At 37.9% G+C, this 72,089-nt stretch overlaps 1 long non-coding RNA gene across 1 annotated transcript; it reads left to right on the top strand.

Moving 5' to 3' along the window:
• The first annotated feature begins 33,656 nt into the window (after positions 1 to 33,656).
• LOC122238353 lies at positions 33,657 to 56,139 on the top strand. Its single transcript, XR_006217263.1, has 3 exons — positions 33,657 to 33,790; positions 55,380 to 55,472; positions 55,648 to 56,139. It is a non-coding gene; the product is annotated as an uncharacterized LOC122238353 (long non-coding RNA).
• Positions 56,140 to 72,089: the final 15,950 nt, after the last annotated feature.

Raw genomic sequence — 72,089 nt, 5'->3', positions numbered from 1 at the left:
GTCTTCTGAAGATAGTGACATCCTGAATGCTATCACTCAGAACAGAGCCAGGGCTGGTAGAAGGTAGAGCTTGGAACCTGGATGTCACTGTGACAGTCTTACCTTGACCCTGGAGAGCTCCATCCCTACCATCTGGGAGTCCAGTTCATAGTCTGCGAGTTTTATTTATGCATCCACTTACTGATTTATTGCTTTAGTGCTGTGTTCCAGGCATTGTGCAAAGGACCTGGGGTTCAAAGTGAACTAGACATAGCCCTCTTTATACAGTGGAAGGTCATAGGCTTTGGATTCAAGATTCTGACTCTGCCACTTACTAGCTATATGACTTTGGTTACTCACCTTCATGCTACCCAGTTTATCCCAGGAAAAATGAGGAAAATATTACTTATCTTATAGGTGGATAGATAACTTGAAACATATTAGTTTTATCTTCTTTTCTTGTTCCTCAAGATGTCCTAAGTTCATAGATGTAGACACAATAAAAAAAAGAAGATTATAGTGTTAATTAATAAATGCTTAACAGAGGTATACATTGGATCTCATAGGGGAATAAAGGATGGGTTCTTCCTGGGATGTTGAGGAAGTTTTTGCAAAGGAAGTAATATTTGAACAGCATTAAAAAAAAAAAACTTTTTCAAATGGAGACTATGGAGAAGGAAGTTTTCAGATAATCAAGGGAACATAAGTCACCTTATGTTTCTGAAACACAGTGTGCATGTGCACACGCCTGTGTGTGTACTTGTATGTGTTCATATACCAGTGCAGGTGAGGGTGGGGAAGTGGCCGAACAGACAAGCACCAGACATTGAAGATAGGTAGGGTTCCCAGGGTAAAAGCTCTTACGCATTAACACTTTATTCTACTGAAATGAAAAGCCACCAAAGAATCTTAATCGGTAGGGTTAGAGGAAAAGATTTGTATAGCTTTCCTATGGAATTAGCAGGCATTTCTATATGATGAAAACAGTTTAGTTCTAAGCCACTTAAATTACGTGTTGATGCCACTGAATATGTAGACAAGGCAAAACCAAGCCCAAACAAAACAACAACAACAACAACAACAACAACAACAACAGAAAAAGTCACTGTTAATGTCAAATATGAGAAACACACAGATAGTTCTAGCAAAAGATGCAAAAACCAAAAGGGGATTTAATTAAACCTCAGTGTTACTTCCTGTGACAGAACTCCATTGAGTTGTCGAGAGAAGAAATTTGTCGGGGGCGGGGGAAGCTTGTTGAAAAATATATCCTATAGCAGAACATGGTGTTGGTTTAAAGGAAATTAGGAATTTATACCGAATCAGGGCAGCATGGATTGATAAAGTCCATATCATAGCATTTTCTGGCAACAACACTTTTGCACGACTTCACAAATCAAGGGGCCTGACAACACTGAAATTATCTTCAGAGTTAAATGCCTACAATTAAGGTCTATGTAGAACCATAATTAATGCAATGTTATACTTACAATTTTGTAATGATAATAATAATTTAGTGTGCTGTACCTTCTTCCATGTAAGCGTCTAAAAATGATTCATAATCACTAATTAAAATTCTTAACAGCATCTCAAGGATAGGCTAAATGGGTTATTCAGAACTTAATGCTTTGTGTAGAGGAAGTTTAGTCTTCATTGGAAACCACTGGAAAATACACATGTGATGGGGGGGCAGGAAATAAAATCGGTCAAGTTGGGAGTGATCAGAGTATTGACATTCACCTGTTTTACATGAGTCATTTCCAACACACGTGCCAGATCCCAGTTGTGCTGATCCTGAAGAATGAGTGATCCTGTATAATAGTGACTCTGAGCCCTAAGTACTGTTAGGAAGGCACCTATCTGCATATGGAAAATAATCAAGTCCTTTGAAGTGAAATGTTTTGGCCTCAACGGGTGACAGAAAAGCAGGGGGGAAAACATGTTGGGTTATGATTCCTGAACAAAGAAGAACTTGGTTCTGAGTTGACAACGGTATTATCTGCCTACTCTACAAGTGACTCATTTGCTGTTCTAAGTTATATTTTATTATCATATTGTAACACCTGGCCAAAAAGTGAATTAGGCTGGTAATGGTTATAACTTACTCTGGCTCACTGAAGATATAGAAGCATATGTTTAAACTATGTTACTGTTCTGCGTTCATTTCAAGCAAATTTACTCTCCCCTCCAGAAAAAATATTTAGCTTGAATTATTTAGCTTGTTAGAATTATTTAAGAATAGGGGCGCCTGGGTGGCTCAGTCGGTTAAGCGTCCGACTTCGGCTCAGGTCACGATCTCGCGGTCTGCGGTTTCGAGCCCCACGTCGGGCTCTGGGCTGATGGCTCAGAGCCTGGAGCCTGCTTCAGATTCTGTGTTTCCCTCTCTCTCTGCCCCTCCCCCGTTCATGCTGTGTCTCTCTCTGAAAAATAAATAAAAACGTTAAAAAAAATTTAATAAAAAAAAAAGAATTATTTAAGAATAGGTGCAAGCCTTTTGAAAGTATTAAACCGGTTATATCTTTTCATTTGTTTTGAAAAAAGAAATAGTTACAAAGCACAGAGTTTTTGCTTACTCATTTGTACGCTTTTGATCCAAAATATGATTACAGGATATAAATGTATTTCTCACTGCTTTATATTAGTTTCAAGCAATTGGTTGCAGAATATTGATATTGAGGGTGACAATAAAATATTTCAAATCTTGAACTTGAGACTTCTAAGTTATCTAAAGACTGTAACTATTGGGGGGGGGGGGGATGATCCATTCGGTTAACCATCCAACTTTGGCTCAGGTCATGATCTCATGGTTTGTGAGTTCAAGCCCCACATCAGGCTCTCCACTGTCAGCATGGAGCCTGCTTTGGATCCTCTCTCTCTGTCTCTCTCTCTCTCTCTCTCTCAAAAATAAATAAACATTAAAAAAAGACTGTCACTGCTAAAGAGTTGAATCTACCACCTATGCTATAAATGACACTATCCTTATTCTGAAGCCATGATACACAAATGAGGTACGTATATTTATTACACTAAAATCAAAAGTATTTAAATAACTTTAGTGTATAATAAGTATGCTTTTGTTATGCCAAATTCATCTTTTTGGCTGGTTTCATAAATTTTCTTTCTTAAGAATGACATAACAGAATCCATCTTGTCTGTGTAATTCCATTTCTCTTTTTCTTTTTCTCCATTTATAACCTTTCTGTTTCTCTTTCCCACAGAGTGCTGTCTTTACTTTTTATTATACACTCTGTTTCTTCCCTCTGTATTTTTTTATTCATTTTTTCCAAAGTTTCAAAATATTATTGTCACTTTTAAGGAAAGCATAGGCAATCATTAGATACAGATTTTCATGTGATTTGTCTTTTATAAACCATAAGCCATCAGAGGGAGGACATGTTAGCAGCCTGAGACATCATAATTTTATTTTTTGCCATATTTTTTCATGTCTTGTGTGTTTATCATTTTTCTCAGGCCACTAATGGTTTCCTATGCATTCATACAATAAAGTTAAATAAGTGACATCTCTCTCTCTAAGTACGTAAAATAAAGAATGAATGCTTGTAGGCAGAAATAGAATAAAATAAAAAAAGAATGAGAGTCAAGGAGAGATGCTCTAAAGGGTCACCAAAGTAATATAGAATTCATTCAGATCAAAGAAAGTTGGGAGTTATTTGACAGTGTTTAATATGAAGCAGCTGCATTGAGAAGTCTTCTGTAATATTTTATCCTTCTTTTGACTTGCAGGGTGCTGAGCTGTCCCCAAAGAATTCAGATCATTGAATGTGGCCACCCCTTCCTCATTTCCTTCGCCTGTTCAATTCAGAAGATGTGATACAATGTGATGTGTCGCTGTACGTATGATCGAAGTGTCAGTCTCTATAAGTACTCAGCTCCAGGATCCTGGGGTGAAATGCTCCAAAACACATCTTTGGTGGAGCAGAAATAATGTTGTCTTTCCTGCACTTCCCACGGCTACTGTAGATGGAATGAAATGAATTCAGAATTCTCAGGTTGGTCAGGCCGTCTTCTCCGTGAGCTTTGCCTCGGGCACCCTGGATATTGCCACGTGAGAGCTATATTAATTTGTCCTCAGATGTTTGCAGCTAAAGGGCCACGTTTTAGGGCTGCAATCTGTGCCTCCCAACCAACCATACCAGCTTCGACTACCTGTAAAAATAAAAATCCATCAGAATTTGCTAGGATTTATTGCAAGAATGGTTGTCTGTTTCATGAGTTACCAGTGATGTGAAGCCAGGCTTTACCAACCGTCCATGTTATGTAATAAATTCAAGTCATTATCTAATAGTAAACAGAAATCATTAACAGGTCAGTGGAGGAACTCTCAATCACCAAAAGGCAATTCTCAGATAATGTGTGAGAACTTCGACTGGGTATTGTGAGAAGCAGAAAACATATGCTGTAGTTTACAGTGAAAGCAATCACTGGCCTTCAGATTCATTACCAGAAAGTCTGAAATTCAAAAGGTACGAGCTCTATTCTCTGTTATTGCCGTTGGAGAATCCAACATGGTAGGTTGGAAGAAAGGGATTGTGGATCATCTTGTCAGCCCCACCCCCTCATTTACTTCACTTTCTTTTCAGAGACCCAGAGGCTAAGTGAATTGCTTCCCTGCAAGTCCTTCAAGCTTCCCAGGTTCCCTCTCTTTCCCCAGCGAATACATGCATCTGTCAATATCTTCACACATTCTTCTTTTCTTCTTTCCCTTTTCGAGATAGAAGTGTAAAGGGCGAGGCTAGTCCCCCCACTGAGCCCTGGCCTCATCATCTGTTTAGCCTGGGGTCTTCCTCCAACCACGACCTTTTCTCCTTCCTTTTAATTAACTTTTATCCTACTTCCCATCAAAGGAAATAATATTGCCATCCATTCAAGCCTTCTAGAAGCTTTGTGATTTGGGGGAAAATGTTTTTTTTTAACATTTTATTATGGAAAATGTCATATATATAGCAAAGTGAATAGAAAGTAAGCCCCCATTAATACAACACTTAATCTCAGCAATCACCAACTCACGGACAGTCTTGTTTTATCTCTACTCCCACCATTGCCTCCCTGTCAGGTTGTTTTGAAACAAATCCTAGTTATTATATGATCTCTGGTATTTATTACTGAAATAAAAGGACTCTTTTATTAAACATGACAACAATGTCATTGCCACACTTTAAGATGAACATTTATGCTTTAGCAACCATCAAATATCTAGTTAGTGCTCAAATTTTCTGAATTGGCTCAGTTTCTACAGAGCAGTTGAGTCAAGATTCAAATAAGGTTGTATTTTGCAATTAGTTGGTATATCTCTTAAGTGTCTTCCTTCTCACTCTCTCTCTTGTCTCTTTCTGTCTCTCCCTCTCTGCAATGAATTTGTTGAAAAATCTCTATCATGTGTTAAGTGGAGTATACCAAAGTCTGGATTTTGCTGATTGTATCCTGTGATGACATTTAGCACGTTCTGAACCCTACGCTTCCTACAAATTGGTATTTGGATCCAGAATGTGGAGGAGATTCAGGATATAGATATAGATATAGATAGGTAAGTTTTATGTATATAAATAAATTTATATATATCTTTATATATAAAGTTATATATATATATCTTTATTTATATATATATCTTTATATCAATCTATCTATATCTACATCTATATCTATATCTATCTATATCTCTCTATATAAAGAAATACCTTTCAGATAGTGTTCTGGTTTTCATTTAGGAGGTGATAATGTCTGGATGTCACATTTGTGATATTGGATCAGTTGACCAGATCCAATGTCATACCAGTGGAAGTAACCTGTTCTAGGGTATAGCAATAAGGGACACATTGCCTACAGTAATTTGAATCCTAAAGAGAACTTAAAAGCAACAATAAAACTAAAGCTAGCATATTTTTTTTTTATTATTATGAAGGCTGCCAATTATAAATAATGTGTCTGGAAAAAAAGCAGTTGGACTCAGTTCTAAACAATTGCTGTGGTTACTGTTGACTTTTAATGATATATATGTAAGCTTCAAATTAACACATTTTTATGACTTATCCTTTAATCAACAGTTTCTTCTACACGGCGATTAGTTCAGAGAAGTCCAGTTTCACAGTTAACTTTGACACTCGGTACTCCATGAAGTGTTTTCACTGTGAAGTGTTTTCATTTCGAGATAAGTACATGAGGATTTGGATTCATTACAGCTTGGTTTGGGTGTGGTCTGTGTCTCCAATCCCTGTGGGGCTGCATAGTCCTGTATTAATTAGAAATCAATAATGAGGGGCACCTGGTGGCTCCTTCAGTTCAGTGGCAGACTCTTGATTTAAGCTCAGGTCTTGATCTCATGGTCCGTGAGTTCGAGTCCCACGCTGGGCTCCATGCTGACAACGCAAAGCTTGCTTGGGATCCTCTCTCTCCCCCTGTCTGCCCCTCCCCCACAATTCTCTTTCTCTCTCTCAAAATAAATAAGTAAACATTAAAAAAATGAAATCAATAATGATATCACAGTCATTTTAAAGCGGAATACACACATGGAATGTCAGTTACCTCAATCCTCAAGTGCTTATTTTGTGTGACCACTTGAAGTTATTTGTTCTTAAATTAAAAAAAAAAATTAATGTTTATTTATTTTTGAAGGAGAGAGAGACAGAATGTGAGTGGGGGAGGAGTAGAGAGACACGCTCCAGGCTCTGAGCTGTCAGGACAGAGCCCAACGCGGGGCTCGAACTCACAAACCGCAAGATCATGACCTGAGCGGAAGTCGGATGCTCAATCGACTGAGCCACCCAGGCACCCCTATTTGTTCTTAAATTTTAAAAGACTGAAATAGAATGCCAATTGGATCGTGTGATACTTTTGTTTGGTATGTGTAAATTTTAGTTTATATGTGAAATATTCCTGTATTTGATTGAAATATTTAAAAATGAATTTATTCTTTTCACATTGTTAACTGTTTTAAAACTAAAAAATGCGTTTGTATAGGAAGGCAGGATTAACACTTGGTTCTTTCTCTTTACTAGTTTTCAAGAAAATGAGTTGGTTCTTTATCATCCTTCAAAAGTAAGCAATTAGGGTTTTTTTTTTTTTTTTGTCACCATGAACTCATTGATTTAAAGATATTTGATGTGTTACAACACATTAAATCATTGCAACCAGATCGAAATTATTATCTTCTGGATATCTCAACTGCCCATCTTTGGCTAGTGTGGGAATCTCTTCAAATTAGCTTCCGAGTCCTTTTGATACAACCTTAGAGTCTTTGATTGCTTTCCAGCTTTCTGGTATGACAGGATGTTTCAGATGCATTTTGTACATTTTTTCCCCCTGGCTTGACATCAGTCCATTTCTCCAAAAAGAATTGGTTTCTTTTAGTGTGAAATAGTGTTACGATTCAGTAATGGTACTTATTGCTAGGATGTTGGTAATGGTTTCTAGGCATTTTTGTGGCTAGCACTAGATTAAAAAAATGGTAAAATGCTCAATAAGCTTAAACTGTTATTTCCAAATCATATTTAAGACTCCTCAGGATTTTTACTTTTCTTCATCAATAATACATCTCCACCTCGGAATGGAAATCTAGTACTCACAAATGCCAACATAAACACTGATTTTCTTTATGACATAATTCCTGCAGCATGGCCTTAGAACAACACCACCAAAACTGCTACCCATGGTATGATTAATGAAAATAAAATTTATTTCATAATTATTTTTGTCTGTAGGGCCTCCTCTACCAAAGCCGACAGTCATATTAGTGTTTATTAAAGTCACCTAAAATTTTTCCACTTTGGGACACCTGGGTGGCTCAGTAAGTTAAGCCTCTGACTTCAGCTCAGGTCATGATCTCACGGTTTGTGGGTTTGAGTCCCGCATCAGGCTCTGTGCTGACAGCTCAGAGCCTGAAGCCTACTTCAGATTCTTTGTCTCCCTCTCTCTCCGCCCCTCTCCAGCTCATGCTTTGTCTCTTTCTCTCTCTCAAAAATAAATAAATGTTAAAAAATTTAAAAAGTTTTTTTTCCCACTTTTCCTAATTGTATCCACTTGATGTGTATTCACATTCATTACTTTCATTTGGCTTTAGATAACGGATCGCTTTGTAACATTTAATTTTGGTTTATGATGGAATAAACTGTTTGCATGGTTCCAAAAAAAATTCTACAAAGCAAGGAATCTTCCAAAAGGTCTTTCTTTCTGTCCCTGTTCTCTCTACCTCTCAACTTCTCAGGTGTCCTCAAAAAATTCTAGTTTATCTTTCCATTTTTAGTCTAAGCAAGCATTTGCTGATGCTTCCAGTTTTAGTAGTTACAAATATAAACAGCAGCATGCTATGCACGCTCTTCTATACCTTGGGAATGTTTTTTAAAGTCTCTCACTGTATTAGGTCATGGTTAAGATAAAGGTTATGATACCTACTTGGAAAGTTTCAGTGTGTATTAAATGAAATAATATTTATGAAGTTCTCACTACACATAATTGACACACATTTATTGCTGTTTTTTCCTTCTCTCTAAACTCCATCAATCCAGATTCTCCTTGTACCTAAAGGACATACCCCACAAAGCCAGCTCTGCCTCATACCTACAAATTTGGGGCAAGGGCCAACCAAATTTGTCAACTTCAGTCTTTCTTACAATCAATGGGAAATAATTAATTATTCATCAAAACCTTGTTAAGACCCAAAAAAACAAATATTAAATTCTTCACAGTGTGATTTTTAACTTATTTTAGCTTCCAAGAATGTGTATTATAAATTGAGTAAAATATCTTTGAACGTTATACCTCATTTTTAACCTAAAGTATTCCAAAGACCAGGGATTCCAATCTGTGTTTTCTAAGCTTCTCAAGAGGACAACAGTTGAAATGGGGCTTTGAGCTGTTATATGGGTAGATCACAGAGCAATGGGAAAGATTCTTTCATTTATGTCGTTTGGTCCACAGATTCTTCCAAATCATGGACTAGTGGAAGAAAAGATAATTGAAAAAGAAAATGTCTTAGTGGTTGCGACTGGGAACAATTAGCGTTTAACAAGTCTACCTCCTTCTGGATAGAGGTAGTAAGACTCTGCTCTACTCAGTTCTTTCACACAGTGTAGGGAAACACTTCATACTATATCTACTCACCATCTGATAGCCCACCACCTGACAAAGCTACACTTGAGTACAACTCTAGGCCAAGAAACGTCCGTCCTTGGCAATGACACCCATCTCATTACTCAGCGGATAGCCTCATTGGTCTGGAGGGCGTGGTACGATGACATTAAACTAGCTTCGTACAGTTCACATCCAAGTAGTTGCTGAGAAGGCAATAAACTTGTCAACACATTTAATGCTTGCAGGAGACGGGACCAGATATGTGATACTCGGCAAGCCACCCAAGCTACACTGTGACACAGAGCAACTTGCTTTATCTCTTTGAGATTTGATGTTCTCATCTGCAAAATGCAGCTGTTGTACAAGGTAAGTAACATTTCTTATAGCTCTGAAATTCTAGGTCTCCTGGTCCACCATGAGCCTAATTCACATCAGTTAATGATTATATTGGTGTAAATGTCACATAATCCTCATTTTCTCACTTTCATTTCAATTTATAAGTAGTTTTGCATTTGGGAAAGGAACTTCCAGGGTGTTTTTATCTTCGTGTGTTGGAGAGAGACTGTAAAAACTGTTAAGAAGGAGGTAAATGTGAGTTGAAAGATTGGATTTTGTTGGTTTGAATGATGAACCTGAACCCTGTGGTGTTCTTAAATATTCAGACCCACGAAGTTCCTTTTTGGCATGAGAACACTGAAAATTTCTGAAATCACATGGAAAATATTGTATATAAAAAGGTAAAAACTACAAACACTTCTTGACCACTTATAAGCTGGATGCATTCAAATAAATTTTCTCATTTAAACCTTACACAGATTCTGTGTTGTATATTACCATCCTTGTCGATAGCCTGAAGATCAGATATGTGTTAATTATTTTGCCCCCAAATCACACAGCATGTAAAGAACATAGATTTGAACTTCACAGAGCTGTTATGAGTTAATATATTTAAGGAGTGTAAGAGTACTCAGTATCCAGTATGCACTATAACTGTGACATATTCTTCTCTTTCTTCTTCTCATTGGTATTATGACCCCAAAGCCCATTATCTTTACTTGGTGAAAGACAGTTCAGTGACTTCACATTTAAATACACATACTGTTGTTATCTAGGTGTGTGGTTGAAGGCAAACTACTTTATCTACCTTCTCTCCATGCCTCAGTAAGTTTTTGCCATCTACAAAGTAAGAGTAAATAGAGTTTTTAAGTTTTTTCATGAGGATTAAATGACCTCGTATACATAAAGGCTTAGAATAACACTTGGTATATGAAGCACACAATAATTAGAAAATATTTCCATTAATATATTTCTTTCTTCTACATTGATTTTGCAGAAATAATTCTTCAAATGCTACCATTCACAGTGTTATTATAAATAAGATAGAGACTAATTAGGAAAAAAGAAAATACTGATAACACACATTGATCAAATTCTGTGACATGATGGTGTACAAAATGACTTCTTTCACTGTCTTTATGAATTAGAAAGTTTAAGTCAGCTTAGGTCCATTCTTATCACTGCTTTTTTAAAAAGTAATTCCTTTGAAAGCTACTTGCGGTGATGAGGAAAAAGTAAATTCTAAAATAAGGTCGACTCTTTTTTAGCAAATGTCTATTCCTCTACTTTGAAATGAGGAAACACATAGTTGAAATGTGATTATTTTATCCATCCATCCATCCATCCATCCATCCATCCATCCATCCATTTGTTCAATTATTCCTTCACCAAGCACCCAGGATTGCTCCACAGATGGAAAGAAAATCAGTCTTGGAATCACACATCTAATACTGAAATGACATTCTGTCTTTGCTAGCTGTGTGATCTTGGAAAATTTATTTAATCACTCTAAGCCTCAATATTCTCCAGTGAACTATCAGATTAATAACACCTTCCTTTATGTTGGCTGACCAATCCACCAATGTATGGAGGGCAATGCATTTATTCTCCTCCCAGAATAATGTCTCAGAATAGCCAACACAAAGTTTGTCTGCATTTCTATTTATCTCCTTGGGTTTTGGTTCATGATTTCATTCTGTCTAGAGTAGGAGCATCATAGAGTATAGAGCTGGAAAAGGCCTTAGACCTCATCCTATCCAACTTGCTTATTTAATAGATGAGAACATTTTGGTCCAGACAGGTTAAAAGAGACTTGCCTTGAAATCAAATCTGCTAAACTGCAATGCATTATATTGTTTGTGCCTTTATTTTTCACTTTATCCTTTCCTTATTTCACAATAAAAATGAGTACCTTCACTTATCTATCTTTAGAAAATTCCCTGTCCTTGACATTCAATATTCAAGAAAGGTATATTTTTTCTAACCTACTTTTTTTTCTTATATCTTGGGTTGAAAATATCCCATTTTTACAAATAAGTCAATACATTTAAAGAAATACCAATCTAAATCTTCAAAATATACTTTATGGAACTTTATAAGTAAATTATAAAGATTATACAGAGGAAAGGAAGCATAGGACTAGGCAAGAAAAATTTTAAAAGAGGAATGAGGCAGAGTTTTTTCTACAGATATCAATATATAATATAAAACTACAGTAAACAAAATTATGTGTTTTTTGTATGGAAATGGAATAATAGATCAATAGAACAGACCAGATTCCGGAAGGATACTATGACTATGAAAGCAGCACTTAATTTTTTTTTAATGTTTATTTATCTTTGAGAGAGAGAAAGACAGACAGAGTGTGAGTGGGGGAGGGGCAGAGAGAGAGGGAGACACAGAATCTGAAGCAGGCTCCTGAGCCAAAGTCGGACGCTTCACTGAAAAAAGCATTTTAAACAGTGCAAAAATCATTTAATAAATGATATTGGATAATTGGATACAGATAATCCAATGGATAAAGATTTAGAATCCTATCTTTTACATGTGCAAACTCTATACAAAATAATAGCGAATATGCTGTTAAAAAATAAGGGATGAAGAAAACAAATTGGCCTTATACATATATAATGAATATTCCAGTCCTATGTGTACTTAAAAGAGCATATCTGGTGTGTGTGTGTGTGTGTGTGTGTGTGTGTGTGTGTGTAATGTCAAGGAATGAAATCATCAGAGTGAAGTTTAAGAGGTTAGGGGTTAGAAGAAGCTTTTATTTTTTTATTCTCTGTGTATCAGTGTTGTTAATATTTAACATTTTCCATCATTTTTATGTAATTCTAAAAGAAACAGTCTAAAGTACCAAAACAAACAAACAAACAAACAAAAAACCTCACCTCTCCATCGAATGGCACAATTTCTAAAAGTTTTTGGCAAATTGTACGTGTGTGTGCGTTGTGCAAACCAAATTATATTGTAAATTCAGTAAGAGAACTACCTACTATTTGCGAAGTTACAGTTCTTCCTTTCAAAAAAGCGAAGACTATCCTCTAATCTCTCCAGTTCTTAGGTTTAGGATTTGGCACATCTGGCTCTCTTTAATCGTGCTTATTTGCAGTTGCCCTTGCTATCTGGGGGAACCTGATGTCGATTAACCATGTCATGCTCACTTCTGAAAGATGAGGTCGGTCCTAGACTCTGTTACCTGCTTTTGCTTAAGCTTTTGTTAAAGTTTTCTGTAGCTGAAGCAGTGGTTGAAGACTACAAGACCAGTGATTTCCATGTGACCCAGGGGAGCATGGAGTAATGAAGTTCTGAGGTATAAATATAATCGCTTTCTATCAGTTTATCTATCAGTTTATTTGGGTAAACTGGTAAATATTTGGGTAAATAACAAGGGTAGGTTAAATAAATTCAATAATTAAAAATAATAGACTCCTATTCTATTCTTCTATTAATAAGAATGATAGAATATAGGAAATAGGTCTATTTCCCTACCCCTGAGCCAATACACATGTAGGAGACCTTTTTTTTTTTTTTTTAATGCTTACTGTGTATCACGTCAATTTTCACGATGACTCTATAAGGTCGTTCTACTCATGAGGAAACTACAGCATAGAGAGGTTAGTAACTTGCCCCAATTCACAGATGTGTTGAGTACTGAAGCCCAGGCAACCTCAATCCTTTTCTCTAATTTTAGCCAATAAGGCAGTGAATGTTCTTACATATGTTTTCTTAGGTCCACATGGGCAAAGTTCCCCAGGTGTGGAAGTCTTGGTCGTAGGCCGTCTGCAACATTCCTAGATGTTTCCAAATTCTCCACATTTTTCCTAACATTTTATTATTTTTATTTATTTCTAATTTTTAAATTTTTATTTATTTTTTTATTGGAGAGAGAGAGAGAGAAAGAGAGAGAGTGAGGATGCATGAGCAGGGGAGAGGAGCAGAGGAAGAAAGAGAATCTTAAGCAGGCTCCACACGTAGCACAGAACCCATCACGGGGCTTGATCTCACAACCTTGGCATCATGACCTAAGCCAAAATTAACAGTTGGGCACTCAACTGACTGAGCGACCCAGGCTCCCCTACATTTTTACTAACACTTTAAAATAACTGTTGATATTGAGTATGAAAGGTAGATCATTGTTATTTTTATTTTTCATTTCACTTACAACTAGAGAGGTTGAAATGTTTCCACTGGATTTTTCCTATAGATTTGGAAGGTTTTGTTTTCTATCAGAATCTACCCATTTATTCAGTAGAGATATTCCTGGGCTTTGTTCTGTTACTTTGGTCTATTTCCCTAGCCCTGAGCCAATACACATTGTCATAGTTTCATGAGCTTTTTAAAACTTTTTTCTCTTCTTCCTTTTTCTTCCTCCTTCTCCTTCTTGTGAAACATCTTGTATCACATAGGACAAATCAGTCCCTATGTTCTTCCTCCAAATAGACTTGACCACTGGTGGTCTTTCAGCGTTCATATAAACTTGAAGGTAACATTATCAAATTCCAGAAAGTAGATTGGGTATGTGAATGAATTCAAGAGAATGGATATGCTAGTTCTTTCCAGCCTGTACTTTCTAAAGATGTTGGACGCTGTAATTAAATTAGTTGCAGGGGCGCCTGTGTGGCTCAGTCGGTTGAACGTCCCACATCAGCTGGGGTCATAATCTCGTGGTCCATGAGTTTGAACCCCACGTCAGGCTCTGTGCTGACAGCTAAGAGCCTGGAGCCTGCTTCAGATTCTGTGTCTCCTTCTCTATCTACTCTTCCTCCACTCACGCTCTGTCTCTCTCTGTTTCTCAAGAATAAATAAATGTTAAAAAATAAATAAATAAATAAATAAATAATAAGTTGCAGAACGTAAAAGTAATGAATTTTACTGGTTGTCAAAAGGAATTAAAAGCTTCTAAAGTAACTGCTTATGGGCACAGCCTCTGTCAGATGTCAAGTGCTGTGGCTAAAGTTTTAGAAAATTTATTGTTGTTTTAATAAATACTGAGGTCTTTATATATTGTTTTTTTAATTGATGTTATTGTTTCTATTTCTCTGGTAGAATATATATATATATATACACATATACATATATATACATATACATATACACACTCATATGCATATACATATACATATATAATATATATAGTAGAAACTAGAGAATCACATTTGAATATTGATGATCACCATTCTTTATGCAAGACCAGCTCCTTGGGATCATCTAATAATTTCTTTGGCATCAATTCCTAATCCTTTGGGAGATCCAGAGGCAAGGCTATGCTGAGCTGGAATCAGGTGTCACAATGCATATTTCAGGCACTTGTTGATGTGGCATGATTCCAATTTGGTGATTAGGATTGCACTTTGGTGTATATGTTTCAATCTTAATTTTAATATTTTAATCTTAATCTTGATTTTAATCTGTAACCCGAATTATCAACTAGATATCATCTCAGATAAACAGGCTGAAAAATCCTATGAAAATCTTGGCAGGAATTTATATAGCATGGTTTTGCTACCTTCCAGACAAAATTACCAGGCTTGACTTTTTGCTTTAGACATACAAACATCCTGCTATTGGAAGAGCCAAGGTCGCCATACACATTTCAATTACTTAGATTATTGATATTAGCACTCTTAAAATTCATCTTGCGCCATGGCTTACTGAAACCATTTCTACCACATGCCAAGTACTGTGTTTGCCCCTTTCATATCAATTACTAATTTGCTTTTCACAACAATCTTGCAGATTAAGTATTTATCTCCACTTTATGAGGAAACTAAGGCTTAGAAAAGTTTCAAAAGGTACTGTAACCTTGGGTGTTGTAACTAGAAGCAACAACATTGGATTTCAACCATGGTTGTATTACATCCACGTATGCATTATTTCATATCATTTCATTTGTTCTTCCACTGGTTAGGAACCGAATGATAAACGAACGAACAAACAAAAAAACAACAGAGTTGAAAGTCAGTCAGATGCTGATACTTGAATTAGATACTAACTCCTAAAATTTGAAAGAGCTCCTTCCTTTTGCCATCCAGTAATGGTCCAACTCAATGTTTATTATTCTGCTAATTTTGTTACTTAACTTGCTAAGAAGCCCAAATGGTATGCTAATAGAACCAGAGATATTGCACAATAGGACATTTCTAATGTTAGTTGCATTTGGAGTTCAACTCATTACTCCAACATGACAGAGTTTTTAAAATTTATTTATTTATTTATTTATTTATTTATTTATTTATTTATTCAGAAGTGTGTGGACAGAGAGAGAGGGAGAGAAAAAATCTCGAGAAGGCTGTGCACTGTCAGCTCAGAGCCTGACGTGGGGCTCGATTCCATGAATGGTGAGATCGTGACCTGAGTTGAAATCAAGAGTCGGAAGCTTAACCAAATGAGCCACCCAGATGCCCTATGTTTTGGAGGCTTCATAAAGTCCTAACGCTTAACGTTCTTCTCCTCTAGGCAGAGTTCATAAACCCTAATATGCCATTATAGCAGTGATCCACAGTATCAACTCTAAAGAGGACCACTTCCATTAGATTTTCACTTCACATTTAATTTGACCTTGGAAATTGAAGTCGGTAGATTTGAAAATGAGATGCTTTTGAGATAGAATAGTCCTAATTTTTGTATTGATTTTTAACGTTTAAAATAAAGACTACAGATCCAAGAAATTTAGAAATATTGTTTCAACTTCTAGTAGTAGAAAAATACAATTAAAAGACCCATGCTTTTTTGCAAATTAATTATTACACTTACATGACAGAACCAGGGAAAAGTTTGGAAAGGATGCTGTCAATTCATGATTTAAAGAACAAACTTTCTTTGCATGTAGAAACTTCTATACGATCGACTGTAAAGAACAGCCAAAGGACGAAAGGAAGATAAGCCCAAATCGACGTCTTCTGCATCCAGCTACACAGGCTAATGGATTAGGGTCACCGGAATGCAAATTATTGTCCAGTTTTGCAATTTTATTTTCGTTTGACAAGCGTATACTGATAAATAAAATGCCAGGCCCCCATCCAAGAAGTCTGATTTGGAGTACAAAAACAGCTGGCTGAGGATCAGTAGCAGTGTTGCTAGTCTAAACTCCCTGTGACTTGCTGTGTGATATGGGCATGCCAGTGCCTTGGTTTTCTCCATGTTGCTCAAGGTTAGGTAGGACTCACAATAAAATTGACTTACATTCTATAACATGTCCATTTTCCTGCTCTCCCACGTTCTTTCCAGCTCTCAAACTCTGTGAATCTGGGTCTGATGGGGCACTCCGGTAGAAGGAATAAGGAATGAATGGCCCCAGCTCCTAGTTTCAAATTGGAAGATACTAAACTTTTCTTTTAGGTGAGCTTGACCTGGTAATATGCATCTCACAAAAACACTAGAACGAAGCAATGGCTCTCTTTTTCCCAGAAACAAAGGACAGATTTTAATGGATGGGAAAGTTTTGGATAAAAACACCAAATATGAAATATCTGGGTTCATGTTCTGCTCCTGCCGCATATGTATTCCATGACTTAAGACAAATTTTTAATGTCTCTTTGTTTCTTATCTGTAAACTGAAGGGATTATATTATCTGAGTTACATTCAACATCTAAAAACTAAAAATAAACCCAAAACACTGACTGTTATTGTGTTTCAAATGCACATACAATTTGAGCAGAATATTAGGGTTAGCTGATAAGATGGGGAGCCATCTAACTGTATTGAGAAAATTAAGAAATGCTTAATATTAAAATCAAGGCACATTGTCAGATAATGCCCCATACGCTTGGGCATCCCTCTTCAAATCCTCCCCAGACTGTAAAAATGTATTTTAAATTCTTAAGGTTATAATAGATGTCTCTAAAATCAATTTGTTCAAGAGCTTTTCAATTTTATTGCTTAAAATTGTTGGAATATTTTGAATATATATAGTTCACGTGGAAATTATTTAAAGCCATAAGGTGGACCCTTGTCAACCTAACATAGTTTATCTGTAATTCTGCTTGGAAGCTGGGGTATAGATTATACGACTTCCATAGGCCCCCCGCATGTCCCTGGAATATATAGGTAATTGGTTTAAACAGTGCTTGAACAGCACATGGTTTGAGTATAGAGTAGGCAGAATTTGACCCCAGGAAGACAGACATAATGTTAATTTTTTAAAAATAAGAGCACTTGAAGAAAGCCAGAAATAAATCTAGACTTAGTATAAACAAGGCAGAGAGGCTTACTCATCACAGGGAAAAGTCAGGCTCATTAAAGAAGGTAATTATTACCTCTGACATACAGAACTGTGTGCTGCTTTAAATTAAGGTTCTTAACGAGGCATTTCATTGTATGTCCTTAACTGAGGGATTTAAGGAAGCAGCCTTTCTTCCAAAGTCAATGTGAATGGGACTTCTGTAAGAGTTAGGAAAGGATAGTTCGGAAATATTAAGTATGCAAATGTACATACGTATGTACAGTTTTCCAACAGATTGATGGGGTGCTGAATGCCCATCCAAGCCATGTGCTTCTAAGAGGAAAATGTAAACTTTGCCACACGCTAATGATACGCTAATGAGTTTTCACCTTAGATGATAAAGGCACTGTCTTTGCTCCTTACCTGTTAATGTCATTAATGAGCTTGAATAAACAGTTTTAAGAGAAAATTGTAAATGTTTACATTTTTTCCATTTTTATTCGGTTCAGCTTATATCACTTTTCTTGCTCATCAAATGTCCTTTCTCCCCTTTCTGTGCCTTATTGCTTATGGGATTCAGGGTGGACTTTATTTTATTTCAGATTGAACATACACTCACCTTCTCACAAGATGAGGATTTGTCTTGGTCACTGAAAAGAAATTCTTTATAACTGTCTCTAACCCGTTGCCATATCGAAAACTTAATATCGAACACCAATATCAACTTCTTTTAATATTCATTTTCAGAAATGTGTTATGTTTTAAGGAAAATAAATTGTTTTTCAGTTGATACTTATTTTAAAAGATATATTTTATGGCTCTCTGCTTTTCAAAAGTCAAAAATAGCTCACCAAACCACCCTGCTATTATAAGAAATGGAATGGGGATGTTTGCTCAAATCTAAAGTTTGTGGTCTACTCTTTTCCCAAGCATGTAGCAAATTCTGGAAAACCTATAGCCCATTAACATGATTTCCCTAAGGATTTTTACCTGTTCCGTCTAAGAGTAAGTGATAGTATAGCAATTTTGTAACCTCATTTTCTATATCTATCAGAAAAGCAGCAATGTCTACCAAGCACCCAAGAGGTACACTAGTCCAAGATAGAATCTATGAGCTGTACCTACCATGGAGCAAAAAATCTAAATCTTTCTAAACTTCAGCATACGAGAGCATTTGAGTGTGACCCATAATATTACTAGCTGGTTAAAATCCATTTCCAGTTAAATTACAAAGTCCTATTGTTATGCACACATACCTCACCATGGGACATTCACAGTTGGTTCATGTCCTTGGTAAGTGTTCAAAATGGTCTCTAAAGTCAAATATTCTATGACATGAACTGTTATGTCAGTGTTTGATGCTGACCTAGCCTTAGTTTCCACCATGATGTCATGCTTAAAATATATGTTTAGTCTGTTTTTAAAATAAATACATCACTTTCCGATTTTTTTACGTGCTATCTTTTCAATCTTGACAACTGGTGAAGTCTTTATTCTTCTCTGATTTTCTCTCTGCATTATTTATAGATCAGAGGACAGATGTCCTACCACGGGCCATTTCAATTAATCCAGTTTCTCCCTATACATTCCACATCACTTAAAATTGAAATTCAGGATGTAAAATTTCTTTTAAATATGAAAATTATCAGGAAACTTGAAGTAAGGTATTTATGGTGAAAATATTCAGAACCTGTTTTGAATAAAAATGAAATATATCCACATGTACACTATCTACGTCCAATATCACAGTTATTTGATTTTTAATTAAGAGTTTAATTCTATTCCCATAAAATCTGTTCATTTAAAGGGATTCATTACTTTAATCAATGGCCACATCTTCAGGTCTCAATTTTGTGTGGGTACCTAGAGACCACAAAGCACAGAAAAAATGCCTCAGATATGTATCTTCAAGAATATTCCATTAAATGCATATTAATAATCATTTCATTAAATTTCAATGTTCCGTCACTGAGAGATCTTATTGGGCTGTCTCATTCTCCCCATAGTTATTCATATCTAAATCATATGCCTTAATGTCTCACCTGTAAGTTGAAATTTCTCACCTGTAAGTTGAAAGGGTTGTAAATGTCCTTATCATATTTAGGGATTATTGAGAGGATTCCTTTGACACTGTCCATTTATAGTCATGGTTATAGCTGTAAAAACTAATAGCTCATGGAGCTTTAAACATATTTTAGACCTAATTTATAGATGGGAATATGGACATTCTAAGGAGTTTAAGCTCAATCAAAAATGAATATCCAGGGACCCCTGGGTGGCTCAGCTGGTTGAGTGTTGGAGTCTTGATTTGGACTCAGGTCATGATCCCAGAGTCATGGAATCGAGCCTGGCATTGGGCCCTGTGCTGAGCTTGTAGCCTGCTTAAGATTCTCTCTCTCTTTCTCTCTGCCCTGCTCACACACTCTCTCTCTCTCTAAAAAAAATCTAATTTTATCAATTGTTTAGTGGAAGAAGGAAAGCATGACGTGAATCTCATGATCCTTCATTTTCTAATTTTTTGCAGTAAAATAAGTGTAGAATTATGACAAAATATCTAAATTACCTATTACAGTTTAATGTGCTCTTTCAAAACAGCCCTACGGTTATCAAACATGCTAGTGAATGCTAGTTGTCAATGTTTTTGAAAGTTGCAACTAATTAACTGATTCTAAGGATCTTTTGGCAGCTATGTTTTAGAGCTATTGCAAGGAAGTTTGAACATTCGTGTTTGACCTCCTTTAAAAGCTTTTATTTTACATTTTTGTCACTTCCCAAGCACAAGCTCGTGACTACTGCTCTGAAGTTGAGACAGTCCCAAGCAAACACCACGAGTTGCCTTTAAAATCACCTTCACGTTATGCTCTCCTTATATTGAACAACTGTAACACCCTTCTCTTAGCAAAGGTAGCTGGAGCTAATGCTTCACTGTTGCTCTGGATCTCATCTTTGTAAGTCCTTCCAGGACCTCATCTATAATCACATCTCAAGCGTCTATGGAAATCTTCTCTCTTTAAACATATTCAGTTTCCATTGTCCTGAAAACCAAGCAAAATCCCATTACCCAAAACTGCTCATTTACTATCATTATTTTTCCTTATCATGGGCACTATAATTTTTCTTCTTTCTTTTTCTTTCCGAATTAAAAAAAATGTTCCGCAACTCATCGATTTATTGGTTCATTCATTCTTAGATGCAATTATCTGTTAAGAATGTTTATTAGAGACCTGACATTGTGTGCTAGGCCGGTGGAGAAAACCCTATGCATGTCTCTGCCTTTGCCATCAGGACATACTTAACATATAGTAAATGCCAAGCAAATGTGTTCTTTTGCCTACTCACCCCTCATTTTCTCCCCACTGTCACGGATTCTCTCCCCTGTTCATTTAAATTTCTTTTATTAGAGCCGAAGTCATACTTACTGTGTGTAAAGGCCACATATGCAAAATATAGGGAAGTTTTTAAAAAGTTATCACTTACAATTATACCATTTTAATACTACTGTTTATTTGTTTTCATTTTCTCCAGGAGTACTTACATGTATATGTACTCTCATGTCACAATTTTGTGTTGAAATCATGGTAGTCTTATAGTCAGGCATACTGCCTTTTGTTCTATCATTTCCAAAAACTCAAGGAGTATACTGTAAAGCATAGAATAAAAATACAGTGAAATTCCATCACCTTGAGATACCATCTCAATATTTTAGTGACCATGATTTATATATTTCTTATGCACAAACACTTATAATTTCATATGGATTGGATATTGTTTAAACTGTTCAAACATTTCAAAATCATACCTGTAACATTCAAAGACATTGTAAATATAAAAATTTCAAGGAATCAAACTCATATTGAGTTCAGTCTAAGCTCTTCTTCTTGAGTTCAATGTGGCTCCTTCTTGAGTTCAATGTGGCTCCTTCTAAGTCTTTCTCGACACAAAAACATATATGAGTAAATATCCAAATATATAATATTAACAACATAACTGAGATTGTTCTGAAAGTGTTTGCCTGTGGCTCACTTAATATAACTATCTTGAACATGATACCAAATCAATGGATCTATATTCACCTCATTCAATGTTTTCAATCTCTTACTTTTAATTCAATAATACACACATGGTTTCAAAAGTACTTCCTACTATAAGGCTTGAAAATAAAACCAGCAGTGGATGGCTCCCTCCTACTCTAACTCCTCAGAAATTCTTCTGAACATTTCTTGTGCATTCAGACCTGTTTTTCAAAATAACACTTTGATACTGTTGGTCTTAGACTTCTTTATTTTAGACATTGTCTATTGATTTCTTACAACAAAGGAGTGTAATTTATTATTCCTAAGCTCCCCAACCCTTTCCCCTATTTCCACTTGCCTACCTGCTACATTTCAATCATTTGAAATTCCTGTTTAAGATTCCTGTTAATTCAGGAATCTCTCTTTATAGAATTACGACTGTAGGCATACTGTTCATGGTTAAGAAATGCAGAGCAGCACAATCACATTCCCTTTCTTAACTGCCCTGGCAGTTTATAATCGGCTCATTTTGTATTGTTTCCTTACTCTCCCTTTATATTTGTTATTAACTTATCTTCAGATTCTCCCGATTGGACTACCACATCCCCACCAGCAGGTGGAGCTCTCCTTGGAGACATCCACCTGTTAGCATTCACGAACTTTTTTCCTGGAGGACCAAACCTTTTGAACCTTTTGGTTGGGTTCTTTTTCATTCGATGAGTTCAGTGTTCACAGACCCTTCAATCTGAGAATCAAAATTTAGGGTGATTTTTTGTTCCGAGAAATTCGTTTGTATTATTTCTTTGAAGAGTTTCTTCCTTGTGATTTTGTTGTTTTTTTCTGTAAATCCTAGATTGATTCTTTCTTATACAATGTTTCATTTGTATATGTTTGTTCTACCTTTTCAGAAATTCCTTTGATTTTATCTTTTCGTCTTTAAATTGCATTTTAACTTCTCTTGTACTAGCTATTAATTTCCACGGGCTCTTGTTTATGAGTATTTCTTTTACTTAATAGCATATTTTTTTCATAAATCTCCTTATGCTGTTTTATTTTTTCCCCCTAGGTTATCAAATCCAGGGTTGTTTTGCTGTTTGTTTGCTTTTTAGTTTTCCTTTCCGTTAATGGTCTTATTTTCTCTGAGTTCCTTTTCTCTGTCTCCTTTAATCTTTGTCTTTCATATTGGAAGCTTTAAAAATGTTTTATGTTTCTGGTTCTATGCTTGTATTTGAAAATGAAAATTTTCAAATTTTCAGGTGGAAAATGAAGGTGGAGAGTGGATAGATTTGTTGACTTTGGTTAACACAGTCAACTCAGTGGGGGAACTCAGCCTTTGGTTAGGGTTATCCAGGCATTTTTTTCTTGAACTGGGAAATTTTCCCAGACAGACATTCTCCAGTCTCCTAACTGTGAGGCCAGGGTAAGGATGATGTAGAAGAGAATGTGATGTTAGCTTGGTTGCCAGGATTCTGAGAGTCTGGAAAGGGGGGTATGGGTTCATATTTTAATATGCATTTTTACCCTCTCTTCCCTTCTTGGTGTTTCACTCTCATGCACCCCTACGTATGACATCTGTGAGCCTACAGCTTCTTGGATTCAAAATATTTCCATAGTAACCTCCCATCCTGTAGGGTGGCAGAAATGTAGTTCCTTGGGGGAATCAGATGAGAAAGGGTACCTGGGGTGTAGTTACTATTTATACAAACTTACAACTAATCTCCCTTTTTCATCCCCATCCTATGTCCTTGCCTTCATATGTACAAGCTGCCTCCAACTTTTGAGATATTCTTAGACTGCTTAGTAAAAATTAACTTTCTCCCTTGTTGGCCTTTCTTAGAGTGAAGGGTGCTAATACTTAAGTTTGTTACCACACAGCTCTCAACTTTATATATATATATCTTCCTAAATATCCTTGAAGTTTCTCCTCTGCTACCATGTTTTCTATAAAACTTTTTCTTTTTTCTTTTGTGGTTGTTTTTCTTTTTAATTCCTTTACTGTCACTTGAATAAAAGTTTCCTAAGAGGGCAAATCTCAACCCGCCATTCCATTCTTTTCTCAATGGTCAGTAATGGCTTTTTTCTCCTCAAATCATTGCTGATTTACCATGTTCATTCTTGACATTCCCACAGCATTTAATATCCTTTACTATTTACTTTTGAGTTCCATGAGTCAGCTCTCGTTCTTCCTCGATGCCCCTTCATTCTTGGTCTCTTTTGCAGATTTCTGTTCAAATGACTATCCTCTCAATATGAGAGTTTTTAGAGGCCATGTTTATATCTGCACTTCTGAGGATTAAATTAGATAACATGTATCAATCACTTATTGTGCTGCGTAGGTTCAAACAGCAGTTCAACAAACAAACCTTGTGACTTAGCCTCATATAAACTTTTATTTACCTTTGAAACACTGTTTATCAAATTGAATTGCAACTTTGAAATCAGGATCTATGTTTAATTTGCCTTTGTGTGTTCGACCTCTAGAACCACGAACTATGTTTGCATATATATATTAAAAAAAACCACATAGGACATGTTCAATGAATGCTTGTGTAGGGACAAAGGTGAATTAATAGAGGCAAAAATAAATTGATATTATTTGCAAGATTTATAGATTTAAAAAATGCTCATGATGGTTTCTTTGGCTTGATAATGAATAAAAGTGATGAGAAAATTAAAAAAAAAAACAACTTTACGTTCTGGGGCCACTGTTTCAGACAGTGGAGAAACATCATCAGCGTTTTTATACTCATTTGCTAAGAAAAAGTTGAAGTTTCATTCAGATCCAAGATTTCCTTAGCCTCATTCCTGCAATTAGATTTACTCTTCTGGATTATATAGTGCAAATATGCCACAAGCACAAATGTGCACACACACACACACACACACACACAAACCCAAAATATCAAACTACAATATAACTTATAACTAAAACCCACGAGAAGTGATGTACCTTGTTCAGTAATGTCTTAACAACCAAACGCATAAGAAAATGATTAATTGACTAAGTAAATGTTATCATCTACAAATGTCATTGAAATGGCTGACAAAAGAAGGTACCGCAAGATAATATCCCCAGTACATAGCCAAAGTGGAGGGAGGACTTTAAATTACTGCTTCCAGGGTACAGATGTCTAGGCCAGGCCCGTCAGTATTGTGGACAGTGAATAAGTTGTAGATTTCATGAAAAGGATCAACTGGCTGTTGAAAACGTCAACCTAAGGGAAACAAATATAGGGTACATTTCACATACCATCAACATCTACCTCAAGCATTTGAGCATTATTGTCCTGTGTTCATGTTCTATAGTTATTTCGTGTCCACACGTCTTTTCTCTTGGAGATGCTCTTCAAGGTTAGAATTCTCTCTAGGCGCTAAACAAACACTTAAGAACCCAATAAAGATACCCATTTGGTGTGCCTCCTTTCCCCTCAGTGGGAATGGTCTGCATATCTCTGCCTACTTTTTGGAAGAAAGTTTCTGGGAAATGGCCATTCACAATATCTATCAAAGCAAATGAAATCTGTAAAGGAGAGATTTACAAGAATCCTGCAATGTGAGTTCATTCCCAGGACCAGATTCTACTCTTCCCTCATGCCAACCAACTGGCTACAGCCCTGGTGGTGGTTTTCTCAGGATGGTGTGGTGGTGCCTTCTTTGTTGACTCCAGAACCATTGAGTAGAACACATTTAGCAATCTTAAAGGGAGGTCTAATTGACCCCAGCTCTATCATTTTTCAATTTTTCAATCAAAACAATTCTTTATATACCTTATATTTAGGGTGTTATTTTTTTGATGTTTTATTTATTTATTTAGACAGAGAGAGGCAGAGCATAAGTGGGGATGGGGCAGAGAAAGAGGGAGACACAGAATCCGAAGCAGGCTCCAGGCTCTGAGTTGCGAGCACAGAGCCCGACACAGGGCTTGAACTCCCGAACCGTGAGATCATGACCTGAGCCAAAGCTGGATGCTCAACCAACTGAGCCACCGAGGCATGCCTAGGGTGTTATTTTTGTAAGCAACGCCAGGGTACTGAGGGATTAGCTTTAGGCGGACCCTGAGCAGTCTTGTTTTTTTTTATGGTTTAATTCTTAAAAGAAATCCTGGATTGAAGTAAACCCTACTCTCAGTTTCATTAATAATACAGAGAAACATTTTTTACTTCTGTTTTTCTCTGTACATGTCTCTCTGCGACATTCACAGGTACTACAGAGACGTCAGTGCAAAATTGATGTAATCAAGAAAAGAGAGATATTGGGGTGCCTGGGTGGCTCAGTTGGTTGGGCATCTGACTTCGGCTCAGGTCACGATCTCACAGTTGGTGGGTTCGAGTCCCACGTCGGGCTCTGTGCTGATAGCTCAGAGCCTGCAGCCTGCTTCAAATTCTGTGTCTCCTCTCTCTGCCCCTCCCCTGCTCATGCTCTGTCTTGCTCAGTCTCTCAAATAATAAATAAACGTTAGAAAAAAATAAAAGAGAAATAGTTACACTAATTTTCACAATTATCAATTTGTCAAATTTTGTAGAAGATAAAGAAGCTATGGGTTTAAAAGAAGGGAGTGTGCTTTGTCTCCTGTTTGTCCACTGGAACATTCTATAATTTTGGATGAGACCAGCAACAACAGGTTGTCAGAGTTCACGTCCGACACTGAGAGCACATCCGTGTGGGAAATACAGTAGAAGACCACATATATCTGAGGAAGGGCCTCGGAACATTCTCTCCTGAGGAATTCAACCTCATATCAGTAGAGGTAAAGTGGATCTAAGAAAAATGCCGTGTCTGTGGCGAGCATTAGGAAAGGTCATATATTTCAAAAAAGAATATTGTTTACAAGGAGTGTTAATAGGTTTCAGGGGAAATGTTAATTTTTTTTTCCTGGATGAAATAGCTACTGTAAGTTTTTAATGGTTAATCATTCATTCTTGAATTTTTATATTAAGCATTTTATATTACTTTATTGACTTAACTTTTATACTCTTCTTCATTTTGACAGTAAAGAATGACCAGGCAATACTCTTTGAAAATTGGAGACCATTTGGAGCTGTTCTCTGTTGAGGAGAGTGAATAATAGGCTACCCTCAAGGAATTTCAAAGGTATCACTCAACAGAAACTTTTGTGTCTGAAGAAAACTAGATCATTTTATCATGGTAGGCATACTGATATGTTTGCTTTAATAAAATGCCATATTTCTGCCTTTAATCTCTTGTCAGCCAGCTATTAAAAAGCCCCAAAGTGCATGCGTGCAGGACGTGTAAACACTTGTGGTTTTGAGGTTACTACAGAACATACTAATAAAGCATGTAATTTGTGTTTTGTGCACAGACTGTAATAATTTATTGAGTGTTAGAAAGAAGCTAGAAAAGGATTTTCTCTAACTTCAGCCAGCAAGTCAATTTAATTTTAGAGCTCTACGCAGCGGTGCATGTATACGCATGTTCATACAACAAAATCATGCTTAAAAAGCATCACAAGGCCTTCAGAACAAAAGTAGGGCAACATGTAAATTAATTGCATGCGCACCAAACACATGCTATCAAGTAACATTGTTCCTTTAAGTTAATCAGCTAGGAGGGGGTGCTACATATTCCTTCCCAAAGGAGTGTGCGTGCGTGTGTGCGTGTGTGTGTGTGTGTGTGTATCACATGCTGACGATACACTGGCAGATGTAGATTCAGCTAATTCAGGTAAATTAAGATAAACCATAATAAAAATGACTTTGTAACACTTTATGAACAGGATCTCCATAGTCCCTGTGAAGAGAGGGCAGAGGATAGTTTTGTTTCCCTTTTTTATACGGAATAACAAAGTGTGGGAAGGTCAGATCACTTCTACGGAGTCAGAGAAGAGCTTATTGTCTGACTACAGCTTCTATCACGCTTATGTGAGTAGCTGACTTATCTATTTGTGCGAGACCCTTATAGCTAAGGATTGTCTGTTACCCATCCTTCTAGTCTTTTTCCCCCATGAGTTAATTAGCACGTGGCAAATAATGAATGCAGATCATTGGAATGGAAAGGCCTTACGTGTATGGAGGAAGTGAGACCCTCACTGCATACGCGCCAAATTGCCGAAAAATTTTGTGAAATTCTGTAGTTGGGGACTAAAGCCTTATTTACTCAGACAGACAAAAGCTTATTCAGTGGGGAGAAAATGTCTCTGCCCAGAGGAAGTGGATGTCAGGAATCTAAATGTCTTTATTCCAAAAAGATGCAAAACTTCTGTCCTGGAAGACAATCTACCATTTTCCATGCCTTTTTTTTTTTTTTTTTTTTTTTTTTGCTTAAAATGTATACACATTTTAAATGTGCAGACAAATCTTTTGCAGTTCAGAATCTTTACATTTGAGAACTAATTAAAATGAAGCTTTTGTGCCACCTTTAAACAATGAGCCACTTTTTCAGTTTGTACCTTTACTTCTATCTAATCAACCAGTTCCAGTGTACCCAATTGGGGATGGCAGAACTTCCAATGGCCATTGGAAAGTATGGAGGCATTTTGCAAATCTGCAAGGAGACAACGGCAATGAGTGCCCGAGGCCCGGAGTAAGTGAAGGAGAATTGAAATTGCACCCAGGTATGCAAAGCTGATCAAACTTGCAAAGGGATTTTTTGAATAAACAGTAAAAAATGAAAAAAAGGGGGTGCTTGGGTGGCTCAATCGGTTGAGTGTCCGACTTGGGCTCAGGTCATGATCTCACAGTTCATGAGTTCAAGCCCCACGTTGGGCTCTGTGCTGATAGCTCAGAGCGTGGAGTCTGCTTTGGATTCTGTGTCCCTCTCACTCTGCCCCTCCCTCGCTCATGCTGTCTCTCTCTCTCTCTCTCTCTCTCTCTCTCTCTCTCTCAAGAATAAATAAAACAGTAAAAAGATAAAAAATAAAAACTTGCAAAGGGGTTTTCTACAAGGGACTAAGCCAGTTTTCCAGTCTCATGAGAAGGAAACCATATACCTCATGGCCATTCTATGATTCCTGTGGTCTGAAGTGCTCCACTGTTTAATCATGTGCTCATATGATAGGTTCAGAGAGAGAGAGAGAGAGAGAGAGAAGAAGAAGAAGAGGAGGGGAGAAGAGAGGAAGAGGACAAAGGAAGAAGAAAGAAAAAGAACAAAGAGGGCCCTATCATTCACTTAGTTGTCTTGTGCATGTCAGTTAGTAGTATTTTGTTTTCTAGTAATAGAGGTACTGAAGTCAATGTTAATGAAAAGCCAGGAACTAGTGTTCTCAGATTGATAAAATTACAGTGTGGAAGGTTTTTGATTGGCATAAAATGCAGGGATATATCAAGTGGAGATTAACTACTTAAGGAGCTAAATTAAAACAAGCTTCGTTGGGGTTCTTTTGCCTCACATCTTTTTTTGTGGTATTTATCTTTGGGTCTCTAAACCCCACATGGATGTCAAATCATCTTTAGTGAAGTGTCTTTTAACTGAACCGATTACTTTCAACACACACAACAAAAGGGAAAGAGGGGCAAGTACACACAAAAGATTCAGAGTCAAAACAAAGATAGTGTTCCCCAGGTCACGTTTAAGTCTGTAATTCTGTAAGATTGCAAAGGTTCACACATATCAAACTTCCTTTATTTTATTTTAATGTGTTGGTCACAACGGCTTTGAAACGTGTTAGATGAAGATGGACAGATTTGAAGACTAGTAACAAAAGTGAATCAACTTAGAACACTACGTACAGATTGTCCTCTAAATTAAAAAGATTTAAGAAATAAAATCAATATCCTCTACTCTCTTTTTTAGGGCTTTCATGTTTTTTATTTATTTTGTTAAATGAAAATGACATACGTGAAGCCTGTAATTCCTATTTAAAGTGATTGATTTAAGCAATTCTATGGTTGCAGTAGAACCATCATTGGTACCAAAACACACATCATTGACATCACAGGATACAAGGCAAGTTGTAACTCACTAAATCTACTCATACTACATGAAACTAAAACCTGTGAAAACCCATTTTTCTCCCATCAATAAGAAGAATGAAGGAAAAGCAATACTTTAAATTTATTCCCCAATCAATACATATATTCCAATGAACACACACACACACACACACACACACACACACACATATATATCTTTGTAATGAGATCTAGAACTAATGAAAGAGTAGAAACTAAGAGCGAAAGAAAAGTATCACTGGTTCAAGTTCTAAGAGTTTCATAATGTCTGTAGTTTGTCAATATCTCGTAGTAATCGTTGATCCTTCATAATAACTTGTAAATTTCTCCTTTTTTAAATTTTTTAACATTTATTTATCTTTGAGAGAGAGAGAGAGCACAAGTTGGGGAAGTGGCAGAGGGAGAGGGAGACACAGAATCCAAAGCAGGCTCCAGGCTCTGAGCTGTCAGCACAGAGCCTGACGTGGGGCTCGAAGCCACAAACTGTGAGATCATGACCTGAGCTGAAGTAGGACGCTTCACTGACTGAGCCACCCAGGCACCCCATGAATTTCTTCTTTTAAGATCACAATTTTCCACCATTTAAGATTAAGTAGATTAAGTAGATGTGAAATTAAGAAGATATAGATTCAGACACATCTGGGCTACATCTTGTTGAGTGTGGCATCACCAGCTGTATTTGTTAGGATGTTATAATTTCTATTTGCTCAACTTTCTTTAGTGTTTACCTTTCATATTTGATCATTAGTTCTGAATGAACATTTAAAAAATCATTCTAAGATCTGTCAATTTTGGGGCCTGATGCAAAATATCAATAAACTCAAGTGCAAGACCTCCTAAATTCTGATATTAAAAAAAAAACCTGCATTAATCCATTAATTCATTCATTTCTCTATGTGCCATTGAGAGGGTCTAAATAAATAATGTGCAGGATGGGAGAATGAATGAGTCTGAATAAAGTTTCATCCATCTGGAGCATACCTTTTATATATGAAATGAACATTTTTTTTAAAGGCATTCTAGGTGCTGGAGATTGTGTTGCAACACAATAGACTAAATTTCTTGCCTTCATGGAAGTGACACTCTAATGATAAAATTTCGTAAAAAATACTCCTGCCTGTCAATCTAAACTCCATAACATTGTTCCCCCCTTCCCCTCCCCATGGTCTTCTGTTAAGATTCTCAGGATCCACATATGAGTGAAAACATATGGTGTCTTTCTCTGCCTGACTTATTTCATTCAGCATAATACCTTCCAGTTCCATTCACGTTGCTGCAAATGGCCAGATTTCATTGTTTCTCATTGCCAAGTAGTATTCCTTATATATATAAACCACATCTTCTTTCTCCATTCATCAGTTGATAGACATTTAGGCTCTTTCTATAATTTGGCTATTGTTGAAAGAGCTGCTAGTTAATTGGGGTACAAGTGCCCCTATGCAAGTGGGTGATGGGCATTGAGGAGGGCACGTGTTGGGATGAGCACTGAGTATTGTATCAAAACCAATTTGACGATAAGTTATATCTAATATAAAAAATAAAATAAAATCACATGAAAATAAAAAAATAGAAAAATAAACTCCACAACAGCTGGGAAAGTCATTTTTCTTTTTCCCTTTTATTATTTATTTATTTACTTTTTGAAGTGTTTAAGTTGATTTATTTTGAGAGAGACAGAGGCAGCGTGAGTGGGTGGGGGAGGGGCAAAGAGAAATGGAGAGAGAGAGAGAGAGAGAGAGAGAGAGAGAATCCCAAGCAGGCTCCGTGCTGCCAGCACAGAGTTTGATGCAGTGCTCGAACCTGTGAAACGGCGAATGCTTTAAAATGAGTTGGTACAGGTGCACTTCTCAAGGTGAGGGAACTCTGCTGCTGTGACGTGTGTGCTTGCTCGTGGGGGCATTATTAGGGCGCATCTCAGGTATAAGCTCAGGAAAAAAAAATAGATTTCTACACAGCATTAGAAAGTTGAAACCAAAGTCCGAAACATTCATCAATCGTTTCCCCCAGCGCTCTTCTCGATAGAAATGTCAAGAACATCGCCCGTGCCAACGACCATCTGTGTACAGATGTCTCCAAGAGGCATTTGCAGTGCCCCTTCTTTCAGATTAGATTAAAACTGGCCCGATGGAAAGGGGAGAAAACAATCTTCCTTTGTAGCATCTATCACTGCTTCTCCTATATTTTCCGACACAGGAGTAGCAGGTACTCTGACTGCTTCTTGAAGTCATATTTTATTTTTCTAGCAAGTCCACTTGCTGCCCCAAACTCCTGCATGGGATTTCACTGACTTGCATCACCAAGAAGAGAGATGTCAGGTGCAGTGGGGGCCCAGGATTCAGACATGGGGCAGATTCCGGAGTAGCCTTTATTTGCTTGAGGTATTGAAGAGTCTTTCTAAGGAAGCTTCCCGTCAGGATGAAAGGAACAAAGCACAGACGGTGGAACCAAAGAAAAAGGACTCATGGTCAGAAAGGGTGATTCTGAGATCAGAGGAGGATTTGTCACCCATATCCCCTCTTCTACCCCCAGTTTAACCCTACGGAATCATGCCTGAGTGTTAGAGAGGGAGCTCTGAGAGAAAGAAGAAAAAACAATAAGAAATAAATGTTTCAGTTCTGCGAGATCACAGCTGCGTGGCTGTGAGGGCCACATAGTGGGTGAGTGTAGTGGGTGGTCACGTGGCAGGGGCAGGCTGTCCCCGGGGGTTTGAAGCTCACTCATAGACGGCTACTCAGGGGTCCTAGAGAACCCATGCCTGACTCGTAGGCGTGAGTAGCTGTGGCTGGCTTTCAGGTCACACAAATTTAGCACGGGGATGCTTCAGCAACATCGACCTCAAGACAAAACCAGGCTGTCGGCCCCAGATCTTGACAATACCCGGTACTTAAGCCCTGACTCTGTGCCTGGAAAAATTCTAAGTTTCTTACCAGCATTAACTCCTAACAACCCTCAAAACAACTCTATGAGTTTATTATTCTCATTTTATAGGGAAGGCAACAGAAGCACAGAGAAGCTAAGTAACTGGCCCACTGTCACAGAGCAATAAATGGCAGAGCCACTATTTTAATCTGGGTAGAAGAAGAAAATGAGGGATTTTTCTAAGATCCGAGAAAGAGTGAATTGGCTGAGAAGAAGGGATTTTTGTTTTGAAGGTGGCATCAGGGGGTGCTGATATAGGCTGGAATAACAAGAAACCTTTTTTTTTTTTTTTTTTTTTTTTTTGGTAGTGCTGGGTTAACGGGTCTGACAGCCTTGCCTTGGAAGCAATGGAATAGCTGATACCTTTCCTATACTCACCCCCTTCGGGAACTGCATTTCAGTCAGGCCCAAGAGAAAAGGACAGAAGAGCTTGTCTGAAATGCCTATCATGAATCAGATGCTGGCCCAAGGGTGGTACCGCTCAGCTGATGTTCACAGATGTCCTGCCGGGGACCGTTTTCATTTCTACTTTGTAATTTAGGAAACAGGCTGGGAGAAGCTAAACAAATTTCTCAAAGTCTCGCTGCTACAAAGTTGCAGAAATGGGATTCGCATGCAGGTCTGACAGATTCCAAGGCCAGCTTCCTTACGGGTACCATGCTGTTCCTCCTTGGAGAAGAGATACATCAGAATGAAAAAAAAAAAAAAAAAAAAGGATTTCAAACATCTTTTTGCTGAAAACAAAAAGTGAAATTCGTAACACATATTAAATGAGTAAATTGTTAATTCGCCAGAATTAAACATTCTTCAGGACATGATTGATTAAGATCTATTCATCTATTTACACAAGGGAATAAAGTCACAGTGTTGCAAAGGCTTCGGTTGTTAACGGCAGGTTTCCCCTAAATGCATCCATGCTGGTTTTGATTAGGGCAAGGACAAACGCTGACCCAGCTAACTTGCCCCCATGCTCAGGAAGCACTTTGGAAACCAAACTGTGACGACTTTGTATCGACTGTAGAATTCGTCAAAACCTCGGCTGCAGAGCATAGTGTCGGATACTACCCTGCATTCATTCTCTTAAATGTTCACATTCATTTAATAGCCTGCTTCTGCTATAAAGCGTTTCTCTTACTTCTTCCTTAGCCAACACATATATTTTTTTATTTTAATTTTTTTAAGTTTATTTATTTCTTTTGAGAGAGAAAGAGCCGGGAGGGGAAGACAGAAGCAGAGACGGAACACCAATCAGGCTCCACTGTCCCCACACAGCCGGCTGCGGGGCTCGAACTCACAAACCATGAGACCATGACCGCAGCGGAGATCCAGAGTCGGACGCTCAACCGACCGTGCCACCCAAGTCCTCGTATATGTTAAACGTCAGGTATGACAATGCAGAGGGCAGTTTTTGATTTTAATAAGCTATATTCTGACAGCTTTTTGGAAATCAAATCTATTGTCTCAGAGGCTAATGTTTATAAAGATGGCTAAATTTTCAGTTAGTCCGCTTCACCTATGCTGCAGATGAAGACTGCAGACTCCAGCGGCCGTCTGGAGGAGTGGAGAGAAGATAAGGTATCGTGAGAACAGGGTTCAGAATCTTTATGAGTAAAGGGGCGGTTCTCCTCACTAAATCATGTTTCCTAAGCCTCCTTTGTAAATCATGGTGGTTCCAGCAACCTGGCTATAGGTCTTTCTCTTGGCCACACATGGTTCTGAGCACTTTACATATTGATGAATCTTTATAATCCCCTGAGGCTGGGACTATAATTGGTCCCATTTTACCAAAGAGAAACATGAGACACAGAGAAGTTAAGTACTTCACTCAAGGTCACACAGCTGGTGAAGGGAACCAGAAGTTGTAAAACGGGGAAAAATTATATCCGTATTCACAGTTTGGAGATTCACTTAAAAGATATGTGGGAAAGCACCCCTCAGCAAAGTCTAAAGGTGATACCATGGTTGTTTTTTTAAGTTCAGAGTTAAAATGCCATAGAGAGTAAGGAGGGGGAAGGAAAAACTTCTTTTTGGAGAAACACAGGAACAGCCCCAACACTAAATGGATGTGAAGCGTGTGCTTGGAAATCTCACTTGATCCCGTGTGCATTTCACCTTGAATCCCCCGAGCTTCTTCAGTCCCTCCTCAGGTCCTCCTGTGCTCACAAGCTCACCCCTGAAGGCCTACTTGAACTTCCAGGGGAGGCTGGGGCAATGGGGAGGGAGGGCTAGAGTTCACGGTTTTCTGATGCTTTGACATCAGTGAAAGAAAAACACACAAAGTGCTAGGTCAGTGGCTGATCCTCGGAGTTTTTGCTAAATAAGTCACATGAGCACCGTGTGGCCTGTCCTGCAGCAGGGGCTTCTGGGAGTAGACTCTAGGGTTCAGAGAGGTGGTCATTTGGGTTATTCGTAAGCCAGACACTAGCGGTAACATTTCTGGCCATTTTCCACAACTTGAATTGAAGTACAAGCCTCAATTAAAACTGATTTAGAATGAGTAAAATTGCTCTTATTAAGGTTTTAACCAATTCGAGCTCATACTCAAACTTGACAGACTAAAGATGTAAACCACTCCACTTTCAACTTCAAGGATTCATAATCTTAAGGAAGACTCAATCCTCCGCTTTCTTTCTTTCTTTTTTTTTTTTTTAAACGTTTATTTATTTTTGAGACAGAGAGAGACAGAGGATGAACAGGGGAGGGTCAGAGAGAGGGAGACACAGAATCCGAAACAGGCTCCAGGCTCTGAGCTGTCAGCACAGAGCCCGACGCGGGGCTCGAACTCACGGACCGCGAGATCATGACCTGAGCCGAAATCGGACGCTTAACCGACTGAGCCACCCAGGCACCCCAATCCTCCGCTTTCAAATGAAAGTTCAACAGTCACAAAATATAATAGTTATATATTTCAAACACTATTGCATTTCATTTCGTATGCTACTGAAATTAGCGTAATTCTGTTGTCAGTGTCAATGAAATGTGTTAAAGTAATTACCACTACCGGTTGATGGTGCTTTAAGACTAACTTAGCATTTATTTTCCTGCATAGCCTCAACTGCTAAAAAAATTAAAAAAAAAAAAAAAAGAGTAAAGAATAAATAAATAAATAAATAAATAAATAAATAATTTTTTCTCTCTAGGAGATACCAATGAGATCTTTTTTGGTGAAGGTGTGAATTATCACAAACAACTTTCTCTAATCTTTTCTGAGAGAGAAAAGATTTGGCTCACTATGAAAGAGGTCTCTGGTCTTTTTCCTAGACTCAGTGGGAAACCTTACCACTTTCTATTTGAATACGATATTAGTTAAAAAAAAATGCTACAAACAAGGTAGGAAACATGGACCTAAGAATGGTTGCCCCCTCCCCCCCTTTTTTTCCTGACTGAAATTTTATTTGGATTATTGCTTTAGCAATTACCAAAGAGCAAAAACAAAAACGATGTGGAAATAAAACAGAATGTTTTCTTCATTGTGAATATGGTGAAAAATCAAAGTCTTCAAAAATCCTCAAGTATCAATTAATATGTTTGAATAAATTCTTGTTTAAAGTGAATAGTGGGGAACACCTGGGTGGCTTGGTTGGTTGAGCCTCCGACTTTGGCTCAGGTCGTAATCTTGTGGTTCATGAGTTCAAGCCCCACATCGGGCTCATGGCTGTTGGTCCGGAGCCTGCTTCAGATCCTCTGTCCCTGCCCCCCTCTTCTCTGCTCCTCTCCCACTCAGGGTCTCTTTTTCTCTCTAAAAAATAAATAAATAAAATGAATATTGATAACCGGCACTCGCAGATCACTCAGGCACACCTAAAATTTTGTGAGGATCTATGGGGTCGCCAAAAGTCCGTGTGCTTTTAGAATGCATTTTTAAAGAATGAAGATCTTTTAAGGATTAGTAGACACTTGAAAACAAATATTTGTTTGGCTAAGTAAAATTTCTCAGAGATTTGTTCCTGGATGCTGAAGGAGAATGGTGGCCTAGAACAGACTAATTTAGTCACCTTGATGGACATCAAGTGGAAGGCATTTGGTAACCGGATGTCCTGACAGGACTGCTCATGACACATTGCAACAGCCTTCAGTGAAAGGAACAGGTTCATGAAGTATCTGTCTGTGGCCATCCAGAAGACTCTCGGAATTAGAGCCTGGAGGTGCAGTGGGTTTACGTCCCAGGCTAAGAGTTTTTGAGACGCTGTGAATAGTAACACAGTAACATTCTTAGGATAAAGCAACACTCCTTGAATCTTCATTGTGAACTTGAAGCTCACCAAAACCTACCTGTTTGCCCATATACTGCTGGGCACAGACCTGGTATGGCCTTAAGACTTTGTAACAGATTTCAGCAAACACATTTTAAATGTTTTTTTTTTCTTCTCTACTAGAACCTTAGGGTTACTCTTTTCCTATTGCTTTTCTATGAAAAACGAAAAGGTTGATTCTTATCTTTCACCAGGGAGCCTTTCGGGTATATAAATAATAGACATAGCCATGTGGGTTTGATTTATTGCTCAGACCATGGTAGAGTTCTGCATGGCCATTGGTGTTCAAGGTTTAAGTGTTGCATGTCTCCTAGTGGGACTATTATATTTTAAGTACAATTCCTGTAATTCTTTTTTTATTCTTCCCCCTATATTTAATCTCAGATTATACCATAAAGGTAACCAGCTGCGGAAATGGAAGAGTGCCCGACGTCTTAGGGAGTGGATAATCTGAAAAGGGCTGATAAGATCTTTTCAGTCTCAGCAGAGCAAGGCCAGAGGGCAGTTTGTGGTTTGCTTTATGCAAACCAGAGCGCTCTCCTCTCGTTTCGCACCAGAGTCAGGCCTGTTAAACTGAGGACACAGTGTTCTGAAACTAGAGAGCCTTTCTCTTTTCAGTTATTATGTGTGAGCGGGCCTATTCTGTTTAATTACAAAAACATGATGATGCCAGAAACCTGATAAACTATGGAGAGATTGAAAATCAGGTTTCGGGCATGTCTATTTCCTCTGATGCTTCCAGTTCCATTGGAGGAACTGGTATGGATAGGTTAATCTGGAAATGCCTCTAGGCAAATTCAGTCCTTTGCTTAGGACTCCAAGCACCAGGATCATTTTCCACCCATGGATTATTTGCGCAATACTTTTCCTGGGTAAGTTAGTTAATGAAAGTAAAGCCTCTAGAGAAACTACACTTATATCTTGCTTCTTTATTGATCCATTTAATATCTTTCCCCTTCCTTTTGGGGGGAACTTAATCCACTGTATGGTGCTTTTGGTCTGTGGCTGCATGGCGAAAATAAATCTCAATTTGGGGGGAGGGGCAGCAAGTATCTGGAGATAGGAGTCCCTCTCCTGTCTCTGCTACCAATTAATTGTATCATTTTGAAGAGGCACCAAGCATTCTGCTTCCATTTCTCTATTTGCAAGAAGGATCCTTCGTGTGGCTACATGTCTAGGAAAGAGGGTAATGCATTACTTATGGAGGAGTAAATACACTCAGCTGTGTAGCTAACTCACTTGTTCCCACATTGGCCCCTTGTATTCCCTATTTCTCTACTCAATTCATTTGTTCATTTGTTCTACAGTTTTTTGTGGTCCAATTATGTACCAAGCCCTGAGTGAGGTACTGGAGATGAGACATTCCAGTTTTCATAGACTTTGCATTTTGTCAGGGAAGAGAGACAAATAAATGGGGCCACTAATAAAATGTTGGGTGCCTTTGCAGGAGAAGTATGACATACTTTAGGAGCACATGAAGGCTGTCTAATCCCGCTAAGATGGTTCAAGAAGTCCTAGAAACGAACATTTAGACAGAAACCTGAAAGGATAAGTGAGAGGCATGCAAAAAGCAGGGGACTTATCTCATGCTGAGGGCACAGATGGTGCCAAAATGTCAAGGTGAGAGGTCATTTTCAAGGAAACACACAAGAAATTCAAAAAGCATGGACAACAGCGTATAGAAAAGACAGCGGCAAGTGATGAGGCTGATTGGCCATCACAGTGAGAAGGGCTTTGAAGCCTCGAATTGGGAGGGGGACATCATCAGTGCCAAGCTTTGAATGGTACATCTGGCCGTGGTGAGGAAATGGGCTAGGGGAGTCAGGTATCTTTAGGGTGCTAAAGTATCCCTCACAATCTGAGAGCATAAACATCTTCCTCATCCCACATGAATCATTGGAAATGGATTCTTGGTCTAAATTTGCATCCTCTTTTCTGCAGGAGTGTATTATAGAAGCATTTTAATCTTTTCCATGGCACCAGTGAGAATGGATGCTCAAATGGGAAGCCCACGTCCATGGGCATACCTAGTTTTATGGATTAATTTGTGTGTTAGTCATCATTATGGTCATTGTGCTTACCATCATTATACCATGGTCCCGTGGACTGGACATATGGATAAGATAAGCTTTGGTGACACAGGAGCCGTATTAAGTTTGGTGATAGCCTCTCCCCCTTTTTCTCCTCATTGAAATATTAGTATCAGGACTCTGTTGCTGAGCACTGAGGTTGTAGACGCCCCCACGTCTTGCACCATTGGGAAGAGTTCGCCTGGTTTTCTTACCTTCTTTGCAAGCCAATTTATTTTCTTCTTTTTTTTTTTTAACGTTTATTTATTTTTGAGACAGAGAGAGACAGAGCATGAACGGGGGAGGGTCAGAGAGAGGGAGACACAGAATCTGAAATAGGCTCCAGGCTCTGAGCCGTCAGCACAGAGCCCGACGCGGGGCTTGAACCCACGGACAGTGAGATCGTGACCTGAGCCGAAGTCGGACGCTTAACCGACTGAGCCACCCAGGTGCCCCCCAATTTATTTTCTACTGTCTCATTCGTACCACTTGCGTTTGCCAGTTTTCATGTACAGTATATTGCTGATTCACTAGGTATCTGCTGCAATCTGGCTGGCTTTCTTTAAGCCTTAGCCCTGATCATATGATATTATTTCAATTGTTTGGATAATACGGGTAGGGCAACTCAAGGTCTCATTCTTGTCCATCCTCAGTAAACGAGGAAACAAAAAACTACAAGGTTGGAATAATGACTTTGAGGAAAGTGACCTTTCTCCCTCTTCCCCTGCCATTCTTATTTTTGTCAATATCAGTCTTCTTTGTGAGCTCTGACGTCCCATTTTCCAGAAACAGAAGTGGAGGAAACATGGAACGGGCATGTGACCATTGGCAAACAATAGAAATAGGACAGATTTAATGAGAAGTTCTCACAAAAAAACTTTCTCTGAACCCTTTAAGAACTTAGCATAAATGAACTTGGTTACACACAACACGAGTCTTTTTTAAGAAATGCACTTGCTTCAACAACAACAAAAATTATAACATAAAGCTATGTGAAGTAGAAATTATAGTCTTGACTCTTGATTGCTTCATTTAGTTTATTAGCCTCAATAACTTTATACACAAGTATGTAGCTTCATAACTTTTTATGTCTATCTATCATCTATCTATCTATCTATCACGTTATATACAAATGACTGATAAAATACTGAGGTTCAAAATAAAGAAGTTAGGAGAATTTCACATATTGCAAAAGGCTTCATTCATCAATTTACAAAGTACTGGACTGAGGGCTTTTTTAAATAAAAGGGCACTTTTAAGACATTTAAAATATTTAATACATTTTATGTAACTATTTTATACATATAGGCTCTTAGATTTAGTGGGAAACCTCAAGATTATTTAGTACAACCTCAACAAATGAATGAGTGCTCTCCACAACATTTGTAATAAGGGGTTGTTTCATTTGCTCTGTATTTCTATTGATGCGAAATGGACAATCTCCTTTGAAAGCCGGACATATTTTCAGGCAAAACTTCCTTTCTATGATTTTCACCTGCTTAGTTTTTGTTCTGCCCTTAAAGGGTCTCAATGAATTCTTCTAACCTCTGTCCCACCTGACAATACTTCAGATATTTAGAAATGACTATTGTATTTCCACTGGTTTTCCATCTCCTATTAATATCCTCAAAATTGTCAACTGTTAACATTTGTTGGTTAAAGACCTATTGAATTCAGACACCCAGACCTGAACACGATGCCCCCAAGGTGGTCAGAACAGGACAGTGGAGATTCAAGAGTCACCTTCTTTGGCCTTGAAATAACAAGAAAGAAAAGAAAGAAAGAAAGAAAGAAAGAAGGAAAGAAAGAAAGAAAGAAAGAAAGAAAGAAAGATGGAAAGAAGTTTCTTTCATCTTTTCGGACTACTTTGCAAAGAAGATATCCATTGGATTAACAACTGTCTTTATACTTGTGGTTTTGTGCTTTCCCATTCTATTTTTTTTTTTTTTAAACTAGACCTTTTTTTTTTCAATTTTTTTTTTCAACGTTTTTTATTTATTTTTGGGACAGAGAGAGACAGAGCATGAACGGGGGAGGGGCAGAGAGAGAGGGAGACACAGAATCAGAAACAGGCTCCAGGCTCCGAGCCATCAGCCCAGAGCCTGAAGCGGGGCTCGAACTCACGGACCGCGAGATCGTGACCTGGCTGAAGTCGGACGCTTAACCGACTGCGCCACCCAGGCGCCCCTCCCATTCTATTTTTGACTCAAATTTGCATTAAAAAAGTCTGTGATGAAAACATAGACAAAGGAAAAGGAAATAAGAGATAAGATCAGTTTTCTTCTTGGAAAAAATTATAAATCAGTGCTCAAATTAAAGAGCTTCTTATAGGAGATTTGCTTTTTAGGTTACTAAATGGAAAACAGGAACATGTAAAATGTTCCTCACGACATAAGAATTTTATAAATGGGGGCTCCTGGCTGACTCAATCCTTACAGCATGAGACTCTTGATCATGGGGTTGTGAGTTCAAGCCCCACGTTGGGGGTAAAATTTACTTAAAGTATAAAATTAAATTAAAAAAATAATTTCATAATTGTTTTAACCTACAATTTTGCTATTTCATTTCTGAACATTTTTTTATTACTATTTAAATTTAATGTATAGAAAGTCAGTCTCTTAAATTCCCCCCCCCCCCAAGCACAGCTGAATTCATTTCTATAGTTAAGATATATTTTTAAAATCTGAGTTGTAGTATTTCTTTATATATAAACATTTATATCTATAAATATATATGTTTGTTTGTTTGTTTGTTTAGACAGAGCATGAGCAGGGGAGGGTCAGAGAGAGAGGGAGAGATAGAATCCCAAGCAGGGATGCTGGGGCTCGATCTCACAACCAACAGTGAGATCACCACTGTGAGATCATGACCTGAGCCCAGATCAGGAGTTAGACACTTAACTGACTAAGCCACCCAGGGACTCCTGAGTTGTAATATTTCTAAGGCAGGAAACTTGCCTTACTAACTTTGGATGCAGTGATAAATCTTGCTGTTCTCAAATTCACACCTGAATATTTTTTTTCTTCAGTTGTCTTTCCCATTTCTTTACCCATTCTCTTTCTGTGCATTCACTCACCCTCAGGAGTTATCACCCTCTTGCCTAATTGTTTTAAATTACAGTCTAGTAGATACAGCACAGATGAAATCTTCTCTGTTGAGAATGCAATGCCCCAGTCTCCTGGTTTATACCTACCTTCTGTGCAGAGAAGGAAAAGAAGAGGTATTACCTGGGGGGGAAATATAATAGGTAGATTTCTTCATGGTGGAAAAATAAGTGTGCAAAGAATGTTTACATGGATTGGATAAATTGGCAAGAAAATTACTCTATTAAGTCTTACATATTTGGGGGGCTTCATATACACAATACAGAAAATACAGAAAAATAACTATACACAGATTTGCATTAATTAAAAATAGAAAACAACCCCAACATTATCTTTTAAATGACAAATCAGTAAGAGAGTGTCCTTTCACAAATATTTCCATTTTGCCCATTCGTTTTGTATTTCCACGAAGCTTCTGATAGACTGTGCATTTAACCACAAATATCACTGCTTCCAGCACAAAGAAACTTTGTATTAGTTTTATGAGTTTGAAAGCAGCTTCTTGTCTCTTTTTTAAGCCCCAATCTTTCTTTTCCACGTTTGAACAACTTTCTAACAGAAGGAATAAAGAATTTATCTATTCTTTGTGCTTACTCAGATTTTGGAGCGATGTAATTTCATACATTTTATAGTTTAATAAAAATTAATAAAATGTATTTACATCTAAGCTTAAGAAGTTGTTGGAAGAGTGTAAAAGTTATCTTTTTATACATCAAAACATTAAAAACATGGATTCCATATCAACATCATGTACCTCTAATATGATAGACTGAGAAGGACACATCAATTCCATGACATTCTTGCCAAAAGTATATAATATTAATGTGATCATAGGAAAACATTAGATAAACCCAAACTGTGGGATATGAGACCAGGATTCATTCTGCAAAATACACTATGAGTACTCTTCAGAAGACTATATGTTAAGGGCATAGAACACAAAGAAAGATTGAGAGACTGTTGGACATGAGAAGAGACTAAGGAGACGTGACCACTACATGTATCATAGGATTCTGGACAGAAAAAGGACAATAATAGTAGAAATAGTGAAATCTGAATAAAGACTGTGATTTAGTGAATAGTGTTGTACTGATGTTATTTTCTTAGTTTTGATCACTTAAATTTTTTTTAATGTTTTATTTTTTTAATGAAAGAGACAGATTACGAGTTGGGGAAGGGCAGAGAGAAAGGGAGACATGGAATCTGAAGCAGGCTCCAGGCTTCAAGCTATCAAGCACAGAGACTGACATGGGGCTTGAACCCACGAACAGTGAGATCATGACCTGAGCCAAAGTTGGATGCTTAACCAACTGAGCCACCCAGGCGTCCCAGTTTTGATCACTTTTTAATGGTTATGCAGTATGTTAACATCAGGAAAAGCTAGATGAAGAGTATATGAGAATTCTCCATGCTACTTTTTCAATTTTTCTATGACTCTGAATTTATGTTAAGATAAAATTTTAAAACATCTTACACTTTTCTGAATGTTCTATAGAGGCATGCTCATACACATTTATATTTCTCCTTATTTGAGGATTGGCTTTATTTCATATAATAGATGGTGACATAGAATTCTTAACTTAGATCTGAAAGGGGGCTGATGATCAGGCAATTTGATCTCATTTTATAGAGTAGGAAGATAGAGAGCCAGGGAAATTGGTGACTGTCAGTGTGCGTGCGTGTGCGTGTGCGTGTGCGTGTGTGTGTGTGTGTGTGTGTTTCCACATCATTCTGACTCCAGACTGAGGAGGGCTATTAGCAGAATTTATGATTTAATTACTTTAGACATTTTTTAATTACAAAGAATAACTTAAATAATTTAAGACCTGCTTTGCACCTATGATCTATTCAGAGCCTGGTTTTTGTTTTTGCTTTTATCCATAAAAGTGTTTGCTGGCTTTGCAGTACTAAATGAAATTTAGAACTGGTGATCTACAAACATATTTATCAAAAGCAAATATTATTTTATTTATTAGTGTTCTCTGACAGCATATAATTCAGTACAATCTATTGAGTGAAATAGATTGGTTCTTGTCTATTGATTGTTTCTTTGAATTATCTGAAGGTAATTTATTAACAAAAGGCTATCTCCGCTATTACTTCCAACACATCTGTTTATTCACATATTTCTCCTTTCTTACTAAGTAAAAATGAAACAGTTGAAGCAGTTTTTCAAGGTTTTCCAGAAATTTTACTTATTTCTTTGCATATATGACTGTGTATGTCTGTGGTTTTCTCCTCCAAGGTATAAGGCCTTTGTCTTTTTTATAGAAATTAACACAAAAAATTAAAAATCCTAGGTGTTTCTAATGTAGATCTGAGCCAGTTACTAGGTTGCTAAATAGCACAAGTACTTGATTTAGAGCAGTTTTATATTATATTTAAATAGTTATCCATGATTTGTATTTTTTTTTATTTTTCAATTTTTTAAATATTTATTTATTTGGAGGGACACAGAGAGAGAGAGAGAGAACACATGAGCAGGGGAGGGGCAGAGAGAGAGAGGGAGAGAGAAAGAATTCTAAGTAGTCCCCGTACTGTCAGCGCAGAGCCTGATGTGGGTTCAAACTCACAAACCATGATCAAGAGCCGAACAGTTAACTGAACCACCCAGGCCGCCCAGTTATCCATGACTTTCAAAATGTGCTGTCCTCTCAATATTAGTAGCCACGTGCCTGGGGTCTTGAACTGAAGTGTGGAAGAGGCAGTGGCTCTTTACCAGTCACATTAATATAATACAATGGCAGCGTTCCTCTTCTTTAGCCTTACTTATTATTTTCACTGAAATATTATTAGATATGAGAGAAGACATCTGTGGATGAGTTAGACCTCTTTTTCCTATCAAAGGAAGCTTTCACATGCAATGCTGACTGTAGTTCTAGGCTGTCACCCTGTGGAGGCTGCCTGACGTCTGATGACCAGAGGTACTGTATTGTAGAAACTGAAATGGAGTCTCACTACATTACGTGGTCAAGGAGAAGGTTTCACCTTAAAATAGTGCTCAAAAGAGAATCAACTCTTTTGAGAGGTTGATAAGCCTCTAGCCAGGCCAAGAAAGAGAGATGACACAAATTATTAATATCAGAAATGTAGGAGGGGACAACACTATAGATCCCATGGACATTACAAGGATATTAAGAGAATACAGTGAACAGCTCTATGCCCCTAAATTTGATAACATGGATGAAATGGACCAATCCCTTAAGAGACACAATCTGCCAAAACTCAGACAAGAAGAAATAGACAATCTAAATTGGCCTGTATCTTTCAGAAAATTAAATCAATAACTAATAGCATTCCAAAAAAGAATGCAAAAGGCACAGATGTGTTCACTGGTAAATTCTACTAAACATTTAAGGAGTAAATTATATCAATTCTTTACAATCTGTTTCAGAAGTAGAAGCAGAGAGAATGCTTTCTAACTCATTTCATGGGGCCGTTATTACCCTAATATCAAAACCAGAAAAACATAATACAAGAAAAGAAATTTTACAAATCAATGACTCTCATGAAGGTAGAAGCAAAAATCCTCAACAAAATGTTAGCAAATTGTCTAGAACAATGCATAAAAATAATTATATACTGTGATCAAGTGGGATTTATCTCAGATATGAGAATTTGCTTCAACAATTGAAAATTAATTATTGCAATTCCATCTGAGGCTAAAGAAGAAAAATCAGATTATATTAATAGCTGCAGCAAAAACATTAGACAAAATCCAACACCTATTCATGACAAAACACTCAGCAAAATGGAAACAAAGGGGGTCTTCCTCAATGTGATAAATAACATCTACAAAAAAATTTGCCAGTAATATCACACTTAATGTGGGAAACCAGAAACTTTCCAGCTAAGATCAGAAACAAGACACATATATCTCCTCTCACTACTCCTCCTTTTCAACGTAGCGGTGGAAGTCCTAGCTAATTGAATAAGCTTAAAAAAAGAAATAAGAGGTATACAGATTGAGGAGGAAGAAATAAAATTGTCTTCATCTGCAAATGACATAATTATCTATGTAGAAAAATCCAAAAGAATCAACAACAAAAGTCTCTTGGAACTAATAAGTGATTATAGCAATGTTACAGAATACAAGGTTAATATATAAAAGTCAATCATTTTCCTATATACAAGCAATGAATAGGTGGAATGTGAAATTAAAAACACAATTCCTTTTACATTAGCTCCCCCAAAATCAAATACTTAGAATAAATTTACCAAAATATGTACAAGATTTGTATGAGGAACACTACAACACTCTGATAAAATAAATCAAAGCAGAACTAAGTAAATGAAGAGACATTCCATGTTCAAGGACAGGAAGACTGAATGTTGTCAAGGTGTCAGTTCTTTCCAACTTGTTCTGTAGATTCGTCACAGTCCCAATTAAAGTCTCATCAAGTTATTTTGTGAATATCAACAAACTGATTCTAAAGTTTGTATGAAAAGGCAAGTCAGCACAATATTAAATAAGAACAAGTTGGAGGACAGACGCTACCCAGCTTCAATATTGACTATAAAACTATAGTAATTAAGACAATGTGATATTGGTGAAAGAAGAGACCAAAAGATCAATGGAATGGAACAGAGAGCCCAGAAATAAACTTACAAAAATATAGTCAACCAATCTTTGAAAAAGGAGTAAAGTCAATAAAATAGTATTTTTAACAAATGGTGCAGGAACAACTATACCTTCATGTACAAAAAAAAAAATAAATTTAGATACAGACCTGATAGATGCCATTGCACATTTGTCAAAACCCACAGAATATATGACTCCAAAAATGAACCTTAATGTAAAGTATGGACTTTGGGTGATAATGATGTTAACATAGGCTTACTGATTGTAACGAATGTGCCGTTTTGGTGTGGAATATTGATAATGGGGCAAATTTTGCATATGTGGGAGCAGACAATATATGAGAACTCTGTGCTTTCTTCTCAATTTTCCTGGGAATCTGAAACTTATCTGAAAATGACATCTATTCATAAGGAAAAAGGGAAAGGAATGGACTACTGATAATTCAACAACTTGGGTGGATCTCAAGGAAGTTTTGCTGAGTGGAAAAGGCATATAAAGTCATATAAGTTAATATACACACAGGATTCCATTTATATAGCATTATGTAACATTCTGGAAATGATAAAATTATAGGTATAGAGATTTGCAATTGTCCAGGTTTAGAGATATTGGGGGACAGGGATTGGGTGTAGCTATAAAGTCATAGAGAGGCATCTCTGTGGTGATGGGACAGTTCTGTCTCTTGATTGCATGATAGTTATAGGAGTGGTATAGAACATACACACACACACATATTGTACCAATGTCAATTTTGGGGGTTTAATATTGTACTAGACTGGGGCATGGTTAATTCAGTCGATTGAGTGTCAGACTCTTAGGTCAGCTCAGGTCGTGATTCCAGGGTTGTAGGACGGATCAATCCTATGTCGATTTCACATTGAGCCTGGGGCCTGCTTAAGATTCTCTCTCTCTCTCTCTCTCTCTCTCTCTCTCTCTCTCTCTTTCTCTCTCAAATTAAAAAAAAATAGTACTGTAGTATACTTATGTAAGGTTTGTTACTATTGGCAAAAATTGGGTAAAATTGTCCATGGAAACTCTCTGTATTATTTTGCAACTTGGTTGAACCTGTAATCTATTCAAAGTAAAAAGTTTAAAAACAAACCAAAATAGGGGCGCCTGGGAGGATCAGTCAGTTAAGCGTCTGACTTCCACTCAGGTCATGATCTCACAGTTCATGGGTTCAAGCCCCGCGTCAGGCTCTGTGCTACCAGCTGGGAGCCTGGAGCCTGCTTCAGATTCTGTGTCTCCCTCTTTCTCTTCCCCTCCCCTGCTCATATTCTATCTCTTTCTGTCTCTCTCTCTCTCTCAACAATAAATAATAAAGATTTAAAAAAAATTAAAAAAACCAAAATAAACAAAAAGGATGTTCTAGCTCTTAACTGGAAGTGACTTGGAGAAGTTTGAGGAGCCCTGTGGGACACTCAAGAGGGGTGTTTTTAAGAGAATGTCCTACATCTTCTATGAATTTAAAAGGCTTCCATGTTTGTGTTCATCCTTTCTTCTCCTTGAAGAGGCAAAATTTTTCTCTCATTTTTCAGAGAGAGGAAGATTCATCTTATTGGACAGTATGATTAAACTTCAGCAGGTGAATTGTTTTCTGGTGAGGATTCCCAGAATGGCACAAATCCAGCTTTACATTAAACATTTGAAGAAGGAAAAAAAAAAATTAAATCGCGGCACCCATTACTCAGAAAGTGAAGCAAAGTGAAGGTGTCTTAAAAACATAATTACTAACTAAACAAAGAAAAGCTAGAGCAATGCTCGAAGAATTCATGTTAGAAGTAGTGGATAATCCCGTAATTGCCACTTCTCAGAAAAGTTCTGTGCAAATGTGGAAGAAAGCCATGATTTAAATCATGGAACATTACACATCAAAGCTGTTTCTGTCAAGGATGTTTTAGCTGCTTTAAACATATTTTAAAAAAAAAGAAAAAAGAAAAAGACAAGACTTAGGTCCAATATTTCAGATGAAGCTAAAGGAAGGGAAGGAAAAGAAACTTTCTTTGTATTTCCAAGGGCATTCTTTTCCAAGAAAAAAATGTAGTCCTTTGTGGGAAGTTAAGATGTAAAAGCAACATTTCCTTGCTGGGAGCTTACTGCATTGCATCTGTCTCTTCTCCATTTCCCTATTCCCAGTATGGGGCCTTTCAAGGGGATTTGGCACACTCTGGATTTGCCAGAGACAGGCAGGAAAAGTGTAAATATGATGATGCCACTGGCCTCCTTAACGCTCTGCAAAAGACTTCATAGATTTTTAACTTTTCAAGTCTCTTGATGTGAAATAGAATCCCCTGTCAAAATACCTCCTCCTAGACTACGGATGCTGGCGAGGAGGTGGAGAAACGGGAACCCTCTTGTACTGTTGGTGGGAATGCAAACTGGTGCAGCCGCTCTGGAAAACAGTGTGGAGGTTCCTCAAAAAATTAAAAATAGATATGGGGCGCCTGGGTGGCGCAGTCGGTTAAGCGTCCGACTTCAGCCAGGTCACGATCTCGCGGTCCGTGGGTTCGAGCCCCGCGTCAGGCTCTGGGCTGATGGCTCAGGAGCCTGGAGCCTGTTTCCGATTCTGTGTCTCCCTCTCTCTCTGCCCCTCCCCCGTTCATGCTCTGTCTCTCTCTGTCCCAAAAATAAAAATAAAAAACGTTGAAAAAAAAAAATAGATCTACCCTATGACCCAGGAATAGCACTGCTAGGAATTTACCCAAGGGATACAGGAGTGCTGATGCATAGGTGCACTTGTACCCCAATGTTTATAGCAGCACTTTCAACAATAGCCAAATTATGGAAAGAGCCTAAATGTCCATCAACTGATGAATGGATACAGAAGTTGTGGTTTATATACACAATGGAATACTACGTGGCAATGAGAAAGAATGAAATATGGCCTTTTGTAGCAACGTGGATGGAACTGGAAGATATTATGCTGAGTGAAATAAGTCAGGCAGAGAAAGACAGATACCATATGTTTTCACTCATATGTGGATCCTGAGAAACTTAACAGAAGACTGTGGGGGAGGAGAAGGGGGGAAAAAAGTTACATAGAAGGAGGGAGGCAAACCATAAGAGACTCTTAAGTACTGAGAACAAACTGAGGGTTGATTGGGGGGGGGGGGAGGGGAAACTGGGTGATGGGCATTGAGGAGAGCACTTGTTGGGATGAGCACTGGGTGTTGTATGGAAACCTATTTGACAATAAATATTTTTAAAAATATCCAAATACCTTTTTCAGTGTGTAATTGTGCTTTATTGGGGGAAAACAAATAAAAAAAAATACCTCCTCCTATTTCCCACCTCTACGTCTTTCAAACTTGGTTCTCTGGTAATTGCGATTTCAGCTGTCTCTCTTTAAGATGCCATGTTGTTTCACACTGCGAGGCATTGGGCTTGCTTTACCCTCTTTCTACATGCTGTCCCTCCTTCAAGGCACACAGGGCACTCCTCATTCTCTTGTCTGTCTGTGCTACTGTAACTGAATACCATAGGCTGGATGGCTTATGAACAACAGAAATTAATTTCTCATAGTTCTGATGGCTGGGAAGTCCAACATCAAGGTGCCAACACATTCAGTGTCTGGTGAGAGCCTGCTTCCTGGTTCATAGATGGCTCTCTTCTCCCTGTGTCTTCACATGGCATAAAGGGAAGGGGGAGCTCTCTAGGGTCCTTTAATAAGGCCCCAATCTCATTTGTGAGGGATCCACCCTCATGAACTAAACACCTCTCAAACCCCCCACCTTCTAATACCACCACATGGGGCCTTAGAATTTAACATATGAATTTAGGTAATAAGTCTAACTGTGGTACCAGGCTAACTTTTAAGGCTAACTTTTACTGGTACCTTACACCTGCGTGAGCCACCCCCAAGCCCTTGTGGGGGGGACCGATGTTCCCAGCATCTCTCTATCAAAGCCCTTACAAGAAGGAACAAGAATTACCTATTGACTCATCAACCACCCCTTTAGACTGAGACCCCCTAAGAGAGGAAGGCCACATTATCCACACTTCTCAAAAAGTCAGCACACAGCATAAACTTAGTGAATAAAATGAAGTTAATCTTTCCAGTGATAGTACCGCCTTTCTTATGCTTTATTGACTCAAGAAGCAGAGTCTGTTGGACCCCAGTACATTTTGGAAACTGATTAATTTATAATATATTTGTATTTTAGAGTTCCCCATGAAACTCTTTGATGTTACTTGTATGATCTCTGTGATGCTCTTTTAAGCAGTAATTAGACTTTACAACAAATATACATGAAGTCTATTGTATAGCATATACATATATATATATATATATAGCATATATATATGCAGTAATTAGACTTTACAACAAATATACATGAAGTCTATTGTATAGCATATATATATATATATATATATATATATAGCATATATATATATAGCATACTTTCAATTTTTCTGTTGAGAATATAGGTTTTGGGTCATCAAGGCATCTCTGGTGTTTGTAAATACCCTTAGGTTGGGGTAGGTGCATTTTGGGGGAGAGAGAATCTATACTTTTCTGGAGATATCCCAAGTCGTCTGGAAATTTGGGGTAGGTGCATTTTGGGGGAGAGAGAATCTATACTTTTCTGGAGATATCCCAAGTCATCTGGAAAAAAGAAAAGGAAAAGAAGGAAGAAGTTACCATACAGGGAATTCTGGGACAAAAGGAGACAGGTGTTCAGAAAGAGTAAAATGATACACAAAAAGAAAGTGAATAGGGCCATGGACAAATCCCATTTGACCAAACTTTGTCCAAATTTTGACGTAGTATGATGTTTAGTCCCTCTTTGGGGGATTATTTAAGTGTGAGTATAAATAGAGTCTCTTTTCCCTGCCAGAGTGAGAAAAAACAATAGAGGGTTTAAAAGGATATGGCACTCAGAGCTCAGTGTCTGGGTAATACTTATCTTTCTAAGTCACAATATCCAACAGATATCAATAAAGTGAGAGGCATATGCTATTTATGACATAACTTGCTTTTGGTCAAATGGATGTAAAATATTTAGTACCTGAGAACAATTCTCTCTGGAAAAGATATTTCATGAACAAGAAACTGAAATTAAAATATCGAAAGCCGAGTTTCCTTTGGAAATGTTCGTGACCAAGATAAGAATAAAATTCTATGTCATCCCAGTGACTGGAACAGGGGACTCCCTGAGCACATCCAAGTGTGACCTGTGCAGACATTTATTTGTTTCTAGGCGACCTCCTCAGATATGACAGTTTCTATAGCTGTGGAGGAACCAGCCACAGGATTTCAAGTTCCAGAGAAAAGAGGAGAAGTGAAAAAAGAGAATCTCAGGGTCTCCCTTCATTAAACTCAATTAATTACAAAACAAACTGAAACTTAAATGAACTGGAAATTTTAACTCACCATCGGTGGGTGGGGGGCAGGGGTGGGGATCAAATCAACAGATTTCCAAAATTCTACTTTAAAGAAGGAAAAGTACAACATTTATAAATAAAAACCAAGACATTTATTCAACCCAAAACTTCACTGTCTGGCAGCTTCGAGGATGTTCACCAGGCTGCTGTTAGGTTGAATGCAGGTTGAAGACTTTTGACTAGAGGATTTAATTTACTAGATTCACATATGTGTCAGTCACTCGAGTAAGGAGGCCATGTAGAAGTATTTTTAGCAAACATTCCTAGAGTGAGCACCTTAATTTGTTGTCTTATAAAGGTTCAAGAACAACGGGGCATGCTTGCAAACATTCCAATTTTACATGCATTTTTAATACAATATGTCTCATAAAAACCTTACTGAGTGGTTACGTTTTGTTAGTAATGGTCCTTCATCTCAAATCCCTGGGGGGTTCTTTATTCTGGGAAAAGAGTATATAGGCACAACCCGCCCCCCCCCCCCGGGTACTATTTAGGAGGAATGACTGCGTGATCATCTACTCCTGTGTCAGTTCAAGTTAAAATATTTTATAACACTGTCAAAATTTGGTCAATAGCAAATAACTTATTGTCATAGTCTATTGCAATAACAAGTAAGTATTTGTCAATAACAATGCAAAGGATAGCTTATCCATCCTGGATTTCCGTGTGGGCGATGCTGAATCAAATGTCTACAAAAAGAAGAGAGGAGGATATTCTAAGATTAAATCTGCTTATGGAAGGCATTTGATATCTCAGGCAATGGGAAGATGCATGCTCTTAAATAACGGAGAAAGAGATCTTTGAAGAATGAAGAAAAATAAGTATTGGAGTGAAGATTTTCTCAAATGGAGCAAAGGAGATTTTTTTAAAAGAGTCCCAAGTTGGAAGTGTATTTGAAATACGTATGGAATGTTTTTCACATTTGTTGTACATACAGACTCTTACAGTGAGGTTATTTTTCTGATGCAAACTTTAATGAAAATGACAATGGTTTCGAGGTCACAGTTGCTGGGGATAGAGGAACAGTTTACAGAATCGGAACCTCTTATTTTGATGACCATTGCTTTCTTCACCTTGTGATGGTCTGCGGAAGAAAATTTCTGTACCCAAGCCATTGCCGGGACTCTGAGAAAAGGAGAGGCTATTTGCATGCCCTAGATGTCAAATTCATTTTACAGGACTAGCTTCTGCGACTTGATAAAGCACTAAGGCACCGATTCCCTGAAGCATGGTCAGATCATAAAGTCTGAGCGTTGGAATAGAATTTGAGATCATCTAATCTCACACCTCTCCTTAAAATAATACTCCGGACTTCAACCTCTGTGCTGGAACAGCAAGTATTGTCCAGGAACAGGACTGTCTTTTCTTTCTGGGGCAGAATTTTCATCTATGCTATTGCTCAGTGTTGAAAAGATGTTCCTTCCATTGGTATTGCTTCTGACCATAATTACATCTATCTACTTTCCTCTATCACAGCCTTTTAAGATAGCTACAAACCCCCCTCCAAATTTCCTCCTATTTCTCTTGTGTGGTTTCCAGACATTTTCTCATCTTGGTGATCCTCTTCTGAACATAATTAAGTTTTCTAGCTCTTTATAGATAAAGAGCTAATGTATTTTGACCATTGATAACCAAGGATCCTCACCTTTATCTATCCAAGCACTGTAAGTTCAGCATAAGTTTGTCTATCTTATTGTTAGTTATATATGACATAGATTTATGGGGCACTAATGATGTGACCTCTAGAAAGAGTGAGCCATGTCTCTATGTTTTTTTTTTAATTGAGACAGTGGACACATTATCATTATAGAAATTCTAGAATGTAGACACAGGCACAAGCCCCAGTAGGAGAAGTGGAACACATGGGGTAAAGTTGAACCCAAGGACCATGCAGAGCCATTGCAGAAGAAATGGAATGCTGTCTCAGGGGCTGGCTAGAAGAGAACTTTATTTCATAACAACAACCACTGCTATTTTTAAATGTGGTTCCCCTACCTGATTGCTTTTAAATCCTTATCACAATCCTGAGAAGTAGATATCATTACCTGTATTTAACAAATAAGGAAACTTAATCCCAGAGTAGTCATGTCCATAGACAAGGTTACACAGCGAGTCAATGATGAAACTGGACCCCAGGCAGGTCAACCTGATTCTGGACCACTTAATTATAATCAAAATGTACCAAGCCCCGTAGATATGACTCCCTCATCTTGGGATTAACCAAGGAGTCTGGGGGTCTTCCCCGAGTGTACAGACAGAGTTTAGTGGCCCAGAGCTGGTTAAAAGGACAGAATGTAAGGCATTGGGACTGGTGGAGCCTTAAGTTTACTATTGGCCTGCAGGCAATTTACTGCCATGCTGGTCAAAGTGACATCACTGGATTGAGAGCGACATAAGATGCCTTGTATCTGACAAGCCACAGATCACCCTTTGCTTCTTATCTCCTAAAGAAGCTAGGCATTAAACATGGATTGAAAACAAATTGTGTCAAAGGACAGTCTCTCCTCCTTCCATGCAAAAGGAAAGACCAAATCTTTGGAATTAGAAATATAAAGATTTTGGGAACTCCTGGGTGGCTCAGTTGGTTAAGCGTCAGATTCTTGATTTCGGCTCTGGTCATGATCTTGTGGTTTGTGAGACTGAGTGCCATTTTGGTCTCTGTGCTGACAGCGTCGAGCCTGCTTGGGATTCTCTCTCTCCCTCCCTCTCTGGCCCTCCCCCCATGAGCACTCTCATCTATCTCAAAAATAAATAAATAAACATTTAAACAAAGAAACACAAAGACTTTAAAGTAGACTTCTGAAAACTGGAGACTCATCCCGTTTTAGGAACAACAGTTAGAGTTATTTTTCAAGCCAGCAGATATTATGTGCCTTCCACTGTCTTAAGTGCTTTTCATAAATTAATGTATTTCATGCTTATGATAACTTAATGGACTGGGCACTATTATTCTCCTCACTCAAAGTATGGGTAAACTGAGGCACGGGTAGGTTTAGGCAGCTTGTCCATGTTACATAGTTAGGAAATCACAGAGCTGACCTTTGGACCCAGGTGTCTCTAGAACTCCCATTTTCTTTGTCCCTACATTATAGAGTCCTTCTATTTGGCATGGTAATACTTTCTTGATCTCTTTCTGGATAACTCCTTGGAAAAATGCTCCTATGAGACATCAGGATAAGCCCCCACCTAACTTTGGGGAACTGAACCTTACCTTATCACCAGGGAACACTTTGGTTTAGGGCTCAGAGTTTTAAATTTTGAATATTATTAAGTGATTCCCTTCCTGTTTTTTGTTTGTTTGTTTGTTTGTTTGTTTTTGTTTTCTTTTTTTTTTTTTGCTTCACAGAGAGTTTCTTTTTGGAGAAATAACTGATACCCAAATGGCCTTGCCTATGTCTCTAAGAAGTCTGTTCTACGGTAGTCACCAATACCATGGCTATTTTAGGATATTTTTTCCCCTATAACTTATTTAGTTTTCTTAATGTCACCTTCATTTCCACCTTTCTCAAATTTCATTGACTTCAATTTCTATTAAAAAAAAAAAATCTTCCCCTGAAAAATGATTCCTCTCTTTTTACAGATTTTTCATTATTTGAAGAGGACTTTAAAGAATTATTGTAATGATAATAATAACAATAAAACAACAACAACAACTTGCAGAGGCAACGAGTGGGTAAGGAGCTATCACTTCGGTCCATTTGCTATTTTCTTTCTTCCTTCTTCGCCTGGGCCTATGTTTATTGAACTCCATAGAATGTCAAGACAGCATTTGTAAAGGGGGATTTATTTAACTGTGGGTGTGTTGTACAAATGCAATAATGTGGCCCAACTCTTGTTTAATTTTGAAGGCTTTCTCCTGGACAACATTGCTCATAATGGACGGTTCAAGCCAAATTATCCATTATTGTTCCCAAAGTTTACAATTAAACTATCGATCAAAACTGGCAGTGATTCCTCCAACAGCCTGAGCATAGAAGCTGCTGAATTGAATCAGAACCTGAGCGTGTGGAGCCAGAAGAAGGTGGTGCAGACCCACAGATAACAGACTGACAGACAGACGTGCCATCCACCAATCACCCTGGGATCCAGCCCTTGGTAATTTTCCTTGAGCCAAGAAACAGGCTGCGGCCACGAGTACGCAGTGTGCGTGTATGGTTTTAATAGCCTGAGGTCCCCGCAATTTGTGACCCCTATCCCTGGCTGTAAAAATTGGAGTTTAACAGGTTCGGCTCCATAGGGAACCAACCTCAGCTTTTAGGCTCCTTCAGACCCTGCAGAATGCATCTTTTCTGGGGACTTCTACAATAAAATGACTGTTATTTATCATTACAAACCTCTTTATCATTTAGTCAATAAAAGGCCTCTCTCTCTCACTTTTTTTCCTGTGGCGTGCTCAGAGTCAGAAATCGGTATTAGTCTCTCCTGGCCTGAAGGCAGGAGATGTCAAAAGCTAAATCATGATCTACCCTGGCTTCCTGGCTAAATTGTGTATGAAGGCCTGAGGCAAAAAGGTGCACGTGCTCATTATTTGAAACCGAGATTTTCCCCCCTTTCTTTCAGTTTTTCTTTCTTTTTCTCTTTCTTCTTTTTACATATTGAGACATGTAATAAATACATGTATGACTCAGAAGACATCGGACATGAAACAAGGCGACAAGAACTTAACGTGTAGCCCTCATATATTTTCTGATCAGGAAATAAAACAGTGGATTGTCACTTAAACAAATAAACAAACAAAATAACAGTGGGTTTCACCTCTTGAACTTTTTGATCTGAGTAGGGGAGAGAGGGTGTTGTTTATGATTCAGTATCAGTAATGGGTGGCTTCAAAATGGAGAACAGAACTCAAGAAAGGCAGATTTTTAGTTCAGCATTATTAGCGTCATTTTTATGTGCACGGAGAAGCGGATGCAGACTTCCTGGGATGGACAGGTGAGAAGGATCTGTTCCTTTGCAAACAGGTTTTGCCTCCAGGATTCCCTTACTTCCTACAGCACTTCTGCGGTGACCATGTGGTGTGAGAAGCCAGGATCCCAAAAAGTCAGCCGGCATGCATCTGGGGTACTTCTTGCAAAATCAGATATCTTGAGTGTGGTCTGAACATCACACTTTAACATCAAGTACAGTGTGGTGGCCTTCAATCTCCCTTTCATTAAATTGCTGTGGGTATGTGCTTTCTCCTGATATTTGCATGTTCCAGATAAAGACAACAGTCCGCAGGGGTATGAGTATGTTTGTTTCTTCATTGTCTTATTTACTCAATGAGCATAATCCGAGCTCATCCTATGTGGCAGATACTATGCCCATGTTGGGAATACAGCTGTGAACAAATAAGGGTTATGGGGTACATTGAGATGGACCCAGGAAAAGCTCTTAATGATTACAGTTATATAGATTCATGCCCAATTATTTCATTTCTAATAGGTCAATTTGCAAGTGAAGAAATAAAATCTCATGGTATCTCTGATGCTAAAAACTTGATATTTTTCCCTAACTCCTGGAAGATATAACCTGTGGAAATATAGAAGCTGATATCTTTAGAGCTGAAAATACTTTAGAGAGAATCTTGTTCAATAACTCCTATTTTATAGGGGAAGAAAATAGGAACTAAGAAGCTTAAACGACAAACAAAAATCTTACAAACATTCAACTGGTAAGTGCAGCATAGGAGCTGAAACTTGGATTCCTGTCAGTAGGTCTTTTATGATCTCTTCCGTTTTATGCTTTTCATATGGCATTTAGTGGTGATGCATTCAAAGTTTGCCTGACAATGGGAAAAAAAAAAAGACAGAGGGGGAAATGTTGTCTCAGTGGTATCACATAGTTGGATATAATATCATCATTTGCTCATCTGAGTTCTTAAAGATAAGCAAGAATGTACGTAGGTATAGAGTGGTTCAGTTGAGGAGTTCAGTTGGACTACAGAATCTATTCATTTTGGGATGTATGTGTGTATACATATATATATGTATATATACAGACTCATGGTATATATATATATATATATATATATATATACACACATATATGTATATACACACACACATTTATATGTATGTATGTGATCTTTGCTTCACTTTGTTATTGGTCATTCCTGTAACTGTATTGATGTTCGCTTATTATCCTCGATACAACATGGACAAAGATTGAAAGTATTTGTTTTAATTCTGGCCTTCTAGCCTTGTTTGACTGGCCTGTGAGTTGCTCTTTGACGTGGTCTCTAGGATAGAGCGATTGTATAGGGTTCAAATCTGTAAGGCAGAAGAGCCAATCCTAAAGTAACTCAGCCCTAAATAGGCCCTTGCTAACCTTTGAGGCTGTATCAACAAGTTTTTGGGAGGAACACATCGTGTGGTGTGAAACCAACAGTGTGTATAGCAAAACTTCCATTGTGATGAAAAATGATGTGAGGTCAAACTGGGGATACCGCAAGAAAATCAATCACCGTTTAAAATCTTCCAATTATTAATTTATTTATATTCAAAACAATGTCTATAGCTGCATTATCAACAATAGCCAAGTATACACACACACACACGTATTTATATATATAACACATATATGTACATATACACATATACAATGTATATTACTCAGGCATCAAAAAAATGAAATCTTGCCATCTGCAACAACGTGGATGGAGCCACAGAGTATTAAGCTAAGTGGAATCAGTCAGAGAAAGACAAATACCATATGATTTCACTCATACATGGAATTTAGGAAACAAAACAGATGAACATATGGGAGGGGGAGTAAATGAAAGAGCGAAATGAACAATAAGAGACTCTTAAAGATAGAGGACAAACTACAGAGGGTAGATGGAGGGAGGTGGGTGGGGGATAAGCTAGATGGGTGATGGGTGTTAAGGAGGGCACTTGTTACGATGAACACTGGGTATTGTGTGCAAGTGAGGAATCACTGGCTTCTACTCCTGAAACCAATATTGCCCTGAATATTAACTAACCAGGATTCAAATAACAGTTTGAAAGCAAAACAAAAAAAACACCAATGTGGGATACTTCAAAATATTTACCAAAAAAAAAAAGTTTGCTTCTAGAATGAAGCCTGATATTCTCATCTCGAGAGTGAAATCTTAACGACAGCTTATTAGCCCTTTAACAAGGTGACTGTGATGAGAATGGGAGGTTAGCAGCACTGAGCTGAGACACTACTAAAATGAAGGGCAACATCAGATTCGTCTCTTCTTCCATCTGAGTATGATATTTATATCAGGTTTTGCCTTTAACCCGTGCAGCATTCAAAAAAGAAAACAAAGATATATGCATATAATTCTCTACCTCTCCTCTTTCCTTCTTTCGTTTCCGTTTTTCAATGCTATTAAGAAAAAAGACCTTAGCTTGAGGTGGCCGGCTCTAACTTGCAAACGACAGCAGCCTTCGTGTTCTTAATAGTTTGAAAATTTTCTCCGATTGTCTCTCAAACTTACAATTGTGCCTCTTTTGCCATTTAACTCTAACTCCACATATCCTAGCTATACCTGTTACACGGGCACGGCGGGGTGGCCCTGCCACATTGCCAGTAAATAAAAGAACTCTAAGAGTATCAATGAGTTTACTTGGATATCTGCTACTTTATAACCTAACTGCTCATTTTCTTCCTCAAATTAAGCACTGGCTTCCTGGGCCACAAGCGGCTTGGTGCTCATGCACGTTTGGTCTAGTTGCCTAATGAAGAAGGCGGATACCTTCGTCAGAGCGTCATCCAGCACTGTGCCATTGGAGCCCCTTTTAAAACTGATGGGTGAATTTCTGGTGGGAGGTCATAAAAGTAGCATGCTGGCTTTCTGTCATGGGGACGCACTGCCCCTGCCGTCATGTGCGGGTGCTGGGGTATTCTTCAGGGTGACCAGGACATGCCACTCTGCCTCTATGGCCACGTGCCCCGATTCCCTTTCGAGTGTGAGCTCTTTGAGAAAAGGGTGTTTAATGCGGACTTTTTCGATTGAGTCAAGTTTGGCCTCCTCCTGGGCGGGGGTAGAGTCTTCAGACTGATACTACTGTGAATCCTGACAGAGATGCGATTTGGAATATTTCACGTTCAAGCTCTTTCTAATCCCAATATGTAACTTCATGAAATTGTTGACGAGCCACACTTTTGAGACTGATGAACAAGGGTCGTTCATAGTCAGGTTCTCCAAGATGGTAATAAATGGTTTGTTTGTTACTTATTTTTTAAGTTTACTTTTATTTGAGAAAGACAGAGAGAGAGCGACTGGGCAAGGGGCAGAGAGACAGAGAGAGAGCGACTGGGCAAGGGGCAGAGAGAGACAGAGAGAGAGAGAGAATCCCAAGCAGGCTCCTTGCCGTCAGTGCAAAACCTGATGCAGGGTTTGCACCCTACAAACTGTGAGAGCATGACCTGAGTCGATATCAAGAGTCACATACTTAACCGACTGAGCCACCCAGGTGCCCTGAAAGATGGTAATAAAGTTTAAATATTTAAAAAATACCGAGGAGGATTTTAGGTTGTTATTCCGGCTGGATACATTTTACATTATATACACATAAAATGTGCATATATGTGTTATTTAAAATTCCCTTAATAATCATTACAGCTAACACAGTCTGGAAATTCCTTTAGAATGAAATAGTCACACTTTCTCATAGATGCTCCTATCGCACTCAACGATTACTATCTCCTCTGGTAAAAAGCTATGTACCCACTCATTGCCATGTTGCTATGCCTCCTCTGGGCTCCAAGAGTAGGGCTTGGTCAGGTGACTTTCTTTGCCAATGACAAGTGAGCAGATAGTCATATGACACTTGTGGTAGAAACTTGATGAGCCCCTAAGTATTTTTGCCAATTCTCTTGCTTTTCTTCTCTGCCATGAGAACAGTGTGTCCCAGATAAAGAGTTCTCCTTCAGTCCAGAATTTTAAGTTACATGCAGAACCACAAAAGCCTCAGCTTCCAACATTTGACGCAACTGAAAAATAAAGTTATTAAAGGCTATTCAAATTTTGGGACATTTTTCTTGTAGCAAAAGAAACTATTGTCCTCACTAGTGTTTCTTTTCAAGAAGGATAATTGGATTTTCGAGACACAGAGAAACAAAAAAGAAAAAAAAAATAGTGAAAGATTCCTTATCCCCGAGCACAGATAACCTTTGTTAAAGTGTATTTATAGTTTAGAAGATTCAAGCTGGACAGAAAAAGACTATATTTTGAATATATAATTTAATTATGATAGGGTGATATGTGCTTTTTATTGTATTTCTTTAAATATATTATATGATGGTTATATATCATTAGAAAATTTGAACTCATATTTTTATGTATTATTTACCTAACTTTTCTGTGTGGTTAATATTTAAAAAGGAAAATGGATTTCTTACTGTATTTATTATTTACTTTTCAAAACTGAGTACATTGCCAATGTTTATAATGTCTGTACATTTTCTCTACAAGAAAATCGAGACTTATTTTGATATTATTTTAATTTATTTCCTATAAACTAAAATAAATTTCCGTTCCACCATGAAGGAGATGACTTTTCTTGCTTTGTCTATGTTTTGTCTTGGCAAATAATCATTTGAGAATGTGAAACGGGCCTGACACTTTATTCCAAAAGATGGGCTTCTTCAGAGAAATTTCACTGCAATTTCAAACCTGACTCCCACGTACAAATCTTTGCAGTGGATGTGCAAAGTAATGACAGCAGAAAACCATTCTTTCTATCGCGCTTGTCAAGAGGTATTTAATTGTGAGGGCCCATTTCATTCTCTGCATGCATGTTGCTATATGCGTAGAGTGTTTTATTACCTTTGTCAAACTTTTGTTTTAGAATTGTTGAGGGCCCAGTACCTAGTGATGATGGACAAGGGTGGTTGTTACTCTGAGAACCACAGAATGTGCGTTTTGGAGCTGGACTTGGTTTTCAAGCATTCTGTATACAAGATATCGATGGATGGATGGAGAGGTATACAGATAGACATACGAAATAAATATGTTATATATAATAAGTTATATGTATTTACATATGAATAAATGAAGGAGTTTGGAAAGTAAAAGTGCCTACCACAGTGTCTTGGACTGTGATCATTCCAGATCTTGTACTTATTTTAAACATCAGGTGCGCCTGGGTGGCTCAGTCGGGTAAGCATCTGACTTTGGCTCAGATCATGAGCTCACCATCCGTGAGTTTGAGCCCTGCATTGGGCTCTGTGCTGACAGCTCAGAGCCTGGAGCCTGCTTCGGATTCAGTGTCCCCCTCTCTCTCTGTCCTTCCCCTGCTCATCCTTTGTCTCTCTCTCTGTCTCAAAAATAAATAAACATTAAAAAAAAATTTAAACATCCTCACAGCTGATAGAAGACTCTTCCTAGAACAGATTATTGTACTTAATGTATTTAGTGCAGTTTTTACATTGAAAATGTCCAGTTTTGTATACATGTACCATCACTCTAAATTCATTATAACATCTTTGAGGGCAAGAGCTATGTCTTTTTCATCTATATGTCTGCATCTCTTAGTGCAGTTCTTAACTTACAGGTTAATGTATAATACATTATAATTATGATAATGTGGTATATTATTGATATAGTGGGCTAATAAGAATTACAATGAAGTCCAGAAGCCCAATTGCAGGGGCAAGCAATCTTATGCTTTGAATATTTGAAGACAAAGAGAAGGATGAAGGTATTGAATTTATTATTTGTTATTTCAGGGGGTAAAGCAAAAAAGACATAGATTTCAGCTCTGTGTAAAAGAGTTTTCTGATATATAGGCTTTCTTTTTTTTTTTAAGTTTATTTATTCATTTATATTGACAGAGGTGGTGGACCTGGGGAGGAGCAGAGAAAGAGGGAGAGAGAGAATCCCAACACAGCCCGATGCGGGGCTCAATCTCAGGAAACTTGAGATCATGACCTGAGCCGAAATCAAAAGTCAGATGCTTAACCTACTGAGCCACCAAGGTATCCCTGATATATAGACTTTTCAAATAACTTTTCACTGGATGTGCCCAAGCAATGTTAAGATGCTCATTTATCAGCGATTTTAGAAAATGGATTCCCATACTATAAGGCCAGTTAAATTGAGTGACATGTGCAATTTCCTCATTTTCTATGTTAATTTGAAGGGACCTGAAGAGAAGAAAACATTGAAGACAAGAAGTTAAGGGAGCAGTCTATTGAAGGAAGCAATAAGTGAACGAGGGGACAGAACCCAAAGTAAATCTAGAGGAATGGATTCGGTGCAGTAGGAAAGGTGAAACATTTTGGTGATGGAGGGTCAAGAGATAGAGGCATGGCGAGTGGGGTGGAAAGGGTTTCTTAGCTTACACTGTGTTTAAAAATTAAAAGTAATTAAATGGCCTGCCTTATTAGTATTCTAAATTTGGCTTATTTTTATTACTTTATATAGAGAATCCCTCACTCCTTACTTTTTTAAGAGACTTGATCACACTTGATTCTCTAAATAACTCTGAGCTAAAGGGAGGGGAGTTGATATTTTTGCTATTTTATTAGTGAAGAAACAGACCGAAGGAAAGGATGTGACTTATCCCAGATGATGAAGGTCCATGCTAGCTCTGGAATTGGACACAAATCCCACCCACTTCTGTACTATGCACCTGGTATTCCGTTCCATCATCAGTTGGCTCTGATCTCACTTTGGAACCTTACTTTCTACATTCATCTTCTAAGTTTGGCATCTGAGTTTTGTCTCCCCTCAAAGTACCTTGGTTTCCCCCACCCTGGCAGTCTTTTCCTGTCTGGACTTTTGGATTTTACCTCTTATTTGTCTGGTGTAGTAAAGTAACTATGTATTCAGCCCTGTCACATGGCTAGATCCTTATCAGGTTGGTCTTGAGCTTCTTGGTAGGATCAATCTGGTTTTAATTCACAGCTAATTAAAGTCAGAAACTGAATTAGGAACTAGGTCTCCTAAACCAACTGGGACCTGGAACATATATCACTTTAATATCCATTAAGTAGGTACTTGTATCAGCTAGGTTTAAGGAGACAAATACCAATGGAAAGCTGTGCCATTGAAAGCTTCTACTATGTTCATAGGACTTGGCTGCTTCTATGTAGACAGTAAGCTGAATTGTTAGCTGATCTTTCCTGAATTCATTTGTACCTTCCTATTTTTGAAGGTAAATATTCTCACAATCTGCTTGGACAACAAGATTGCTTTTATTTTTACTCCTTTGCTAAAATCCTTACCTCTGCTTTCTGACAAGCTTGGATTTATTCAAAATGTGTGTTGCTTTGTAAAGTGTTTGAATGGAGAAGGCTCTCCATCCCATACTCAGGCAACACTTCCAACCAACTCGCATGTTAAGACGTCCAAATGGTATCACTTAACTTCTGTCCTTTACCTTGTCTGTGTGCCTGGGAACAGTCTGTTAAATCAAGTAGTATTGAAATTATAACACATTTAGGTAGTATCTGTCTTTAGCAATTGTTGGTTTATTAGGCATCATGGGAAATACGCAAAGAAAAGAAGTAAGGGGGTGCCTGGGTGGCTCAGTCGTTGAGTGTCAGACTTGTAATTTTGGCTCAGGTCATAATCCTAGGGTTGCAAGATCAAGCCCCATGTTGGGCTTTGTGCTGAGTGTAGAGTCTGCTTAAGATTCTCTCTCTCTCTCTCTCTCTCTCTCTCTCTCTGTCTTTGCCCCTCTCCCCCACTCATGCTTTATCTCTCCTTTCTTTCAAATAAAAATTAAAAAAGGAGAGAGAGAGAGAGAGAGAGAAGTAAAAAGACTCCAGCATCAAATTCACATCTTATCTTTGTTCAACATGAGCTACACCTAAACCCAAAGGAATGGGGAGTCTAGGCCCAGAATTTAATCTAAAGACACACTATAGTGATATGCCCTCATGGATAAGTAGAATTAGAGCAGGAGGACCTCAGACTTTCACAAGTATTGTAACAAAAGTAAGAAGCTCTAATAGTTATAGGATATTCTGAAGTTGCAAAAGTTTGGTACCTACTTTAGAATAGAAATTTTCTTATGTTTGCAGATGAGGTCTAGGTGCCAGGATACCTAATTTCTATCCCAATTGTTCTTATATTTCAGGTGTGATTTTGGCTAAGCAGTCTCCAATTGTACCAGCCATCCCGCATTCTTGTTACTATAATAGAAACTGAAAAAAGCCCATTAAAGCTGCTTGAATGTATTGTTTTTGAAAAGTTTTTTAATCCACTGATGTTTATTTTATACTTTATGTTTCAGATCTGACTCTGTTCCCAATGTTCCTTTCTGTTCTGCAGTTAAAGTCACTTCTTGTTCCTTTCCCAGGAAAGAGGGAACACACATGATTGTATTGCTAAGTATATTTTTTATTTGATCAAATTTGCAAGATAAATGTTTATAATATTTTTCTGATTAGAAAAGTGTATTATAGAAAAATTTAAAAACATGAAGAACAAATTAAAAATAGTTCATACTTCTGCTTTTTGGAAATAACTTATTTATGTACTTGCAGATGAATGTGATAATGTTTTTCTTACAATAGAAGTAATCCTTGAGTTAGTTGAGTTTCATAGTCTTATATATCACTTTTAATAATGACATAGCGTTTTATCAATGTAATCATTAAAAAAATTCCTTTATAACAAGCGTATGGTGAATATTCTAGTAAATAAATCTGCTTGTAGTTATCTGATTAATTTCTCAGTATAAATTCCAAATTTAACGTAAGGACTCTGCTCATGGTATAATGATTAAGATTTGGGGTTTTAGAGCCACACAGACTTGGGTTACAGATCAGCTCCACCAATAAAACAAACCAAACCAAAACACCTCACACCAAAACAGATATTATGGGAAGCCTCCTCAATCTCAAACTCTCTAAGCTTTGCTTTCATCATCTATAAAATGGGATACTTATAGCTACCACAGAGGACTGCTGGCAATAATAGAATGCAGTGAACTTATGTTTATAAATGCATTTCATGGTTGCTTCTTTTTAAGTACTGTTTAATTGTATTATGTGTAAAATTTCAAGAAATGTTTACACTGAATCTGAGTTAGTATAGTTGAGTTTATTACATGGTTAACTAATAATGTTTATTTTGTTTTTAAAACTTTTTTAACGTTTTTATTTATTTTTGAGAGAAAGAGAAATGGAGTGAGCAGGCGAAGGGCAGAGAGAGAGAGAGGGAGACACGGAATCTGAAGCAGGCTCCAGGTTCTGAGCTGTCAGCACAGAGCCTGACTCGGGGCTCGAACTCAAGAACCATGAGATCATGACCTGAACCAAAGTTGGACGCTCAACTGACTGAGCCACCCAGGCGTCCCAATAATGTTTATTTTAAAACATACAAATTTAAATTGTATGATGGGTATGTCATCCCAAACCTATCACTTTGTAAATCAGGAACTCCTTGTTAAATTCATGCTTTCCTTTGACACGTTACACTAGTTTCTTCCTCGACTTCCTATTTGACACAACTCTTTGGTGTGCGTCTCTTAGGTGAAATTGCCAGACGTAGCAAGTAAGAATACACAGGCTGCCCAGGAAGTTGTGAATTTCAGATACACAACGATTTTGCAAAGTATAAGTATGTCTCATTTGTACTAAAAATTATTTTTAATTTGAAACTGAAATTTAACTGGGCATTTTTAACTTTATATCGCAACCCAGCCCTACTCTTGGGACCTCACACCTTCACCGCAGCGGATAGATTCCAGCCGGGATATCTTAGTGTAACCCTGAGGCTGTGCATGGCCCAGATGAGACCTGAGGATACTAGTTCAGGATCCAGCAGGAGATGGCAGGACACCTTGGTTCTTACCTCTATTTCATGCCACAAGTTTTACATGACCTATTTCCTGAACGTCAGTTTCTTTATTTTTTTCAAATGACAGTTGTGTACTAGATATCACGTGCTTGCTTTTCCTGCTCTAGAACTCTTCTCCCTCTTTATTTCATCCTCCAATATAATGAACATGTTTTGATGAACTCCTTCAGCCTATCTGCAAAGAGCAAACATTCAGAAAATTTTTAAGTTTATTTATTTATTTATTTATTTGAGAGGGAGAGTGAGTAGGGGAGGGGCAGAGAGAGAATCCCAAGAAGGAGGCTCCCCACTGCCAGCAGGGAGCCTGACATGGGACTCGAACTCACAGATGATGAGATCATGACCTCATCCGAGATCAAGAGTCTGATGCTCAACCAACTAAGCCACCCAGCCACCCCTCAAAGTATAAACATTTAAAAGGGAACATCAAGAAAATATGTCTGTCTCTACCTCTACTGCTGTATTTATCCCCCAAGCACACAAAAATAGTATGAGGAGAGAAAACAGAAACAGAAATATCAAGACCTCCTTCCCTGGGAAGTGGTGTTCTTCCTGGAAGGCCAGAATAATGAGAGAATGGGCCATTTTAAAGGAGTATATGCTCAGATTTTATTCCCCTCTTGCTCTCCGATGATGAAGAGCGTGGGCTATGCAGAATTCACCAGATGACGCAATATGGTTTCTCAACATGCTCTTACTACCATAGATGGCCACTTCCCTTGCTGGCCTACCAAGGCTTTCCTAGTCCCATGGTAACACTGTAGCTGCAGTTACATTTCAATAACCTGCCACAACATATTCCCTGTACGCAGGCTGAACCCTCCCAGAAGAGAAGCCAGAAGTGCCTCAGAGGCCAGGAATTAGTTGCCCTGGCATTTGCCACCACTTAGACCTGCGCTGAACTCAGGACATAATTTAAAGAAAATATCTTACTGCTGTGGTTTGTTGTTGTTATTGTTGCTGTTGTCGTCGTTGTTACTCCTTTGTCTTTCTTGTCATGCCATATACATCATACACATTTTGCTTTGGAATTAGACATTCTTGCTTCTGTCTGGAAGACTGTTCTTTCACCTTGGACAAAACATTCACTGCACAATCAAGAGAAAGCAGCATTTAGTAGATGACTTTGTGTAACTGAAGTTGAATGATTGGATTATCTCACTTTCAAGTCAGTTCATTTGCTAATCAAAATATTAGCCTGCTATCCTGAAAGAAAGGTCAGCAGGAATTTATTAAATGTATGTAATAGGGACATCTGGGTGGCTCAGTCAGTTGGGTGTCCAACTTCAGCTCAGGTCATGATCTCACGGTTCCCAGGTTCAAGCCCCCTGTCGGGTTCTGTGCTGACAGCTCAGAGCCTGGAGCCTGTTTCAGATTCTGTGTCTCCCTCTCTCTGCCCCTCCCCTGCTCATGCTCTGTCTTTCTCTGTCTCTCAAAAATAAATAAACGTTGAAAAATTTAAATGTATAAAATAACGAAGAAACCTAAACTATTTAAAGGTAATGGATAAAGAAGAAATAAGGTGCATCGATTTACAGTTTTAATGACATTGATTGTTTTTTATGATGATGTATTTCATATGTGTATACTAAAAATATCGGGCCCATGAATGCCAGCTGATAAATGTAGAGGAAATAATGCAATTACAGAACTGCTATTGGGCAACCACCTTAGAAATGCTTGATCCAGACCAGGAAATGTCAAGGGATGCTAAAACTAGTGGGTAATCCTGATGAGAAGCATGATATTTGAACATCAAATATTTCAAAATATATCAAAATATTACTCTAGAAGACACTTGTTAATTACAAAGGAAAAAAATAGCAACTTCCCATGCCTAACTCCTTTCTTGGGGATCAGCAAATCCCCTGATTATCAGCCTGGTGGGTGACCTGCAGTTAACTGAAAGCCACTAAGGAAGGAGATTGGCTATTTTCATCTTGGGGGCTCATTTCCCAGGCCAAGAGAACAAAAAGCAAAAACAAAAAATAAAACACAGCTAATGAAGCACACACACAGTAACAATAAACCTCACCACCACAACAAACAAGTTTGGGTTCCTCTGAGCTTTTTTGGCTGTGTGTGTCATTTGTTTTGTTTTGTTTTGTTTTTTTCCCCCTGTATCTTTAAATCTACCTTATTTTTTTACATCTTGGTGGATAGGTGCTTACATATTGACAAATGGCTTATAGAAATGAGCGTCAGCTCCAGAAAAGTCAGAATCTTCTGTCTGTATTTTTGTTCTCAGTATCCATTGCCTAGCACTTTGTAGGCACTGAATGCTGATTGAATTAACAATCAAAGGCACCCTGACCCAAGAATGATGAAGAAAGACATCTGGGAGAGAAAGGGATTTGAAAAGAAAGAGGAGCTAAAGAAAGATACAGAAAGGTGACAAAGGGAATCTTGACAATTATGCCTAAAGCCAAGTCTACTCTCAGGTTTTTAACAAGATTTTCCTTCACTGCCCAAATTCCTGGGATTCTGTTTCTAATATTTTTGTTTTGTGCAAATAGTTTCCACTTGGGAGAGGGAGAAAATTCACTTGAATAGCAATGAAGAGACTTTAATAGAAGATAGTTTGGCTCAGGCTTTACTCTGTAATTTATTTATCATCCCTTGGGATCATCCTTATAAATTATTCCACATCTCTCCCCTGTCCTTTTCATAATGTAACTTTTTGTCAAAAATACACAGTTTTACAAACTTCACAGATTTCCATCTCAATCAATTTATTTTTATAAAACTGTAGCTTATGCACCGATTATATCAACCGCTGCAGGATGGGCATCTATTGTCAAGCCACGGAAAAGGCCAGTCTCATACAAATAGCCTTGGATTGAGGTCACCATGCTTGTCCTAAGGGAAGGAAGCAAACATCAGTCTAAGAATCAAACAGCTCAGAATCCTTCGTGGGAAGAGAACTCCCCCATTATCTCAGAAAATACCTTACTGGGCCTGATGGTTATGGCAGAAACAGCCTCCATAGCTCCATTCCTGGACAAGAGGAGCTAATATGTTTTGGGTCAGAAAGTGATAGAGACTGGGAGGTTTGTTGGAAATTACCTTCCAAGGACTAGTGACAGACAAGGGAGCACTACTGAGACCTAAGGCCTAGTGTTCAGAGGAAACAGGGAACAGAAGTGACGTGAGAACACCAAGCCTAACATTCACAGAGTTTACTCTGCTCCAGACATTTTTCTGAGCGCTTTGAATGCATCGCTAATTTAACCCCTGAATAATCCTATTTGGTAGGTAATATTATTTCTCTTTTATAGATGAGAAAACTAAGGCACAGAGTTTAAGCAACTTATTTAGATTAGACAGTTGTAAATGGAATATTATAAATTCAAACACAATCTGGTTCTGGACACTTGATTTTAAACCACTATGCTACCTTGCTCTGAGCCATTGACTATAATCTTGGCGAGAACATTAATTCTCCCACTGTGCATGGGATGGTGACTCTAATTTTTATTTTATTTTATTTTATTTTATTTTATTTTATTTTATTTTATTTTATTTTATTTTATTATTTTTAAGGGATGTGTAACTCCAAATGTCTGGAAAGCTTGGAACCTTCCAAACAGTATATGATAAGGTTATACATAGACTTATCTACTTGTTTTTGGCTATGAATTAACTGGTACCCTCATCTATTCTTCTAAGCTCTGCCCATGCTCTAAAATGCAATCGCTGTGAGCCAAACACAGAGACATTCAGTGATTTATTATTCAGTCTTTAATATGGGAAAGAACCGAAAGAAACTTTCGTCATATGATTTCTGTTGTCTTATGAGGAGTCTCTCTCATCCCAACTCTGCAAAAGCAGCTTAGAGGAAACTCAGAGACTCTAGAAGGTAAGTAAATTATATCAGAATGAGTAACGGAGTCAAGAGCTGTGTGTTAACTTGGCTCTCCTGCTGATATTTCACTAATATTCACAATGCCACATGCCTTCTTGATGTATTTTTGGAAATCCCTCATGCATGCAAAATTCATAAAATATAAATGCCTACCAACACATTATATCCTGCTCTTCAATATGCTTCTTTCCCTCTATTCCTTCTTCAGTTCAAGTATCACCCTCTCCCTAATCACCCAAATGGAAAATCTTAAGTCCTACTGACATGACCTCTCTCTATTCTGTCCACGTGCCATTCCTTCTCGATTTCTACTCTTATCGCTCTCATCCTGTGCCTGGTCGACTGCACCAGGCTCTGAATTAGGCAGCATGACGTCATAAGCTAGCCCTCTTCAAATCTGACCTCTGTCCCACACTGCTATGCCTTTCTCCCCCATTTACTGAAGAGACAGATGGGTCCTGTCCACTTGGCTGAACCTTCAGTGTCTACCATTGCGGAGTCTAAGCAACTTGCCATGGTATCTACAGCAGTCCATATTCAGGCCGTTGCGGTCTAGGCCATCATCGTCCTCTTTTCATTTTCTGTTCAAATGCACCAAACTGCTTCCATTCCTCAGACTCTATGCACTTCCTTGCATCTACATGCAAACCAGTCTCTTTGCTTGGTTGTGACACTCCTTCCCTTCTCCGGGTTAGGTTCTCAAGGGCTCCTTCATTCTGTTTCTATAGCATGCTGCCAATTTGCCCTATCTTAAAGAATGTGTCTGAGTTGATCTTGTCCCTATGATAGATGAGGAACTTTTCAAGTGTGGGGACCTCACCCTACTCGCCTCTTCAGCCTCCTGGTATAACTCAGTGTCTAGGACATGGTAAGTGTTCAAGAAATTGTCATGAATCATTAAAATGAAATGATCTCAAATGAGTCACTTCCCCTTCCAGTTCTCATCCGACTAAAAATAAATCAAAAATTACCATTACATATGGCAGATAATATCCTGCTTAAGACTGTAAATACTATGTCATTTTCAAAATCCTCTTTGTGTAAGTGTGTATGTTTGAAGTTTCAATTAATGAGGCATATTTGGGACTTTCATACCCCATTTTGCTTATAGTTTTAAGTTTTACAAATCACAATCTCCAACTCATATGAGTTTATATTTATTTAGTGATGTCACACTCCTCCTTATATTTGGCTTTTGAAAAGAGTTTGTAGAAAACTTTCTAATCAAATGATAATAAAGAGGTTAAATCAATAGCTTTGAATATGCAACACTGGGTGGCATTTGAGATTTTAAAAGGCAATGATATCCCTTTGAAAGCGGTATCAGAAACCTGTTGGGCTCGAATATCCATTAATATGATGAGCTCATAGAGTTTGGAATAGCATTGATCTGATTAAAACACACAATCAGCCACTCGTTATCATCAAGTTGATTCATGCAAATTACAAACATAAAAAGACACATATTGTCCTTATTTTTGACCTGGAAATAGTAGTGCATCGTTTTCAAGATTATACTAAGCATTAGAGATGATTTCTATAAAGTGTATAGCATGGCCCCAAATATCTCTACTGTAATGTTGATAATGATGCTAGTAATGACCATGGGGGTGATGATGCTGATGGGGGTGATGATGCTGGTGGTGGTGATGGGGGTG

Source organism: Panthera tigris, chromosome B2 (assembly GCF_018350195.1).
Source record: "Panthera tigris isolate Pti1 chromosome B2, P.tigris_Pti1_mat1.1, whole genome shotgun sequence".
Lineage (NCBI taxonomy): Eukaryota > Metazoa > Chordata > Mammalia > Carnivora > Felidae > Panthera > Panthera tigris.
The sequence above is the reverse complement of the archived record's forward strand: the minus strand, read 5'-3'. Positions and strand labels throughout refer to the sequence as shown.